The 72,089-nt window shown below is 47.5% G+C and overlaps 1 protein-coding gene across 1 annotated transcript; it reads left to right on the top strand.

The window, feature by feature from the left end:
* The first annotated feature begins 29,730 nt into the window (after positions 1 to 29,730).
* Positions 29,731 to 57,228, top strand: LOC146041802 (galactoside alpha-(1,2)-fucosyltransferase 2-like). The gene is made up of 2 exons (XM_083161694.1): positions 29,731 to 29,834; positions 56,030 to 57,228. Exons 1-2 carry the CDS (start codon positions 29,744 to 29,746, stop codon positions 57,100 to 57,102), a joined length of 1,164 nt encoding a protein of 387 aa, XP_083017820.1. The 5' UTR covers positions 29,731 to 29,743; the 3' UTR covers positions 57,103 to 57,228.
* Positions 57,229 to 72,089: the final 14,861 nt, after the last annotated feature.

Raw genomic sequence — 72,089 nt, 5'->3', positions numbered from 1 at the left:
TCTCTCCGCAGCTCAGTACATGTTGCTCACAGTGCCGTGTTCTGGGCTGGGGAGAGAGACAGCTGCAGCCTATCCTCTCTCTCCCTCTCATTTATGTTTTTTTTTTCATGAAGGGGCCATGCCCCCTCCCAGAGGCCCCGACCCCATCTGTTGCTCCCTCCATTTACTGAAGTTTGGACAACCTGTCGGCACCCCTGGATACCAGCACAGTCTATACAGCTGGCTATGAGGGACATGGCCTTAAATCATACTTTGATTCTATCCTGCTGCCAGGGGGGTTTATGTGCTCATTGCCAGGGGGTTTACCCGCTTGTTTCCAGGGGGGCATTAATTGCTCATTGCCTGGGGGAGTTTAGGTGCTCATTTCCAAGGGTTGCAAGGCCACAGCGCTTCCGGAATCTGCACTCCCCCGACAGACGCTAGAAGTGTCCTTGAGAGGGGTGGACAATTTTGGAGGGTCGCAATCTGCATGTGGACAGACGCTGCACCCCTGCTGCGCAGTTTCCCCTACCAGTCCTGTGTCCCGATGCTGTGCCCCCCAGCCAGTGCTCCCCCCACGTTAATGGCGTATCACAGTTAAAGTGCTGCCACATTAATGGGATATTAACGCGTTAATGCGCCCAGCATTAATTTAGAGACATCTTTGATTAAGAACCAAAACACAGGGGTTCTGAGCACATTTCTAGAGAATGATAGATACGACATAGTCATTAATAATGATCATATAATCATTGTTCCAAATAATTCTACAACCATAGTGATGCTCTGTACCTTACATCATCCCAGTTGCCAGGAGTCAAGTTTAAATTTGGTACCCGCTCCCCTTAAAAAATGGTGTGACAATGGCCGGTGGTTTAGGTCAGACACAAGATTCAGCCATCTGCAGCATGAATCAGTGTTCATCGGTGGGTCCCATCTCACGGTCTTGCCTCAGCAGCACATGCAACATTGCTTGCTGCAGTGCAGGCTGAGTGGTATCAGGCAGGACCCATCCTATCCCTTATTGCAGGTGTTAGCAGGGCTCCTGGGACAGAACTGATTAACTATGCAGAAGCAGTAGGTGCGCCACAAAGCTCCATTGAAAGAGCATCGATCACACTTGGATCCCAATGTGAACCAGCAGGTGCCCCTTTTGGAGCCCAGAGGCAGGAGTGTCCATTGTCTCTGGCAGTTACGCCTCTGCTTTACATTTCTATTTGTATTGCACATTTTCCAGCATCTAGTCATCTCTGAAATGTCAGCAGAAACACCTAACCTGTATGGATATTCATCTAAAATAATTAATATTATCAACAGAAACTACATTTCAAACAACAGTCTGTGTGTAGTTTAAATGTCCTGGGAGGAATTTAATCAGTGTTTATTTTTATTGCATGGTAATTACTAGTTCCTTCTCTGCACAGGTTGCTGTATGTACAAGTTGTGATTTAAATTCCAGGTTTTAACCGGCTTTATTTAATCATCAACAATTGAGAACTAATACTGATTGGTTCAAGGTTTAATGCGGCTTTTCGGTGCTTTCCCAGCTACAGTACGACAAGGTCATTCAGCCAATTATTCTCATTCAGCATACATTGCACAATTCTGACCAATCAGAAGAGGCTGATTATTTAGAACGGTACTCTTTACCTAGAACGGCGCCCACGATGTCCATCGCGGTCATCGGGGGTAAAAAATCGCGGCCATCGCATGCACTAAAAAAATGGGTGCGACGCGATGCCCGCGATTTCCCATAGGGATCAATGTTAAAAGTGTGATTGGACGCGATTTTACTGTTCAATGCCTCAATGCCCGCGATTTTTCCATAGGAAACAATGTTAAATGGGCCACAGAGCCCTAATAGTCCCCCTGAAGTCTGAAATGGCCCCCACAATTGTTAACGCCACCCCACGATCAACGTGAACCCGAAGCGTGACGAGCGCAGCGAGCCCGCGAGGGGCGGCGGTACGCGTCCTCCGACCTTTTCATACCCCCACTATCCACGTCGGCGTGGAGTTGAGAATAGAATAGTGTGGCGAGTCCGAAGCGTGGCGAGCGCACGCGGATACCTGTGAAGCCCGCGAAGGGACGCGTTTACCTGTGAAGGTATCCGCGTCCGCTCGCCTCGCTGCGCTCGCCACACTATTCTATTCTCAACTTCACGCCGACGTGGATAGTGGGGGTATGAAAAGGTCGGAGGACGCATACCGCCGCCCCTCGCGGGCTCGCTGCGCTCGCCACGCTTCGGGTTCAGGTTGATCGTGGGGTGGCGTTAACAATTGTGGGGGCCATTTCACACTTCAGGGGGACTATTTGGGCTCTGTGGCCCATTTAACATTGTTTTCTATGGAAAAATCGCGGGCATTGAGGCATTGAACAGTAAAATCGCGTCCAATCACACTTTTAACATTGTTCCCTATGGGAAATCGCGTCGCACCCGTTTTTTAGTGCATTTGATGGCCGCGATGCCCGCGATGGGCGCCGTGCTAGGTAAAGAGTACCTTTAGAACTAATGCTGCCCATACACGCCCCGATACGGGCGTGCGTTCCGTGCTTAACAAGCACGGATCACATTGCATTGCATTGCCTGTGCATGCGTTGTGCATGCAATGCGATGCAATGTGGTAAAAACAAAGTACAAAAAGTATGTGCAAGCACATACTTTTTGTACTGTGCGATGAGGTGCCGTGGGAGCGCGCACCTCAAAGCACAGAACGCACAGCCCGCATCGCAGCGTGTATGGGCTGTATAAGATTAAATATGTAATACTCATCATAGACTGCTTTCACAGATATGCAGGTCAGTTAATTTTAAAGTCAATGAATATATTTTTTTACAATGTATGTACAATAGTGGCACACATAAGTGTAGCATGCCCCATACGGGCAAGGCCAGTATAGAGCAGGCTACCATCCATCCCCAGAATCATGTCTCACAAGGCTTATATTTTCTATCTTGGGCCTGGTATTAAGTCATGCTTGCCTACGTTGATTTTCACCTCTCCAGGAGAAGCCCGGAGAGGCAACACGTCAGGGAGGGGCGGGGACAAGTCTGACATCACTTGGCCCCGCCTCATGCCATAAAACTCAGCGATTTGAGGTAATTGAACAAGCGGGGAAGGCGGGAGCGGGGCCTCCTGGCTATTCCGGGAGGGTAGGCAAGCCTGCATTAAGTACTGATGATGATCATACTGTAGGAATGTATTTTTACTGTTGTCAAATGATTGCATGCAGAACTACATAACCTGCAGAACCAGCATCCAGTGGCACATACAGGGGGTGGATAAGTCACCCATATGTTTTAATATTCATAATCCTTTACGCCTAGAAATAATTGACTCGGACACAAATAACTGGACTCGTAGACAATAAATAATGACTCAGACAACTGTATAAATTGGAAAATTAAGGTCACAGCCAAAATTTATTTAAAGCATGGCTGGAATGAATTATTAATCAATAAGTGGCCAAGAAGCATGGCCCCTCGGTACTAGCTAATGCATAACTAAACAAATGGGCGTGGCTATAACCATGCCCAGCGTGACCTTACCGAGTAGCTCTATTTTCCCTAAATTGGCAGAGCACTGGTCCCTCCCTCAGATGGTGACCTGGTCCTCCCCTAAGGTAGTGACCGGCTCGCCGCACTCAAAGGGTAAATGCTAGTCAATTTCAGTCACGCTAATCTCTTTCCAACCGAGGAGCCATGCTCTCCGCCAAAACAAGGTCGGCATTGCCGGCCGAAGTCCGCCACTTATACCCTCACCCCTCTTTTCCCAGCACCTCCAACAAGGCTGTGACAAACAGCTTCATACCCTCCTTGTTCAAATGCACTCCATCCGCTCTATAGAGCTCCACTGCCTCATACTTAATCTCCGGGTGCTTTATTACCACACCTCCAATGCTCCCCACAAACCTGGACACTGCTGCATTAAGCTTCTTCCTGACCCTATCCAAAGCAGCCCCTCCTTGTGTCCCTCTCCATACCCTCCTTGGTATCACTTCCGACCAACATAACCTTACCCCAGGCCATCTCTCTTTTATGCATTGGAGGTCATTTCTTATCGCCATAATCAACTCAATTCCCTTGCATGACCCTAAGTCATTGCCACCGGCGTGAATGATCAACACATCTGGAGCACCCCACTTCGATTCTGAGGCCATCAACAACCCCCAAAGCCTAAACCAGGACAGACCCCTAATTCCTATCCATCTGACCCTATCAGCCTTTCCTGACCTAACCTCGTGCTTTCCTGCCCAATAGACATAAGAGTGTCCCACAATCCACACCCTACCCACCACATCAGCCGAACCTATAACAGAATTATACACAACACATTAGAAACTTTTTATTAAAATTCTATGCAATAGCAACTAGCCAGGGTAAGGTGAACTCAGCTTTTTAGGTTACCCAGATGGATGTGAACAACACAAAACCTCAGATTTTAAGAGGAAAAAAGTGAAACGCCATCCAATCCCCCTGTATAAAAGGCAGGCGGCTTATGGCCCTGGGTTACCCAAAAAACAAACTCGCCAGGAGCGCACTTCCTACAGCCTATCCCCCCTTATGTATGACTTGTACGCAGATGATTTCCAACGCCCTAAGCGCTTTATTGACTCCTCTGACCCTCCTGACGCTGCCGCGCAAGTAGCCGCTCCTATCCTGAAGGAATGCGTGCCGTATTCTTCTACCGGAATACCTAACGCCACTAAGCATTTATCGAACACGCTGGAGAACTGAAATTTAGTTAGTGGGGATATGTCTTTATGTATTAACCACTGAGCCCCCCCTTGCGGCCTTATTGCCGCAAACTTATTTGCTCTTTCAACCGGGCAAATCCCCTTATTCCCCACCGCCTTTATTGATATCCATCGTCCCCTACCCAACTGATCCGTCTTTGACCTCTGTATTTTTATTAGAATAATGTCCTTCTTTAACAAAACATTCTCCTTCAATACCCCTGATACCAAGCACGTCTTATTTTTTGCTACCAACTCCCCCACCCTGAATGCCCCAAAAAATGCTAATACAAATGCCAGACTGAAAAGTGTTGCCTCAAACTCATCCACTGCCACTCCTAATACTGCTGTAACTAACTCCTGAAGCAAACCCAAGTCTATGGGCCTTCTCCAATCCCCTCCCCCTTTTTGCTCCTTGGCCCACCCTTTCAATGCCCTTGAAAGCAGAAATGACTTGGTTGGGTCCCTCAGACCTTTCAACTTTGAAAAATACGCAATTCCGGCCAAAACCCCCGACATCGCTGCCCTAGACCTACCCTCCTGGTGGCACGACCATACAAACTCCAAAATGCCTTCCTCTTGACACTTACCCTCTCCCAACCTTGCTGAAAAAACCGACCACTCGTTCCAAGCCGCTGTATAAGTCCTAAGCGTACTTGGAGCCAATGCCTTCAGAGCTAAGCCTTCGATGCCGGCTCGATGATCTGCCACAAATTAATAGGACACGTCAACCCGACAGGATCCGCTTCCGGGGCTAACCTCCTAAACCTATCCCACTGGAACCTGGCCAACGCGTCTGCTATCTCATTCTCTACCCCCGGAACATGCCTTGCCGAGAAAGAAATATTTCCCTGCAAACACCTAAGAACTAGATGCCTAAGCAGCCTCATGCACCTAAGGCAATCCGACCTCTGGTTGTTAATTGAGTGGACCACCCCCAAGTTGTCACACCAAAAAACAATATTGCTATCCGCAATCTGGGATCCCCAAAGCTCCACCGCAACTATTATCGGGAACAATTCCAACAGCAGCATGCTATTCGTGAATCCCCTTGATCTCCATGACTCTGGCCAGGCCTCGGCACACCACTGTCCTTTAAAATAAGCTCCAAAACCCATAGCCCCTGATGCATCAGTAAATAATTGCAATTCCGCATTCTTAACTGACTTCTGCCAGATTCTAACCCCATTGAAATCCCTTACAAAGCAAAGCCAGACTTTTAGATCCTCCTTTAACTCTGTTGAAATCCTCACAAAATGATGAGGCTTTTTTTTTTTTTATACCCCCGCTGTTGCCCTTTCCAATCTGCGGCAAAAAACCCTGCCCATTGGAATGACCCTACAAGCAAAATTTAACAAACCTAATAGGGACTGCAACTGCTTCAGTGTAACTTTTTTGGCCGCTAAAAATGCTTCTAATTGCTCCTCCAACCGCTTTACTTTCTCCCCCGGAAGTCTGCAAATACCTAATTCAGTATCCACCTCGATGCCCAAATATGATAGCCTATTAACAGGGCCCTCTGTTTTCCCTTCAGCAATGGGAACTCCTAGCACCCTAAACAGCGCCCTGACTGAGAAAAGCAAATCACCACACACCCCACTATCCGCTGGACCCACTAACAAAAAATCATCCAGATAATGTGTAACCCCTTGCTGCCTACAACCCGCCTTAACGCACCACTGCAAAAAGCTACTAAAACACTCAAAAAATGAACAAGAAACTGAACAGCCCATCGGCAAACATTTGTCTATATAGAAACCGTCCCCCAACCTAAAACCCATGTATTTGAATGATTCTGGGTGCAGTGGCAAAATTCTGAATGCTGACTCTATATCCACTTTAGCCATCAGCGCCCCTTTACCAAAACCCTGCACTAACACCAACGCCTGCTCAAACAATTCATAGGATACACTACAAAATCTCTGATCCAATGCATCATTCACTGACCCCCCTTCTGGATATGACAAATGTTGAATCAGCCTATATTTCCCAGGCTCCCTCTTAGGTACCACCCCCAGCGGAGAAATGCACAGGTCCGCAATTGGGGGCTCCTTGAAAGGACCTACCATCCTACCCAGCCTCACCTCGCTTTCTACCTTCTTCCTTACCACCTCTGGGAATTCTCTAGCTGACCTTAAGTTCTTACCTGCCGATGCAATAACCCTATCAACTATTGGAAGACGAAAACCCTCTAAAAAACCTTCTAACAAAAAGGCAGCCTCCTCCCTAAGAGGATAGAGCCTCAACCATCTTTTTAACTCGTCGACTCTAATTGGGGACTCCGCCTTGCCTAACATTGGGCCTAGCCTCTCCTCTTCCCGCTGCTTGGCCCCCTGACCTTGCACATTCCTTTGCGGTGTGGCCCCCACCGCAGAGCATGCACAAATGCCTATATTTGCACCCTGCCCCTCTTGCGCACTGCCCGTTGTTAAAGGCGTAGCACTTTCCCCTCCCTGCTCCGGTAAACCCCGATCTGCCAAGAAATGGCTGCTTCCGCATTAGCCCCGCCTCACTAACACCCCTAGCTTGCTGGGTAACCTCCAACCACACTTCCACATCTTTGAACCCGAAACTAAAGACCATCTGACCATCCTGCTTCTTTCTGAAAATTTCATCATACTGCCTCCACGCATTTAACCTCCCCGACATGTACATATTGTGTATCAAATGGAAGTACTTGAACATGTTCATATGCTCTGACGGCCTTGTTTCCGTATAACAAGCCGCAAACACATAAGCCCCGGCTAGCCAATTAGAATATGTCCGCCTCGCCTCCTCAGCTGCAGGGCCCTTTGCCTTTGCAGCGTCTAACGCCGTTTTTGCTTCGTGCGTTATGGCAAACATATCCACAAATCGCCCCTTTTTAATCTTGTCCCTAATCTTAGACCTCAAACCTCTTAATATTGCCGTATTCGAACAATGCACAGCATCCCCTGATGCATCCGGCCCAACCTTAGCTGCACTGCTAGCTACACTCCTTGAACTCCCTACTCCCTTCTTTTTACCCCTAATCTTCTGCGCAAAGTATTTCATGAGCTTACGCGGCCTACCATCCGAACTGGATGAATCTGATGAACTATCTGAATTGGTCCCTGCTGCTCCCCGCTGCGCCGCTTGCTGTATCTCACCTGCTCCGGCTGTAGATGGCCCCGCCTGCTCCTCCGCTGGCTCGACATGTCCCTCGCTGCGCAGTGCGCCCACCGCGACTTGACTCGTTGATTCCAATATCTCTGACACACTCCCCGGCCCGGCTGCCGCTGTTACTGTCTGCAAAGGAATACTTACAGGCACTGTATTAATAACATTCTCTGTCACTACGCTAGACACTATGGCCTCCCCCCCAGCGCCTGTCCCCCCTAAAACGTCACCTCCCTGCGCCCCTTGCTGCTCCACCCCTAGGGTGCTATTGGGCCTGGCCATCGGAGGCGGCGGTGGCGGAGGTGGGGGGAACTGCAAAATGTTTTGCTGCCCTACATTAGGTACACCCTGCGGTATCCCCATGGTATAAAACCCTGCAGCCGGCTGCAAATAACCCGGGTTAAAAGCCCACAACTGTTGGCCCTGCCCACCCTGGCCCGCGCCGCCCCATGGCTGGCCCGCTGTCTGGTACATGGGCTGCTGCATGTTAACCCACTGCGGCCCCGCTGCTACATTTCCCTGCACACTCGGCTGACTGACCCCCGCATTAAAATACGGAGACCAGCTGCCCGTATGGGCTTGCCGAATTGCAGAGGAACTATCCGAAATCCCCCTTAACTGCTGCTGCGCTGCGTGCGGAGCCGCCAGCACCGGCCTAGACATGAACCCAGGCGTGGGTGGTGGGGGTGCAAACAAGGCTAATGGCGATGCCCTCACCCTCACCACTGGTGTAAAAGCCCCCCTAACAGATTGCGGAGACTTCCAGTCATCCACCCTAACACTTGCCTGATCTCTCACAGGAGACAGGCTACCTAACTGCAGGTGCGTGCTAGGATCCCCAGCCCCTGAGGCTGTGGGATTGCTCCCTGCAACTTGATCCCCTGCATACAAAATGGCCCCCGGAGATATAGTGGGGGGGCTGGCAGCCACCTCCGAACCCCCTGCCCCCGATATTGAATCCCCTGGGGCAGGGCTGCCCCTAACGCTGCGCCCCCCGCTGCCCTGTGACCCCCTTGCCAACCAAGCCTGCAGGCCTGACGGCGAGGGGGCCGGGCGCTGCGTTCCTGTCATGACGGCCGCCATGACGCTTGAATCCTGCGCAGCAGGACGGACAGCCGCCCGCCCTGCTGAACTACTGCGACCTCGCACCCTCCCTCTGGCTCCCGCCGCGTTACCCGCGGGAGTAGGGACACTGCGCGAACCCCCCATGGCTGCCGCGGCCGCGAGCTGCGCTCCCCGCATGACCCGTGATGCGGCTGCTGACTGAAGAGGCCTGGCTGCCTCAGCCAGCCTCTGGGGCGGGGGAGCGTTGCGACGCGGACGGGACATTCTCCCCTACCTACAGAAACCGAACTATCACCTGAAGCTGTGACTAAAAATATGGAACAGACACAATTTTTTATTCAACCCACCAAAAGCTGAAAAATGCGGATGAAATAGATATAGTAAATAGAGGGATAGAATAAGAAGGGAAAGGGTAAGAATAAGCTACACAGAATAGCAGAAGAATAATAAGTAAAAGCACTTAGCCTAGTCAGACACCGAAGGACAGCAGTCTCCAGGGAATCCAAAAATGGCAAGAGGAATAATTTACCTCAGCCAGCCCTTATATTAACTTCTAACTCCTCCCCCTCACTCGACTCCTACTGGCTAGCTCAGATAACTGCACCCAATTACCATCCCTGACTAAAACACCAATCCCCAAGAGGCTAACAATTACTTCATACAAAACAGGGTGCTTATCTCCACTCAAGCTTAAGTAAGCTTTCGTTCCTATTTATAAATGTAGCCCACAATCTCCCGCTCTGTGGAACATTGCAGCAAGTGCGGCAGTCTGGGTGAGCGGTGAAAGAATCTAATAATGATCCTGGGCATTGGTCATTTTATACGCTGGATACCGCATGGAATACAGTATTAATATGTAACACTGTAGATGGTTTATAGTATATACAAACCTCCCAACTTTTGGTATTTCCGGATCGGAACAAGGGCGCAGTGAAAAGGGGGCGTTACCTCGCAGGATGATGCGTCCTAAGGCCACAGCACCATTTTTCTCGCTGTGCGTAGCTGAATAGATGCTGTGCGCATGCGTACAGTGAGTATTCTCTTCAGGCTGGGGGGGGCTCCCAACTGCCCCGCCCCGCCACCGCGGGACAATGGCGGCCCCAAAAACCGGGACGTTCCTGAGGTAAGCGGGACAGTTGGGAGGTATGGCATATAGGGCCAGATGTATCAAGCTTCAAAAGTGATAAAATAGAGAGTGATAAACAGCCAGCCAATCAGCTCCTTCCTGCCATGTCACAGACTGTGTTTGAAAAATATCAGGCAGGAGCTGATTGGCTGGCTGTTTATCACTTTCCATTTTATCACTTTTGAAGCTTGATACATCTGGCCCATAGACTGTATCAAACATTAAAATAATATATAGGTGAAACAATGAGAGTTTGTACAAATAATATAAATAGTGTCTATAAAATGTTTATTGCTGAAGCATGTACCTGTAAAATGTAAAGCATTATAAAACAATGTTATACAGCTCTTTTCTGTATGTGTTGGTTGGTGCTGAGATTTGCAGGTATTATTTGTATATACAGAGGTTCCAGGGTATTCTATACTTTCCATATCCTACCTTTGGTCCTGTATATTTGTGTAGTCAGGGGCAACAGCGCAGATTGATTCTCCAGTACTGAGCTGAGGTCCCCATCCTGCTCCGTGTAGCATAAGTATCAAGCAGGTGCTCTTTCTCAAGGAGTGACTCCTGGGTCACGCGGCAGCTGCGAGTGCCGGGCAGAGGAGGAAAAAATTATTCAATGGTAACCAACCATTGAATGATTGCTCCTCTGTGCGGGCGCTTGCAAACGGATACATCCGTTCGCAGTCCTGCAAAGGGATCTGTCTGGTGGGCTTTAAACTACTCGCTAGGCTCTGAGGACACGCAGCATAGTGAGCAGGTCTGAATAGGCCCCAAAGGACACCAAGGGGTTGATTCTATTAGGTCCGAAGGGTGTGAGGTGCCATTCAGTGCCATTATCATTCGTTTAAATGCTGGAAACGGCACCTGATTCAGCACCCTTTGCTGGGCCTAATTCGCAATAAAATTGCGCTTTAAAGCAAATTCAGCCTACAGTAAAGTGCACCTGGGGCCGTGAGGATTCGCACTTAATAGGATCGACCCCCAAGGCTCTACTGAGCATGTGTGGAGCCATCTTGTGACTGTGCGAGAGTGCCACAGTGAAAGACAGTAGCAGGGCCGGTGCTAGGGTGTTCGGCACCCACCTGCAAACTAAAAACTTGCGCCCTCAATGCCTGCTGAAGGGTTACGATAAGGAAACACATAATGGGCTTAGTAGCAGCCATACCATATGTAGATAATTTGGTGCCCTGGTTAGAAATCAAATTGGTAACTCCCCCCCCCCCACGCGCGCACACACACACACAGACACCAACACCAGTGATATTGCGCGCTGTAGGCGTGCGGCAAAATTTACACCGTAAATCCTATTACACATTATTGCCACACACCGTAGTGCCCATAACACATTGTCACACACCATAATTCCTATTACATGTTATAACCCACTGTAATGCCTATTACACATTATGCCACAACCGTAACGCCTATTACATGTTATAACACATGCCATAATGCCTATTACACATTATGCCACAACCGTAACACCTATTACATATTATAACACATGCCATAATGCCTAATACATATTATACCAAACACCATAATGCCAGTTATATATTATGCCACATAAGTGGCATTTATTACCTACATGCCTATTGCCAGGAGTCACATGCTCGTTGCCAGGGGTTTCTAGATCAAATACAGGGGTTACATGCTCCTTACTAGGGGTTTGATGCTCGTTGCCACTGAGTTACCATTAAATGCTTATATGGTAAAGGTAGATAGCAGTTTTGGCAGTACTGGGTCAAGGAGGGGGTTAGGGTCAGGCAATATATATATATATATATATATATATATATATATATATACTGTGTGGTTTTGCACCTACCACAGGCAGTGAAGAGAAAGCAGGGCTGGTCCATGCTGTAGCTGCAGCTCCAGGCATGTCCTGCGCATGTCACACAGGCAGCACAAAGCACAGCAACATTGCAGCTGCCCCAGCAGTGTCCAGACTATTGCTGAAAATACTGGTAACTGGGACACTCGTGGTGGGGAAGACCCGATTACGTGATAGCCGATGCGGTAGTCAGCACTGCATTGTTGTTGTGCTTCTGGCACCGCTGTCTGTAGACAGGTGCAGTACAGGAGGCACCGTGTCCCGGCAGAAGCAGAGTGGAAGTTCAGGGAGAGGCTTGAGCGCCTCTTCAGCCTGGCACCTCCCTGCACCGCAGGAGCCGCTGAGTGTGTAGCGCTGGCCCTGGACAGTAGTCTGCTATTAAGCTCTAGTGAGACCTGTATTTAAACTGGCTGAGGGCTGCATAAGAGCCCTATCTTTTGGGTCATTTTAAGTTCAAGCAAGGGAAAATCTAGTTTTAGTTTCAGGCCCGGTGGGCCTATCAGGGGACAAATGGGCGTCTACAATTAGAGGGGTATAAATAGCTTGAGTCAGGCGGTCCCATTCCTCTTGCCTTTTTGGAAGCTGCTGTCCCTGCACAGACTCCGGGTAAGTGTGTGTTTTATTCCTTCTCCCAAGCGCATGCTTTAGTTTATTTCCCTCTCTCCTTATCATTTGCTCCTTTTTTAATGATATACTCCATCCTAGATGTTGCCCCCCCCTTCGCCTCGGATGCGGCCTGGCCTTTGGCTGTGGCGGGATACCGCTGGACCAGGGAGCGGGTAGTGACGGTCCCAGCCCCCCTACCTCCATCCCCGCTGGCGCAGCATATAATGGCTGCTTCCCCAACGGTTGCGGCTTGTTTGCACTTGCGGCGGGACTCTGGCCTACTTCCGGAGGCGGACCTGCCTGCTTCCCCTGCGGGTAGCGTGGCGCCGACCGCCGGAGGGCTACTCTGGGTGGGGAAGTGCCTGCACTGGGCGGCAGTGATACCCCCTGTTCCTGGGGCATGTTCCAGGCGGCTGGGAGTACTGGGGTGACATCAGGACATTATTGGGAGGAAGGTTTGATTCCGCACTGCGTGCTCCTTTGTTCGTTTTTGTACAAGATATATCCTCTATCTCATAATCATTTAATATTTGTTTGTCATTGTTACCTTAAGCTCTTCTGATTAGATAGATTCAAAATGAAAAAAAGGAATACATAGTAGAGATGTTTATGGATATCTTTACAATGCGTCCAGCTGATTGTTACAAATTCTTAAATTGTAGCTTTTATTTGTAATTTATTAAAAAAGAGGTGTACTATTTACACCTTCTTTATAAGACAGATAGTCAAGACGTGCAAAAGAAAGTTAAGAAAATGTGGTTAAAACTTCCCCTACCCTGTCTCTTCGCTTTCCTTGTCTTCCTTCCTTCCTTCATTCACCCTCCTTTTCTTCTCTATTATATTTCTTAAATATTTTTACTATATGGTTACTTTAGCTTATAACAGTGTTGTTTTTTATTTCTCTTTATGTGTTTGTATATGTATGTGTATATGTATATATATATGGACATATATGTATGTATGTGTGTGAGTGTGTGTGTATGAATATATATATGTAACTTACTTATTTTTTTTTGGTTCATTTTATTATTTATCACTGTTTATATACATTATACCTTTAATATATTATCACCCTTAAAAACAAAAGAGATGCTTCTATAATTTACTGACTGTAAATATTTGGTCCGGGTTCTGGAACCACTGCGTTGGTTCCTTAATTTTACGTTAATTTGTTCATACTTGGACCCTGTTCTACATTATGTCTTTTTGCCTAACTATTGCTTGATGTATCCATGGCATCTCATTAATAAAATTTATTTATAAAAAAAAAAAAAAACTATGTGGATGCTCAGATTAACACGTTTGATAGATTTGATGTACATTTATTGTCCCCCACCGTTTCTTTATTGGGATATTGTACATATATATTCATATATTTCTAATATATAATTTACACCTTATTTCTCTGTGTTTGCAGGATTTATTTGGTTCTTATGTAGGGTACACACCACGACGACCCGCTCACGATGCACATTGCATGCGGGGGGGCACGACCCGCTCACGATGTGCACCGTGAGCGGGTCCGATCCAATGGCGACCCGCACCCGGCAGTATGGTCGTTATTCAGATCCTACCTGCAGCAGGTAGGATCTGAATATCGACCGACCGACCCGCGGGACCGCGCATCGGATCGGTATCGGTCCACACCAGGACAGAAAAGGGCCCAATCTCCACACAATCTACATCCAATTGGTCGGAATTGGCTCTAGATTGAGGGGATCGGGCCCTAGTCGTCCTGGTGTGTACCCGGCAATACTGTATGTTTTTTTTTTCACAGGTTACTGGATATTGATACAGATGCTGGTATTTGTATACTGTTTCATACAGTATGTAACAATTTACTGAGACAGACAATCTCATTATTTGGATACAGTATCCTTACTTTGCTTCAAAACACAGGACTGATTTATGGCAATCGAGTAGACTATGATTTGATACAGTTCTTCATTAAAGAGTTTCCTGTCAAATTAAGCTTGATATCCTTTCAAATAATTTGAATACATGTTTCGTATATCCAAATTCACTTTACTGTGTATGTGAGCCTTGTTGCTGAGTGGGGAAACTTTCACCCTGCTATTACCACACTATGAAATATTTTTGATGTGCTGTCCCCTATATTGGGTTAATTAACCCCTTGAGTGGGGGTTTTTGCTGGGAAAGGACAAACCTACCAGGGCAGGTTTTTCCTGCCTCAGTAAAACCCACCACAGATCGTAGGATCCTCCCCCGCCTCCCCCAACCTTTGCTGTGGCGTTTGTATGCTGGAGGCTCAGCTCCCCTGCCTCTGCTGCCCCAGCCGCTAGTCACAGCAGGCGGCAGGCTCGGGGATGTTCGCGGCGGCTCAGGAGGACTCGGGCGCCTGAGAGCTCCTGAGTCCCCCGAGCCACCTCGAACATCCCCGAGCCTGCCGCCTACATCACTGCTGTAAAGTGAATGGCGGCTGGGGAGGCGGCAGGGGTCAGGGGAGCTCTGGAGTATGATCACTGGAGCAGAGGTGATGGGGGGGGGGGGCCTGGGGGTATGATGGGGGAGGCTCTAGAGGTGGTGCGCCAGTGGTGCACACCTGGACACCACTGGCGTGCACCTACTCCATGTTAGTGGTATGCCCGGAAAATTTCCAGGCATATCACCCAAGGAGTTAATGGTGCGCTTTGATTGCACAATTATTATCAGGTGCATATTATAGTTTGAATAATGTTCCCTTTGTTTCGGGTGCCGGACGGGTTCCCGACAGTCGGGATCCCGACAGTCGTTTACCCGACGTCGGGATCCCATCTGTCAAAATGCCGACAGCTGGGTGCCCGACGGCCACCCGCTATTTTCCCTCATGGGGTCCACGACCCCCATAGAGGGAGAATAGAATAGGTGTCTCGCGCAGCGAGCCCGCAAGGGGCTTTTTTGCGCTCGCCATGCTGTCTGACTCCGGGCAGTCAGGATCCCGACATCGGAATAATGACTGTCGGGATCCCGGCTGTCGGAGTCCCATACCACACCCTTTGTTTCAATATCCTATCATAATTATGCAGCTCATGTTCCACACAAATGTTTTTATTATTTCAGTCATAGGTGCAGATTTATGTTTTTGCTGGTGGGTGCTCAAGCCAAAACTATAGGGGAGTGGCTTCATGGGGAAGGGGCGTGGTCACAAATGTATGGCGCCGCAGACACTTTGTTGCGCCTTATAAATAAACAAACTACTACTACTACAACAACGCACTGTGTATGGGCGGCATTAATAGACTTTTTGGTTAAATGTTATTTACCCTGTAACCCTTTTTATATCAGGTTAAGCACAATAGCTGTTATTGGGGTATGTGTTTGGACTTCTGGATCCAAATCTGAGCAGGTTTGGGGGGGGGGGGGTGGTGTATAGTGCAACATGGGCAGTGAAATCATTAGCATTTCTGCCTCCTAACATTGAGGTCCTGTTTTTGATTCCCACTTGGACCCTAACTCTGGACTTTCTACATTTTATTTGGTACAGTACTGTGTGTGTATTTGATTCAAATTGCATGCCACCTCATGTAACTACTTGGCTACGGGTAACTGTTGAATGACCTGTGGGTCCAACTAAATACACAAAATACAGAGGCAGTATGGTTGTGAATACATTTAACATTGATAATCTGCCAGACTTTGATGGCAGAAACCTTGGGTGGATCTACATAAACTTGTAGGCAGCAAGATGCTGTAAGTTGCTGTACAACATTTTTTTCCTATCTTTATTTATCTATGCTGAATGTCAGTGGTTGCTCAAGCCGTTGAGCACCCACAGAATCGGCGCCTATGATTTCAGTCCTCGGTCTTTATTCACAGATCCATATCACATTTTTTTTATTTATATTCCTGAGTATCGGGCATTTATCTCATTGGCATAAGCATGTATGTTCCGCTAAATTAAACTTGGGTGGGATTAACAGTATGTGTGTTTGCCGTTATTAGACACACTTCATAGCACACTGTCTCCTTAGGATCGCTGCCCACCCCGTCCATCATCCCTCAGTATACCACAATTTACTCGAGTGCCCCTCACTCACAGCTCCCCACATGGTCCACCGGGGCACAGGTCCTGGGGTCTTCCAATCCCCCTTGTTACACATGGGCCCAGGGTTACAACCCATTTTCCTCTGGGTACCCAGCTGGTAGCACAGCGGGCCTTGGGGTTGGCATTAGGGCACTCCACACTTGATCACCCTGTTGGGACACCCTCCGCTTCCTAGGGTACCTCCTCCATCCCCCACTGTGCCCCCCCTTCCACGGTTGCCATCGGATGGTGCAATGGGGGAGGTGGGCGGTGTGGTTGTTTCTCCCCTGTTTTGTGTCCGCAGGTTTCAATCGAGTCGACAGGGCCGGCTACATCACGGAGAAGGAGTCGTGAGTCAAAGAGAGAAGTGAGGACGGTTACAGCAGGAGGAGTTCCTACAGGTTCCGAGTTGGCCGTTGCATCTGGTGATGGTGAGTACCAGGCAGTTCGTCAAGTAGTGTTTCCTCTGGTTCCCCTCGGCACCCATGCAAGTTAGCTAGGCTTATAGCGCATCAGGTAATGAAGGTTAATAGGAAGGATAGGGCCTTGGGTGCGGCTGTTGCTCCTCCTCCCTCGGACCCCCCCTCTTACAGAGATGGTGCACTGTGCCAATACAGCGGTCACCAGGGGGCTACGAAAGAGGATGAGAGAGAAATATCAAGGAAAGGCAAGTATGTGGACATGTTCACCCTTACAGAGGACATTCGTCAAGCATCTCATAAGGCAAAAAAGGCAGATGGCATAGGGGAGAATGCTTTCCGGAACTTTCATCAGTGGCTTAGGGCTTTTTAGGTGTTTGAGCCCAGACCGTTGGAGTATCCAAATGTAGTTAAATAATTGTTTCTAGTGCATTAAATGTACCGGTACTTATGTAGTATCTGGGCTGCCGATTTCTAAATCGGGTCGGATCGGGAGATCGCATCGCATCGCATCGCATCGCATGCGACCATGCGATTCGATGCGATGCGATGCGATGCGATGACCCGATTTTTCCATAGGAATCAATGTTAAAATGGACTGAGTCCATTTTAACATGGAATTCAATGGGAAAAATGGGTCCTTTTCATACCCCTACTATCCAAGTGGGCATGGAGTTGGATATAAACCTGTGGCGAGCGTAGCGAGCCACCGAGCCCGAAGCGTGGCGAGCGAAGCGAGCCCCGCGAGGGGACGAATACCGTCCCCTCGCGGGGCTCGCTTCGCTCGCCACGCTTCGGGCTCGGTGGCTCGCTACGCTCGCCACAGGTTTATATCCAACTCCATGCCCACTTGGATAGTAGGGGTATGAAAAGGACCCATTTTTCCATAGGAATCATTTTAACATTGATTCCTATGGAAAAATCGGGTCATCGCATCCGATATCGGATGCGATGCGATGCGATGCGATGCGATATCGCATCACATCGCATCTGATTGTATGCCTTAACTTAAGGCATACAATCAAAAAATCGGCAGCCCAGATACTACATAACCAATGTACCTTTAGATGAAGGGTTATTTATGGAGGGATTATGATGAGAAGATCAGTAGGAAACAGGATGGTAACAGAGTTTTGCCCATGGGCTTCGAGGATCTGGAGGTATGGCTGGAGGTTACTCAGCAGATTAAGCTACCGGTGGAGCATGCGGGCAAAAATACTGCCAATGCTGGGGCCCTGGGACCAAGGGCTCCGGTAAGGGTAAATGTTTTGCTTACAATGACGGAAAATGTAGAAGGGGTGCTAGTTGTCTTTTTTGTCACCTGACAAAAGATTGTACCTCGGCCCCGGCTGGTAAACCTTTCGACTCTGCTGAGGCGAGTGGAGGTCACAAGTAAGGCATCTTCTCCCATAGTCCTATCTGAGCTGGGTAGGTGGCTTCATTAGTACCCCAACGAGGCGGCCTCACGGTTCTTGTTTGTGGGCTTCAGTTTTGGCTTCCGTTTGCCCATTGAAGGCATGTGGTGGCATCTAGAAACTTGAAGTCGGCTAGGGATTTCCCCCTGGTGATCTGGCAGAAAGTGGATGTGGAGATTGGTTTAGGGCGCATGTGTGGTCCGTATCCCAATCCCCTGGTTGTGCATTTCCCCAGTGGGGGTGGTCCCTAAGAGCACCCCGGGGAAATTTCAATTGATACAACATTTTTCTCACCCTCATGGAGTTCGGTAAACTATGCCATAGCTGAGGCGGTTTGCAGAGTTAGGTTTCGGTCGTTTGATGAGGCTCTTGGTTTGGTGTGGGGGTGTGGCCACGTGGTGCTGATGGCGAACGTGGACGTGGAGTCCGCTTTCCGCCTTCTCCCTTTACACCCGGATTCCCTGCGGTTCCTTGGATTCAGATTTGGTAGGGAGTTTTTTGTGGACACGTGTTTGCCGATGGCCTGTTCAGCCTCCTGCACCTATTTTAAAAAATGTAGCTTATTTTTACATTGGTGCATTTGGGTGGCATCAGACGACTTCCTGTTGGTGGGCCCTGGTGGCAGTTCCGCCTGTCATGACATGTCGGAGGTGACAAAATGGTTGTTCGTGTCCTTAGGAGTCCCAATAGCATCAGACAAAATGGAGGGCCCCAACCCATTGTCTTAGTTATTTGGGGATCGAGATCAACACTGAGGCGGGCTGCTGCCGCCTCCCAGCCCCTAAGGTGCAGAAACTGTTGGGCCTGATTGAGGACTTTTTGGGGAAGTGCAGGATGAGATTGAAGCAGGTTCAGTCTTTGCTGGGGTCCTTCAGTTTTGCGTGCTGGATTATCCCCATGGGACGGCTGGGGTGGTCAGGCAGCACCATGCAGTATACCTTTCACAGGAGATCAGGGAGGATTTACAGGTTTGGTCTTCTTTTTTGTTGTCGTTTAACAGGGAGGTGCTGTGGCCAACCCCTTCTTGTTATAACAGCTCTCCAACTGTACAGCGATGCGTCCGGTAGTGTTGTTTATTTCAGGGATTTTTGAGTGGGCCTTTTTCAGAGATAAGTTGTGCGTGTTTTTTTCAGGGATTTTTGAGTGGGCCTTTTTCAGAAATGAGTGGTGCGCGGCCCCTTGGCCTCAATCATGGTTGGATCGTGGTTTCACCAGGAATCTACTGTTGTTGGAGTTGTTTTCTAATTATAGTGGCCCTAAAGTTTTGGACTGGATTTTTTTAGCGGATAGGCAGGCTATGTTGTGTGACAATATGGGGGTTGTACATGTCATCAATAATCAGCGTGCTTCTTCTCCGCAGGCTTTGTGGCTGCTTAGACATTTGGTACTGCAGTGTTTGAGGTTTAATGTCCATTTCTCGGTGCGCCATGTCTGCTGCATCGATAACAGGATTGCTGATGCATTGTCCCGCTTTCAGTGGGACAGGTTCCGGTAGTTGGTGCCAGGGGCGGCGACCAAGGGCTTATCATGCCTGCCTTATATCTGGCAAATTATCGAGACAGTATAGTAGGATTGGCCAGGAACGCTTTGGTGCCTTCCACACAGCAGGTTTATGATGCGGCTTGGAGGGATTGGCAGTCCTTTCTCAGTAGGTATGGTCGGGAAGGTGGGTCTCTGGAGGACAGGTTTTGGGAGTTTGTGTGGGAACATTATAAAGCTGGTAGGTCCAGTCTGTGGCCCTTGCGGGTATTGCATTTCATGCTCATTTACAGAGACATGAGGATACCACTCGGTCCTTTGTGTTGGCGAAAGCAATAAAGGGGTGGGCCAGGGTGAATCCGATAGGGGAGGTGGTCAGTTGCTGGTCTATGCCAATGGGGGGTCCCTCACGAAGTTTAAATTCGCAGCGGTATTATGTCATTGCTTGGTGTTCTTGGGTCTGTGACCCGATGATTATGGGAACCATTCTTTCGGATTGGGTCGGCTACACAGGCTGCAGCGTCTGGGTCTTCTGCCATGGCGAATCAGGCGCTGGGGCGGTGGAAGTTGTCTGCTTATAAGTTGTATGTTAGTTTGGATAAGTTGTAGCTGCACCTGTTGCACCAACCCTAAAACTATGTTTACCTTATCCTGAGCATTAAGTTAGACTTGGTGGCCTTACGGGCTCATTGGACAGGTGTCTGGGTAGTGTCTGAGATCATCCCCCGTTTCCACTGGCGGGGTGTAGTGTGGGTCTCAGCATTTGGAAAGCCCATAAGAAAGTTAACACGGTTGTTGGGTTGTTTGTTCGAGCCATGGGGGGGCGGGGGGGGGGGGTTGGTAGTGAGGCACCCTTTCTGGGTTCTTAGTAGCACCCGGTACTACAGGGATGATGGAGGGCACCTTTCCTCGGCGGGGATTTGCATTTTTTGGGAGGATATTTTCCGGTTGTGGGCTTAAGACTACTTTTCCAGGGTTTTTTCTTAGTTTAGGATGGCGGCTGCGGTTTTTGTAACCTTGTTATGGCAGGAAGTCGCTACCAGTCAGCGGTCAAAGAATGGCGTAAGTGGTCATTGTGGGGCACCCCCTTTTCGTAGGACGGCAGGTGTGTCCTTCCCATGCTGGTGGACAAGGAGGGTCCCCCGCGAGAGTGCCCATTTGCTAAGCCAGGTTAAAGGGAAGTGAATTCCGCACAATGCAGGTTATGCAGGTAGGAGGAGGTGGTGAGCCCCTCCTGGAGTCTTTGGGTTTTTGGGATCAAGTTGACTGGGCTGGCGTTTGGTAGCGACTTGCTTTCTGCCATCCTCCAAAGTTAGTTTAAAGTTAGGGAAATCTAGTTTAAATTTCAACCACCAAATTTAGTTAATTTAGTTAAACATGGTCACCAAACAATAAATGATTGTTGAACTTTTAAACTTAGCACTTGGTTGTCCGTGTCTTTATTTATGGTCCGTGTGATTATTTGTGTCCGTGTCAATTACTTTATTTAAGCTAGTTTAAGTTAAGGTCAAGGTATGGCACAAGAAGTTATGGGCGCCTTATCTGCAATTGTTACATGGTAACTGCATACACTCATTGGCTGGTTCCTACATACACTCATCAGCCCATTCTGCTCCATCTACCAGTGTGTATAACAGTGAGTATGGCTGTACTTGCTTCACCTTTAAAAAAACCACTCCACTGGTTAAGCAACTGAGCTGCATACAGAAACTACTACGTCCCCATGCCAGCACACACATATTCCAAAAGTTATAGAGACTGCTTGGGGCTAAAGAACAGCTTAAGCAAATCCTGTTCTACAGTATGATAAACTCTGACAAACCAGAGATAAATGAATGAATTATGCTACAAGATAATGCCACATTCATATGAATATAGATGACTTATTGCCAAGTCCTAAACTAGACTGAACTATTTTGCCTACAGGAAGTTTAAAAAAAAATCTCAAACTTTGCCAAGTATTTCAAGGACGTGTTGAAGGGCTGCTTTACACAAACATTGCATACGGTGGCGTATCTACATATATGTAGGCCCCATAGCAAAAATTTGTAAGGGCCCCTATCCACCACCCAGGGGAGTAACGAGAGCTTTTTGCCCCCCCCCCCCCCCCCCCCCATGAAAAATACACATAGGCCTCCACTTAAAATTAGAGATGAGTGGGTTCGGATTGGGGGAATCCGAGCACCCCCGAACATCCCAAATCCATACCCACATCCAAACCTGTTTGCCTATTCACACCCAGGCTCGGAGCGTGGGTGTATTATATATTGCTGATTAAGTCCAGTCCATTGGAACTGCTGCATAAGTGCATACTGCCATTAAGTACACTGATATTGCTGATTAACCCCTTCAGTGGCAATCCCAAGAATTTACCGGGCTGTGCCTGAGTGCCCAGTCTGGCAAGCCCAGAAAATTCTCGGGATTGCCACTGTTTAGAGCTGGGCAGCGCTGCTGAGTTCAATCACTGAACTCAGGAAGCTTTGGCGCTGCCTGGCTCCCTCCACTCTGCCGCGCCTCCTCCACCCCCCCTCCCCTCCGGATTTTCTATTGAAGTCCCCGGCGCCAGCTTATGATAAGCCGGCTGCTGGGGACAGGGACGGGATGCCGGGGTGCAGGTCCGGGCAGCGGGTGATTGAAAGTTCAGCGGCGCTGCCTAGACCCAGGGAGGCAGTGGTGGTTATTTTTAAGGGAGCAATCCCCATAAAAAAAACTCACCCAGTGGGGAGCGCTCCCAAAAAAAACCCACCACTGAAGGGGTTAAGTCCAGTGGCTCTGACGTTAAAGTCCAGTGGTATAGCCGACAGCTGTATAACTTCAGTGACAGTACAGTGTACATTGTAAAAAAAGAAAGCTTTTCTTTAATCTAATTTTTTCTGTCTTTGCCGTGTGTGTGTGTTAGGGGTACACTACTCTGTCCTGTGCCACCCACATAATATTTTTAAATAAAGAGGTTATGGTACTTGTGTAGTTTCACGGTGCCAGCATGGCGCCGTGCTACTTCCGGGTTCTACGCTCGCCACAACTATCTACAATAAACTAACTTAACTCCATGCCAACATGGATAGTTCATATCCCCACTATCCATGTTGGCATGGAGTTGATTTCAGATAGCGTGGCGAGCGTAGCGAGCCACCGTGCCCGCAGCGTGGGCGAGCAAAGCGAGCCCCGCAAGGGGACACAGACACACGGCGCCATACTGGCGCCGTGAAACTACACACGTACCGAGGTTATTAATCCTTTACATTTTTCATGCATGCGCAGACCCCCAACTTTTTCCTGCAATGAGCCGGTCTGAATCACCCGCATAGTCATACAGTATACAATTCAGATCCATTTATTCTGTGGCTAGTATACAATTTAGATCTGATTCTTGAGTCCTGATGGAGAAAGTACGCTATATAAATTAAACGTACTTAATTATACTGTACATACCTCATGTAAGGTTCTGCTCACTTTGGGATCACTAAGCTTCAAAAGTGATAAAAAGGAGAGTGATAAACAACCAACTAATCAGCTCCTGTCTGACATTTTTCAGTCTGTGACATGGCAGGTAGGAGCTGATTGGCTGGCTGCTGGGCTGGATTAAGCCTTCGGGGGTCCGGGGTCACTTTAGACAGGCGGGCCCTCTCCATCTTGTCATTATGGGCCGCAAACTGCACGGGAGAATATTACACTGTCATAACACAGAGTAAAGGCAGTATAAACTTACAGACCATAGAGTCGCTAAAATAGTATCTGGATCATAAGAGAGTTGTACCCATAATAATTGTGGTTTTCAACTGTAGGTGGTCAGAAAGAATATTGGAAAATGATGTGAGAGAATGTACAACACGCTGCTAATATGGAAAGTTCTAATGGGGAAGTGTCCATAACGGGCTCAGGTAAAAGGATCAATAGTCAATGGGTAGCTGCAGGGCATGGGGAGAAATAAAAATATATACACCACATGAAAAGCCTGTTTTTGTCCCTCTATACCTTGCTCTGTAGGAGACCTCACAGGCTCAGCACTGCCTCTGATTATAAACCCTCCCATAACGATACTGCTGCTGCTGTCCTCCACAGGCCTGAGAAGCATATGATGAGCTCCACCAATAAAAGCCTAGCACAAGCCTCTCAGCCTCTGCCCTCTTGTGCAAAGTCTCATGGGACTTAGTCATCTCCCAGTAATGCACTGCACACTTGTGCAGTCAGTGTGCCTCAGCTCCCGATGCTCAGCATCATTAATCATTGTCACATTGGCAGATAGGTGAAGCTGCAGCTCTATCCCACTCCAATGCACAAAACCTGTAGCTAAAAAAATTTAATACATGTTAGCCACAGGGGGGCCCTAGATAGAGGGGGGCAGCACAGTTCAAAATTCAAATAGGGGAGCCACAGCAACTGCTAGCAAGTCAGTTTGGAATGGCAGTTGGTGTTTCTCCACTATTTGAATCTTGAACTGGGCTGCAGTCCACACCACTGATGTCTGTCAAGATGCCACCATTAAAAAATATCAGATTTGTGAACACTCAGTTCCCTCTTTCCCATATAAAATACTCCCAGCAATCTACTGATTACAGGAACAGATCACTAACGAGTTGCATTTCCATTGTACAGCAGTACATAGTATCATTGTCCACCTCATGTAACTGGCCAGCAAGCATACACATGGAAACAGTGATGTGTGACAACTAACATTTCACTATGAGCACAGCAAACACACAGTAACAAGGTGATTGCTTTATACGAACCTGAAATTAATCATTCATTCCTAGCAGAAGAGATTGGCATCATGTATTGCAAACATGAATCTGGAGTGTTAAACAATCAATAAATGATTGCTCAACACTTATAAATGCGCTAAGATGTTCACCTGACATTAATATTATATTAGAAGCAATTAAATTATTTTCAAAATAGCTGCTACCCCCAGGGAACGGACAACATTACATTGTATGGGTTGGGGGTCTTGTACTGCATACTAAATCCTGTACACATACTTTATATACTGTATGAAGGGCGGTAAATAGGGGGGAGCTAGGAGGTCAGGCGACCCGGGATCTGGACAGGGGGGTGGCATTCAAATGAATTTGCAAACTGACCGCCCCAAAATAAAGCCGAGGGACTCACTGCACTAGGATTGGTCACATATTTGCTGATTAATGTCCATCTTGCACAGTTCTAGGGAAGACTGAGAGGGGGAGGAGGAGCAAGTTGTCTGGCGCCTATTCTGATGGCTGATGCTGCGGGATCCGGCACTACAGGTATCACCACCACCCTCATCCCCCCCGTCCCCTGGCAGACAGTGAGTGTGGCGGTGGAGTGGATGGTGCGGGCTCACGGCAGTGCAGGAGGCATCGGCGGAGAGGGGGAGTAGCCAGCGCAGAGGACGGCAGCCTGGCCACACTGGAGCGGCATCTACACTATTGTACTGTTCAACTACAGCTATATCACTTACAATGCGTATTTGCTGATTGAGCTGCATGTATTCAATCCAATCTGTAAGCATACATGCAGCTCAAAGAGTATACCGCTTCTGTGTGCCCGGACTGCTGTCCGAGAGCGCTCCATCCTTCTGTACCCTTGTGACCCTACATTGTGGGGGGATTGGGGAGGGGGGGGCTCCAAATTACTGAGTGGAATCTTCTTCATTCTACAATGAGACCCAAGGACACAATCAAACTACTTGTAAACAGTTTTATAGTGGTTTTTAGGTTGAATCATTACAGTATATAGAGAAAACGCAGTGTATAGCGGACAAAAAGCCGCCGCCCAGAAGGACAGAAAAAAATGTCTATTGCAAAATTTTGACTGCATCGCTAATTGCAGATCTATTCACAAAACCCAGAAATCGATGAGTACCTTCCAGCAGAGGCGTAGCGAGGGCGGTGCCGGTGGAGCACCAGCTCCGGGCGCTGGAAGCTATCCTGACGCCGGAGCCCTGTGCTGGCACCGCCAGCTCGCCCACTCCATCGCCCCAGCCCGCTGTGCGCGGGAGATGTGATGCTATTTAAAATTCACGTCTCCCGCTGGACCGCTAGCCAATAGGCGCTTGCGGTCCAGCAGCCAATCAACTGGTGGCTGCTGGACCGCAAGCGCCTATTGGCTAGTGCGGTCCAGCGGGAGATGTAAATCTTAAATAGCAGGCGCAGCAGCACACACTAGTGCACGTCTGCTACATCGGGGAGCCGGGACAGCGGACAGCTGGGGGGTCCCACTGTCGCACTGATAGATGTCGCGCGCACAGCACATATACTGTACTGTGTATTGACCTCGGCTGCTTTGAATAGCAGTGCTGATCACCGGCTCCCCCAAACGGTCCCCGGCTGGCAGATCTCCTCCGTAGAGTTTTCTTTAGCTCATACATATGTAACCTTAATGTGTTGTATCCTTCGTACTACTCCCTCCCCCCCTGTTCCACACTACTCCCTCCCACCCTCTGTCCCTGCTCTGCACTATCACTACCACCCTCCCTTATATATAGCAATATTAATCCCCCTTGGCAACGAGCAACTTTAGCCCCCCTTGGCAACGAGCCATTTTAGTCCCTCTTGGCAATGAGCATGAAGCTCCTTGGCATCGAGCATGAAGCCCATAGCATCGAGCATGAAGTTCCTAGCAATGAGCATGTAGGTAAGTGGCACTTATGTGTCAGATGTGTAATAGGCATCATGGTTTGTTATAAATGTAATAGGCATCATGTGTGACTTTATGTGTAATTGGCATTACAGCATGTGGCTTTATGTGCAATGGGCATTACGGTGTGTGGTATAATGTTAGGCTGTGTCCCCTTTTCGCCTCGCAAGAGCCCCGCCTACTACAAATCGGGGGGGGGGGGTGAAACATGCCCTTGCACCGGGCACTGTGGCACCTAGCTGCACCGCTGCCTTCCAGTCTTTTATTAGCAACAGAGACAGACTGGAAGTGTCAGCGCTGACGTAAGAGCCCCGCCAATAGAGCGCCTGGGCACGCTTGCATTTTTACCAAACATACCCAGAAAATGGCATGTTTCTGCTCCCAAATGATTTACGGGTGTGGGCTTCTTTCTTAGTTTCATTCAACAGAGTGGTATTGTGGCCAGCACCTCCTTGTTACAATAGTGCGCTTCAACTTTTCACAGATGCGTCGGGCAGTTTTGGGTTCGGAGCCTTTTTCAGGCTGGAGTGGTGCGCCTCCGTGTGGCCAAAGTCATGGGTAGAGAGGGGTTTTACTAGGAAACTGCTTTTACTGGAGCTGTTTCCAATTGTAGTATCTTTGGTCTTGTGGGCTCGGGATCTGGCTGACAGACAGGTGGTGTTTTGGTGCGATAATATGGGGGTGGTACATGCCATAAACAATCAAAGGACTTCTTGCCTGTTCACCTTGCGGTTGCTCAGGCATTTAGTGTTGCAGTGTTTGCGCTTTAATATCACTTTCTCTGCTTGTCATGTTCCTGGCATCGATAACAAAATTGCAGATGCATTGTCCCGTTTCCAATGGAAGAGGTTCCGAGAATTGGTTCCTGGGGCGGCGCTAGTGGGTTTACCATGCCCGCCTTATATCTGGCAGATTATCGAACCGGTATAGTTGGATTGGCCAGGAATGCTTTGGCTCCCTCCACACAGAAAGCTTATGAAGCGGCTTGGAGGGATTGGCAGGCTTTTCTCTGTAGGTATGGTCGGGAAGGTGAGTCATTGGAAGACAGATTATGGGTTTTCGTGTGGGAACATTACAAAGCAGGTAGGGCGAAAGGGGCCATGTCAGCTGCCCTTGCGCCTTTGCATTCCATTCGCGGCTGCAGTGCCAAGAGGACCCCACTCGGTCCTTTGTGTTGGCCAAGGCGATGAAGGGTTGGGCCAGAACAAATCCGGCGCCTAGGGACTCAAGGCGACCTATTGACCTGGCATTGCTGAGGGATTTAATAAAAGCTTTGGCGGAGGTTGGGGAGTCCCCGTTTGAAGTTTTGCTTTTCGACCAGCCTTTGTGTTAGCATTTTTTGGGGCATTTAGGGTAAGTGAGCTAGTGGCAAAGAGCAAATCAGATAAGGAGTCGGGTTTACTCGTTGGGGATGTTCAACTGGGTAGCAATAGTGTTCTTTGCAGGTTGGCTAGGTCCAAAACAGATCAGTTACGGAAGGGGCGTTTGGTTACTTTGCAGGCGCAAGGTGAAAAGGAGGTTTGCCCGGTTAGTCTAGCACAAGCTTATTTGGGAATCCGTCATGCGGGTGTTCAGGGCCAGTTTCTAATGCATGCTGACGGAAGCGCGCTTTCGAAGTTTCAGTTTTCTGCCGTTTTGAAACGTTGTTTGGAATCGCTGAGGCTTAGGCCTCAAGAATATGGTACCCATTATTTTCGGACTGGGTCAGCTACACAGGCGGCGGCATCCGGATCGTCTGTAAGTGCGATCCGGGCGCTAGGCCGGTGGAAGTCTGATGCATACAAATCTTATGTTCGTTTAGATAAATTGTAGATGCACCTGTTGCGCCAACCCTTAAACGAAGTTTACTCGCGGTTTTGGAACGACAGCGTTCCAAAATCGAGGGTGTGAAGGTTGTTTTTACCTTTTCCTCCGAGGGGGCCTTAATTCAATTGGAAAAACTTGGTCCACGGGAGGTTTTTTGAGTTTTCTCCTTCACATGGGTTGAATGTTTTATTATTATGTTGTGTATTGATAAGTTACTGACGGTAGGGACTCTTCTTTTCTCAGTTTCTTCGGAGTCGTCGGGACAAATATGGCTTATCGGCCATGTCTTCATTTATTGGGCAGGAAGGCACCCAATGGGGAGGAGGTCACGTGATTACCTGGGTGACAGGACGGTTAGGTGGATAGGCGTCAGTGGCATGCGTTGGGGTGAGTTCCTACAAGTGCTTTTGAGGCATGAGAGGAATTGGGGTAGGCCTGAATGGCTGGTCATTCACCTAGGCGGTAATGACATGGGTAGGACCAAAGGCATTGATTTCATTTTGAACATCAAGTCGGATTTGCTAGCGTTGCAAGCCCACTGGCCAAGTGTTAAGGTAGCGTGGTCAGAGATCATTCCCAGGTTTCATTGGCGGGGTGCAGTCAGGACTTCCTCAATTGAAAAGGCTCGCAAGAAAGTGAACTCCGCAGTAGGGGAGGGATAGCGGTCAGACATCCTTTACTTGTCTTGGACAGTGTGAGGTATTATCGAGAGGATGGGGTGCATCTTTCCCCTGCGGGAAACTGCATCTTTTTGGAAGATATTTTCCGGGTTTGGGCTTGAGTAATTCTTGATGGTTTATCAGTGGTTTTTGCTGTTTTTTGGGGTTTGCGGCTGCGGTTCCTTGGGTAACCTTGTTGTGGAGGGAAGTCGCTACCAGCCAGCAGTCAAAGAAGGGCATAAGCAGTCATTGTGGGGCACCACCCCTTTCGTAGGATGGTGGGTGGTCCTCACCATGCGGGTGGACAAGGGGCGTTCCCCTACGGGACCGCCCATTGGCTCTGCCAGGTTAGGGGGTGGTGAGTTCCTCACGATGCAGGTTGTGCCAGTAGGAGGCGGTGGTGAACCCCTCCTTAAGTTTTTAGTTACGTTTATCAAGTTGACTGGGCTGGCGTGTGGTAGCGACTTAATTTTTTGCCATCCTCCAACTTTTAGTTTAATGGTTAGGGACTTGATCTCGAAAATTTCCAAAATTCCAAATTTAAAATTAGTTTAGCTTAACAAGGTCTTTCAATAAATAATTCCTTTGACCTTTTTAAACTTAATTTTAAGTTGTCCGAGTCATCATTTTGGTCCGTGTGAGTTATTTGTGTCGGTCTCATTTATTTTAGATAAGAGGTTTTCACTTCATGGTTAATTAAAGGTAATAAAGTCATGGGAAACTTATAAAGCAGGAAATACTGTAATGCTCACCACACCCAGAGTGACTGCATCTCCTAGATCAGGCTGCTTGTGATTGCTCCATTCACACCCCTTACCTTAAATCAGCAGGTGATTATGGTTGCAGCTGCGGCACTTTTTCAGACACTGGTGGTACAGAAGAAACAAGTTACATCAGAAGACAGGCTGCCGCCACCTGGACTTATGGGTTAGTAGTATACTTACTTACAGCTTCCCATCCTTGTGCTCTATGCTATTAGTGACTGTGGGGCAGATTTATTAAGCTCGGTGAAGTGATAAAGTGTCTGGTTCTTATCACCGACCAATCAGTTCCTACCTGTTATTTTTCAAACCTGTAATTTCAAGCCTGTAATTTCACAGGTAGGAGCTGATTGACCGGTGATAAAACCAGACAGTTTATCACTTCACCAAGCTTAAAATATCTGCCCCTGTGTTACCTTGCAAGGTTTACTAAGTGTTCCGGCACAGCTCTTTAGGCTGAAATTATGACAAATGTAAACCTGTTGCAGCCTACATGGATTTATACGTGAGAATTTATATGTGAGAAAGGTCTGATTCTGCTACTGTATTTCAATATACTGTATTATACTTTTATTTTTATTATTAATATTATTATTTTTGCCATCTGTTAGATGTTGAGAAAAACGGCATCCTGGATTGCAGGGCTAATAAGCTAGTTAGAATGAAATGATTCCAAAAGCAGGCAGCAGGGGTACTAAATGTGACCGCATACTTTTAAATGTAGACACTGATGAATTTCACAGGTTCTCAACATCAGTCCTCAAGTACCCCCAACAGTTCATGTTTTTGCAGGTCTCCACACAGAATCACTAGTGAAATAATTGGGTATGGGTAAAAACCGTACCAGGACAAAACCCCCGGACCAGACATCAAACTCTGCATTTTGGAGCTTGTAGTGTCCGGGGGGTGTCCTGTCCGGGGGGGCTGCCTGTGACAGCTGTCACCAGGTAGAGGAGGAGGGGTAGAATTGTTGGCGTTTTGCGATGGAATCTACCAATGATGTATGCAGCGGTCAACGTCACATAAAAGATGGTCACAGGTGTTACCTTGCAATCAGATAGGATGAGTCTTGTAAAGGTATAACTTCTTTATGTATAACTGAGTAACAGGATCAATATAACATTACATAATATCAGCATTCAGTGATATCTTGTTAACACAAGATGTCTGCTACATGTTGTCAGCGTCTCGGACGCTCGGCGGCAGGAGGCTGGTGTGCAGAGGGCGCACACAGCACTTCCGCCCGGCTCAGCCGAGTGTCCGTCTGTCACTTTCGCCTGGCGGAGTGACAGTACTTCCGCCCGGCAGGAGCGTGAGGCACAGGCCTCTCGGCATTCCCCTGCAGCCGCTCATCGGTTGCCAGGCAACTCAAGGGAGGCGCGCTCGGTCATCCTGAATCATATCCTTTCGGGGGCCGGATGTTTGGCGGCGCCATTGGTTGGCTGCACCATCCATCTTAAGGGACGGGCGCAGGCAACATGGCGCCGGTTATAGCATTTCCCTCGCTATCCTGGTCGCTTCATCAGCTCCCAGATCTTGTCTTCCAGAGCCTCTGGTTTAAGCAGTCCTGGTGCCATTGCCTCGGTTTGCCCTGCTCCTCCTCCAGGGGTCACGTAAGTGCTCCTCTGGAGCCTGGTTCTTTCTTCATTTCCTTTCAGTGGCAGATTGCCTCTAATTTTTGTTATTATATTTCTGGCTGCCCAGCCATCCCTTAGTTTGGGATTTGGTCCCAGCATTCTCTATTAGCCCTACTGGTCTCTGCTAGCAGTGGGGCTGATTTAGGATTTCTGTGTACAGTATGTTCTCCCACCTCGGGAGCCCTCGTCTTGCAGGGTATTATTTCTGTTACTCCTTTCGTCATTTTGGGGAATTTGTTGTGTTTGTTTCCAGTCCTGTGTTGTGATGATTCCCCAGATCATTTCACCTGTGTCTGCGACTGGGTCGCATCACCATCCTTGGCCTAGTGCCATCAGACAGGGTGTCATCTCCAGTTAGGCCCAGTAGTCCGTTTACCTCTTGAGCATACCTCTAACGATCGCTAGCCCTTTGTCCCAACATAAGACCTAGCTGCATCGGAGTTGGAGCGGGCCTAACTCGCTCCTTCGAACGCAGCGGCCACAGGTGAACACTAGCGCTCGCAGGGGCTTGACATCTGCCAGAGGTACTCAACAGAAAGAGAGTAGGGTTCGCTCTGGCCATCCTAACCGGCGGTTACGGCTACGGGCTCACGCCTGACATATTTTACTCAGCCTGCGGTCATAACATTATAACCGGCCATACAGGTTATATAAATCACCTTTTATATAGCAAAAAATCAGGCGGAGTTAGAAATGAGTACCACTCCTCAGACATTTTCAGATCAGGTCCAGGGGTTGACGCAAATGGTACAAGATTTGTCGTTAAAGGTAGCCTCACAAGAGCAGAGAATTAGGTTGCCAGAATCTGGGGTACTGGAACCTAAAGTAAATTTGCCTGACCGGTTTTCGGGAGATCGGAGGGCCTTCTTTAACTTCCGTGAGAGTTGCAAACTGTATTTTCAACTTAGGCCCCGGTCTTCCGGCTCAGAGTCTCAGCGAGTGGGCTTAGTAATGTCAGTTCTACAAGGAGATCCTCAGACTTGGGCATTCGGCCTCCCTGCTGATAGTCCAGTATTAGCTTCTGTAGAGAATTTCTTTAATTCACTGGGCCTTCTCTATGATGACCCCGACAGGGAAGCCTCTGCAGAGACTCACCTTCGCCAGTAAAAGCCCAGGCCAAGTGAACGAGGAGAGGGTTCACTTAGGCCACCAACTTTTTTCCTCTCATAATTCGTTGCTAGCTCCCTGTAGTATTTCCTTTCAGGAAAATAATTTTTCCGGTACCACTTTTGTGGATAGTGGTGCAGCGGAACGGTTCGGAACGGTGTCTTCACCTTCCGGTGGTACTAGCTTCTGTTTCCCTATCTGAGATTCCCTCTCCCTATGTAGATTTCTAAAGAGATGTGTTTTCTAAAGAGAAAGCGGACAGTCTTCCACCACATCGTTCTTACGATTGTGCCATTAAGTTAGTTCCCAATGCTCCTTTGCCCAAGGGAAGATTGTACGCCTTGTCCATTCCTGAGACTAAGGCGATGAATGAATACGTCCAAGAAAGTCTCAAGAAGGGATTTATCCGACCGTTAAAGTCCCCCTTAGTGCCGGTTTCTTTTTGTGGCAAAAAAAGATGATTCCCTCAGGCTTTGTATCGATTTTCGTGACCTCAACAAGATCACGGTTAAAAATACATATCCCCTTCCCTTGATTTCGGTACTTTTCGACCAGTTGCGAATAGCTACCATTTTTACCAAGATTGATCTCAGGGGAGTTTACAATCTTATCCGAATCAAGGAGGGTGATGAATGCAAGATGGCTTTTAGTACTCAGACGGGACACTATGGGTACTTAGTAATGCCTTTTGGCCTTTCCAACGCCTCGGCCGTGTTTCAAGATCTAATTAACGATGTCCTCCGAGATTTTTTGGGCAAATTTGTTGTGGTCTATTTAGACGACATTTAGATTTTTTTCCTGAGACCTGAACTCGCATAGAGGTCAAGTCAGACAAGTTTTGCAAAAATTAAGAGAGAACCAATTATTTGCAAAACTCAAGAAATGCGAATTTGAAGTGTCTCAGGTATCATTTCTGGGTTACATTATCTCTTTCGAGGGGTTTCAGATGGATCCCAAGAAACTTCAGGCCATTGTGGATTGGTTGCGACCTACCAACTTGAAGGCAGTCCAACGATTTCTTGGTTTTGCAAATTATTACAGGCGCTTTATCCATTAATTCTCTTCTATTGTAGCGCCCCTGGTTGTGTTAACCAAGAAGGGAGCGGACCCATCTAAATGGTCCCCGCAGGTAGAGCAGGCCTTTGAGGCTTTAAAACGGGTTTTCATTTCGGGTCCGGTTCTTAAACATCCCGATCCTGATCTTCCCTTCATTGTGGAGGTGGATGCCTCCGAGGTGGGGGCCGGAGCAGTATTGTCTCAGAGAGATCCTGAGTCGCTAGAATTACACCCCTGTGCATACATGTCGAGGAAGTTCTCTCCAGCCGAGGCCAATTATGACGTTGGGAACAGAGAGTTACTTGCCGTCAACTGGGCCTTTGATGAGTGGCGTCACTGGTTAGAGGGAGCTGCTCATCAAATTCTAGTTCTTACTGACCACAAGAACCTGCAATACATCGAAACAGCTAAAAGGCTCAATGCTCGACAAGCTCGTTGGGCTCTGTTTTTTATGCGGTTTCATTTCCTGATTTCTTATAGACCAGGTTCAAAGAACATTAGAGCTGACGCTCTTTCTCGCTGCTTTCTTCCCCAACACAAGAACAGGGTTAGCAGGATTCCTATTTTGTCGGCATCCTGTATACATGCAGGGATCAACCAAACCTTGGAGGGACTGATTCGTCAGGCCCAGAGTCAGGCTCCTGCCCAAACTCCAGCCGCCTGACTGGTTGTCCCCGAGTCTTTGCGACACAGGGTGTTGTCTGAGTTACAGGATTCCAAAATTGCGGGTCATCCAGGAATTGTCAAGACGTTAGACCTTCTCTCCCATATTGTCTGATGGCCGGGTATGTCACGGGACACCAGGGAGTTTGTGCTGTTATGTCCAGTTTGTGCCCAACATAAGGTTCCTCGGTCCCAGCCTCTTGGGGTCCTTGTGCCCTTATCCATCCCTTCTAGGCCGTGGTCGGACTTGGCCATGGATTTCATAGTTGGGTTACCTGTGTCTTCCCAGTGTCAAGTCATTTGGGTCGTCATCGACAGGTTTTCCAAGATGGCACATTTTGTGGCTCTGAAATAATTGCCATCTGCAAAGGAGTTGGTCGGGTTGTTTTTGCAACACATCTTCAAACTCCACAGATTACCCACCGATATTGTGTCTGCTCGAGGTCCACAGTTTGTGGCATGGTTTTGGAGACTTTTTTGTTCCTCTCTTAAAATCAAGACCAGTTTAACTTCTGCCTTTCACCCTCAGTCTAACGGACAAACCGAACAATTGAATCAGTCACTCAAACAATATTTACGGTGTTTTGTGTCCAAGCTGCAAACTGATTGGGTCAGCTTCCTACCACTAGCAGAATTTGCGTATAATAACGCATACCATTCTGCCTCGAAAGCTTCACCCTTCTTTGTGGTATATGGTTTTCAATTCCTTAGGACCTGAAGCCCCCCATGTCCCCTTCTTCTTCCGTTTCTCGTCTCAAAGTTATTTGGGGAACTCATAAGGCTCTCAAGGAGACAGCCTTTAAACAAAAGGTGTTCGCTGAGAGATCAGATTGTCAGTTTAAAGTTGGTGACTGTGTGTGGTTGTCCACCCGTAATATTAAACTTCACCAACTTTCGGCGAAGTTAGGGCCTAAGTATATTGGTCCCTTTTGGATTCTCAAAAGGGTTAATCCGGTGGCTTTTCGCCTTTTGCTGCCTAAGTCCCTGAAGATTGCCAACACCTTTCATGCCTCCCTTCTTAAACTGTTTTTCTTCTCGCAAAGGTTTCCCCGCAGGATTAACCCTGGGTCTTACGGGGATGGCAGGAGTTCTGTGTGGAGAGGATTTTAGACTCCAAACTTTGTAGACACTCTCTACAGTTTTTAAATTCAATAATTTTTTATTACATTTTTTTTATGATAAACAACACCCCACCCCCCTCCACATAATTATCAGAGGTGATAAGTATATCAGACAGAATCACAAATTCAGGCTTATACAGCATGGTGATAGTTACGAGAGGAGATTTTAAGCAGGATGTCCTAGACAGTCACATTTCCTTAAAACAGTACAGGATATGTAGATTCCCGAGGGCGTCACTCGAGTAAAATTTGTGAGAGCATCCCAGAGAGAATAATGAAATGTTTACACTTAAAATGTATATGCAAAAAGAATAAAATCACCTATCTTTTGTGTGGTTTGTAGTATAATAGTAATATACCAGTAATAGCTGGAATAGCTAATTAAGTCTGTCCAACATTTGTGTGTTAAACCAAAACAAACCTCCTCCCCCAAACGACCAAAACAAACCTATAACCCCCCCACCCTGTACTACCCAGACCCAACTGAGGTGTACCTGGATCCCTTAATTGTACCCCCCCAACTAACTATGCTAACTATCTAACCCCCCCCCCCCCCCCACAGTGTCAGGATACTATACCAAGGATGTGTTGGGGGCATAAACTTAGACTGCAAGGGAAGCGGATCGAATTCCAGCTTTCCCATCAGATATCGGCAATAAAGATTTGCCAGATTAAATCAGCAGGATACCCTGCCCCCCCCACACAAAAATATAGTATTACAGGATGAAGAACGAATATGCTGAGGGCTACAAACCGGGACCCTTAAACAGACAAACTTTTATATCCAGTTTCCCAACCTGAACATATGTATACAAAATAATACATTTGGCAATAAGGATATATAAAAGCTAGTGACACTCGCCCTACTTGAAGAGAATATCTGCTACCTATAAAGTAATAAACTGAAAAAAGGGCAGCGTTACAATAAACAAAGATCCGAGCATAGTATAGAATAGACAGAAGGGAATGTCCCAAGTTGCAATGTGGTGCAAAACGTTAGTCTGGCCATTTTTCCATCCCAAGATAAGAAAAGGATAACGGACCAGGGTTATCGCCAACATAAAAGGGAAAAGCAGGAGATATTCCAAAGTGTAAATACGTCCCATTCCAATTGTGGTTGGCATACATTCTATATACGTGGAGCAGTTCCGAACATACTGCAGCCGGTGCAAGTCACCAGAGCGCCCCAGGCGGGATGGGGGGCGCCCCCCGGCGCTCAGCCGCTACAACAGGGTGGGGGGGGGGGGGTTGGGGGTGCTGGCGATGCTGGCCTCTAAGTCACTCACAAGGGGGGTTGGGTGAGGCGGCGGCGCTTACCTCCATCCAGGGGGGGTGTCACGGTCGGCCGCAGCGGCACACAGCGGGTTCGATACTCATCCCTCCGTGCCCGCCGCCGCCTGTCCGTTCTGGGCCTCCGGAGCGGGTCTCTTGCTGGTTCCAGGTCTGTTGGGAAGTGTGGCTTACAGGGGCGGTTTCCTGTGAGTGCTAGGGGAGTTCAGACTGGGGCGGCACCGGGAGGCCGGCGCCGCCATCTTGGATGTGGGCAAAATGCAGATTGGACGCCAGGTTAAAGGTTTCCTCCCTCTCTGCCCTAATTAACCAATGACAGCCGCCCACTATGTATTTAGGGGATCTGTCTTGGTGAACTGGTGTCAGTGCAAAGGTTTCCTAGCCTTGTGCAGTTGGAGACTCCTGGCTTACTCCTGTCTTCTGCAGCCTACTCTTCAGTCCTCCCTGTTTACTGACTCCAGGATCCCTGACCTCTCGCTGCCTTCCAGGGCATCACCTGTGGATCTCGTGGAGATTACCCGTGGGGCTCTTGCCTACTGTGGACCCTGCCGGCTTCTGTTGCACCGTCTTCCGGGATTTACAGCTCCTTAAAGTCATCCAGTCACAGTCCTCTCCATAAACTCCGGCTCCATCATTCATTTCTTCCAGTGGGTTAACTCTTCCTCAGTATTACCGGCTCTTTCGTGAGTGATACAAGAATTATTGTATTTATTATTATTCTCCAAAGACTTTGCTCAGAGACAGTATTGGGACTTTTTCTTATTTTGCCTTATGTCAAGCCATTATTGAATAAGAAGATTTGATTTCGTTTATGAACCCGTCTATAATAAAACCAGCTCGCTTTAACCCTAACTCGTCTGGTCCTAAAGTAATTCCTGTACACCACACGATCCAAACTAGTCCTCCATCTGTGACAGTTTGCACTGACCCAATGGAATCGAGTGGTGGCCAGGGGTTACCAGCAGACCTTCTTCAAAGGATCGTAGGACGTCTGGAACAATTAGAGTCTTCTCAACGGCAGGTGACTCAATTCCTGCAGACCCTTACACCCCCCCAGCCGGCAGCACCTGTCTCTCCAGCTGCATCCACAGCAGCCGCTCCTGCCTCTTCCGTGGCCGGGCCTCCGCCTGTGAGCACGTCAAGTCATCTTCATCTGCCCACACCTAATAAGTTCGATGGGTCACCAAAGGCCTGCAGAGGATTCCTTAACCAGTGCGACGTCCACTTCACCCTCCAGTCCACCAGCTTCCCCACACCCAAATCACAAGTCGCCTACATTGTTTCCCTTCTGACCGGACCAGCCCTAGATTGGGTGTCACCTTTATGGGAGAGATCCGACCCATTGTTATCCGACTACTCAGGATTCATCTCCACATTTCGCCGAATCTTTGATGAGCCTGGGAGAGTATCGTCAGCAGCATCCGAAATCCTGAGGGTGCGCCAGGGTAACCGTCCCGTAAGTCAGTATGTAATACAATTTCAGACTCTGGCCTCTGAGCTAAGCTGGAATGAAGAGGCGCTCCTATCAGCCTTCTGGAACGGCCTGTCTGGTCGACTGAAGGACGAGCTCACTACCCGTGATACTCCCACCACCTTGGATGAGCTGATATCTCTCTGCAATAAGGTAGATCTATGGCTCCAAGAACGGCAGATGGAGAGAAGTCGATCAGATCGCCTCAGATTTCGTCCCTCCTTCAATACGCCGGCACCAAAACCAACCTTGTCTCCTGGTCTTCCGCCAGAGGAGCCCATGCAAGTAAACCGGTTCCGACTATCTCCTGAAGAGAGAGCTCGCCGAAGAAAGGAGAACCTGTGTCTGTATTGTGGGTCTCCGGCTCACTTAATCTCTTCCTGCCCTCGGCGGCCGGGAAACGATCTGTCCTAATCGGCAAAGGAGAGGCCAGGTTGGGAGTATTAAGTACCTCTCCTACTACATCAGTCCATAATCCTCGTCCAGCTCACACTTCCTGAAGGCACGGTTCCTGTAAAGGCACTACTTGACTCTGGGGCTGCGGGCAACTTCCTTTCGGCCAAATTTATTGCTCAGTATTCTCTTCCAGTTTTTCCCTTGGAACAACCATTATTCTTAACAGCAGTTGACGGCAGCCGGATTCCCCAGGGACAGATTACCCACCAAACGGGTCCGCTATCCCTTCAAATAGGACTTCTTCATAAAGAGACTACAGAATTTCTCGTTATTCCAAAATCTTCCCATGTCCTTGTATTAGGAATGCCATGGCTAATCAAGCATAATCCATGTATCCACTGGGGTACCATGGAGATCGAGTGCTGGGGTACCAATTGTTTTGCCTCCTGCCTTCCTCAAGTTCTACCACTCCACCAGACCCGGTCAGATGACCCCATCGCTTCGTTGCCTCCACAGTATTTGTCTTTCAGAGATGTCTTTAGTAAGGGAGGCGCAGACGCTCTCCCCCCTCATCGCAGTTGGGACTGTCCCATCGAGCTAATTCCCGGGAAGACTCCTCCCAGGGGCCGTACCTACCCCTTATCCATTCCAGAGACTGAAGCGATGTCTACATATATCCGAGAGAACCTACAAAAAGGCTTCATTCGTCCTTCCACCTCTCCTGCCGGTGCGGGGTTCTTTTTTGTAAAAAAAAAAGATGGCTCCTTACGGCCCTGCATCGACTACCGTGGGTTGAATGACATCACGATTAAAAATCGCTACCCCCTTCCTCTGATCACCGAGCTGTTCGACAAAGTCAAGGGGGCAGTAGTCTTCACCAAACTGGACCTACGTGGGGCCTACAACCTCATCCGGATCCGTTCGGGGGATGAATGGAAGACAGCCTTCAATACCCGTGACGGGCATTATGAATACCTGGTGATGCCCTTCGGGTTATGCAATGCGCCCGCTGTCTTCCAACAGTTTGTCAATGACATATTCCGGGACATGCTGTATCATTCACTTGTAGTCTACCTCGACGACATCCTCATTTTTTCTTCTGATCTTTCTTCTCACCAACAGACGGTCAAGGAAGTCCTCTCTCGACTTCGAAAAAATCATCTTTTTTGCAAGCTTGAAAAATGTGTTTTCGAGGTGTCTACAATCCCTTTTTTAGGCCATATTCTTTCTAGCACAGGCATCGAGATGGATCCCATCAAAGTCAAAGCCGTCCAAGACTGGACCATGCCAACCACCCTGAAGGGAATTCAACGATTTTTAGGCTTCTCCAATTATTATCGTCGCTTCATTCGGGACTTCTCCTCCATTGCCGCTCCTCTCACAGCTCTCACTCGGAAAGGTGCAGATCCCGCTCACTGGCCTCCAGCCGCAGTTCAGTCTTTTCAACTTCTAAAGCATGCATTCATCACTGCACCCATTCTTCTCCAACCAGATATCACCAAGCCTTTTTTTTTAGAAGTCGATGCTTCCGCTGATGGAGTTGGAGCTATTCTTTCCCAGAGAGGGGAGAGTCAGGAACTTTCTCCATGTGCATACTTCTCTAAAAAATTCCTTCCCGCAGAAAGAAACTACCCAATTGGAGAGCAAGAACTTTTAGCTATTAAACTGGCCTTTGAGGAATGGCGGTATCTCCTTGAGGGGGCACAGCATCGAGTCACAGTATATTCTGATCATAAAAATCTCTCTTTTTTACGTAATGTACAGTGTCTTACCTCCCGACAGGCTCGCTGGTCCATGTTTTTTGAGCGCTTCAATTTTCAAATCATTTATCGCCCCGGTGCTCAAAACCAGAAGGCAGATGCGCTGTCCCGATCATTCGATTCCTCTACAGCAGATTCCCCTCGGTGTCAGGCAATACTAAACCCAACCGTCTTCGCCCAAACCAATGTCACCCCCATACCACCTCCGGGAAAGACTTTTGTTCCTGCGGAATTGCGAGAGAAGATCCTGACATGGGCTCACTCTATACGCCTCCGAGGTCATCCAGGTACTCAAAAGACACTTTCTTTTCTTCAGCGATCCTACTGGTGGCCATCCATGCGAGTAGACGTCTGCAATTACATCTCTTCTTGTCCTCAGTGTGCACAGCATAAAACATCCAGAACAGCTCCAACAGGTCCACTGCGCCCACTACCCATTCCGAGACGTCCTTGGACACATCTGTCCATGGATTTCATTTCAGAGCTGCCACCTTCCAAGGGACATACAGTGATATGGGTGGTGGTCGATCGCTTTTCGAAAATGGCCCACTTCATTCCTCTAAAGTCGCTTCCATCGGCCCCAGTATTGGCCCAACTGTTTATTCTTCACATCTTCAAGTTACATGGTCTTCCTACAGAGATAGTATCAGACCGAGGAGTGCAATTCATCGCCAAATTCTGGAGGTCCTTGTGTTCTTCCCTACAAATCAAATTAAAGTTTTCTTCTGCCTACCACCCACAAACCAATGGACAGACTGAACGAGTCAATCAAGACTTGGAGGCCTTCCTCCGCTTGTACATCTCTTCTGCACAAGATGATTGGGTAGACCTGCTCCCATGGGCAGAATTTGCTCACAATGACTCTTACCATTCCTCTACTGGAATCACCCCCTTCTTTACTGTCTTTGGTCAACACCCTCGTGCTCCGGAGTTCGCAAGTCTCCCTGCAGTAGAAGTTCCAGCTGCAGACTCCTTCCTACATCAGTCTTCAAAGATCTGGTCTGGCGTTCATCAGTCCCTTCGAAAGGCCTCTATCCGCTATAAAAAGTTTGCTGATAAGAGAAGGAAAGCAGCTCCTCGCTTAAAGGTCGGAGATCTAGTCTGGTTGTCCTCCCGTAACCTCCGGCTTCGATTTACCTTCCATGAAACTGGCCCCGCGCTTCATTGGTCCCTTCCCGATTATCCGAGTCATCAATCCTGTAGCATATAAACTGAAATTACCATCTTCTATGAAGATCTCCAACTCTTTTCATGTTTCTCTTTTAAAGCCTCTACGACTGAATCCCTACCATCCTAAACCACCCAAGACACCCCCAGTCTCTACTGAGAAAGATGCGGAGTTTGAGGTAAAAAAGGTTCTGGACTGTCGCAGTCATCGAGGTCGTTTACAGTATCTAGTGGAATGGTCCGGATATGGTCCAGAGGAGAATTCCTGGGTTGACTCCATCGATCTACATGCTCCAAGCCTGGTCAGACAGTTCCTCCGGAAGAATCCTCTCAAGACTCGAAGGTACCTTGCTGGCACACGAAAAGGGGGGGGTACTGTCACGGTCGGCCGCAGCGGCACACGGCGGGTTCGATACTCATCCCTCCGTGCCCGCCGCCGCCTGTCCGTTCTGGGCCTCCGGAGCGGGTCTCTTGCTGGTTCCAGGTCTGTTGGGAAGTGTGGCTTACAGGGGCGGTTTCCTGTGAGTGCTAGGGGAGTTCAGACTGGGGCGGCACCGGGAGGCCGGCGCCGCCATCTTGGATGTGGGCAAAATGCAGATTGGACGCCAGGTTAAAGGTTTCCTCCCTCTCTGCCCTAATTAACCAATGACAGCCGCCCACTATGTATTTAGGGGATCTGTCTTGGTGAACTGGTGTCAGTGCAAAGGTTTCCTAGCCTTGTGCAGTTGGAGACTCCTGGCTTACTCCTGTCTTCTGCAGCCTACTCTTCAGTCCTCCCTGTTTACTGACTCCAGGATCCCTGACCTCTCGCTGCCTTCCAGGGCATCACCTGTGGATCTCGTGGAGATTACCCGTGGGGCTCTTGCCTACTGTGGACCCTGCCGGCTTCTGTTGCACCGTCTTCCGGGATTTACAGCTCCTTAAAGTCATCCAGTCACAGTCCTCTCCATAAACTCCGGCTCCATCATTCATTTCTTCCAGTGGGTTAACTCTTCCTCAGTATTACCGGCTCTTTCGTGAGTGATACAAGAATTATTGTATTTATTATTATTCTCCAAAGACTTTGCTCAGAGACAGTATTGGGACTTTTTCTTATTTTGCCTTATGTCAAGCCATTATTGAATAAGAAGATTTGATTTCGTTTATGAACCCGTCTATAATAAAACCAGCTCGCTTTAACCCTAACTCGTCTGGTCCTAAAGTAATTCCTGTACACCACACGATCCAAACTAGTCCTCCATCTGTGACAGGGGGGTCCCTGCTCACAATTGCCGCCCTCCAGTGGCCGGGGCCCTAGGCAAATGCCTAAAGCTGCCTAGTGGTGGCGCCGGCCCTGACTGCAGCGTGTATAAGATGCCAAGGCAGGATTTTAAGCATATTTTCAATTCCTGAGACAGGATTCTGCGAGTATATATCCCGGATGTATAACGAAGTAGAAACCTCATAGGTTGTAGAAACTTTGCATGTGTAGACAGTGTCCACAGATATTTCAGCAGGTGTAGCATTTACATAAAGAGGACAAGTAGTATCCCACTGCAAGTCAGTAAGTTTATTTAGAAGCCTGTCTGTAGAGGAGGTAATGGCCTGCAGGATTCGATTCAATGAGGCTTCCATCTCAGACTTGGTAACAGGATGGGACAGAGGTGTAAAAGCAGTCCCACAGCCGCAGGTCATCTCTATGAGAATAGGTAGCAGCTAGCACGTCCCAGGATTATAGCCAAATAGCAGCAGAGAGTCGCCCCACACCACCGCCACCAACAGCAGGATTTTTCCAGGGGGAACAGAATATATATAGGGGTCTTAAAGTAACCAGTATAATGATCCCGGGCATCCCAACCAGGCAACCAATAAAATAATAGAACGTCCTTGTCCACGACTGTAATTTCAGAAGTCAACACACTCACATATGTTCCAGAGTATTGGTGTCCAGCAGAGTCCAGCATTTATGTCAGCCAGGCCCAGGAGAGTCACTTCAGATAAATATAGCCACAGCCCAACAACCACGCGCACAAAATGGTGCCCACCCTCCCTGCTCGGTCCGCAGCAGCGCTACCCAGACGGGAGCGCTCCCTGCTCTCTCCGCTCCAATAACAGAGAGCAGGCGGCACCAACCACTCTCGTCCGCTGTAGGACCCGGGCAGGCAGCGCCACGGAGGTATCCCGGCGGTGCAGGGGAGAAAACCAGCGGTGTCCGGTACAGGCCGCGGACAGCGTTGCCCTCGGTCCAGCAGCCAAGTAAGCCCAGGAGTGCACCGGCGGTGAGGCGGAACAGTAAGCACTGTAGCCCGCACACTTTGTGATTGTCAGGGTTTGTTGACCCCTCCTCAAGGGGGGGGGGGTATTGTTAGCGTCTCGGACGCTCGGCGGCAGGAGGCTGGTGTGCAGAGGGCGCACACAGCACTTCCGCCCGGCTCAGCCGAGCGTCTGTCTGTCACTTCCGGCCGGCAGAGTGACAGTACTTCCGCCCGGCAGGGGCGCGCGGTGCAGGCCTCTCTGCGCTCCCTTGCAGCCGCTCAGCGGTTTACAGGCAACAGGGGACACCGAGGGAGGCGCTCTCGTCATCCTGAATCATATCCTTTTGGGGGCCGGATGTTTGGCGGCACCATTGGTTGGCTGCACCATCCTTCTTAAGGGATGGGCGCAGGCAACATGGCGCCGGTTATAGCATTTACCTTGCTATCCTGGTCGCTTCATCAGCTCCCAGATCCTGTCTTCCAGAGCCTCTGGTTTAAGCAGTCCTGGTGCCATACCGAGGGGTTTGCCCTGCTCCCCCTCCAGGGGTCAGGTAAGTGCTCCTCTGGAGCCTGGTTCTTTCTTCATTTCCTTTCAGTGGCAGATTGCCTCTAATTTTTGTTATTATATTTCTGGCTGCCCAGCCATCCCTTAGTTTGGGATTTGGTCCCAGCATTCTCTATTAGCCCTACTGGTCTCCGCTAGCAGTGGGGCCGATTTAGGATCTCTGTGTATGTTCTCCCACCTCGGGAGCCCTCGTCTTGCAGGGTATTATTTATATTACTCCTTTAGTCATTTTGGGGAATTCGATGTGTTTGTTTCCAGTCCTGTGTCGTGGTGATTCCCTGTATCATTCCACCTGTGTCTGCGACTGGGTCGCATCCCCGTCCTTGGCCTGGTGCCGGCAGACAGGGTGTCATCTCCAGTTATGCCCAGTAGTCAGTTTACCTCTTGAGCATACCTCTGACGATCGCTAGCCCTTTGTTCCCACATAAGACCTAGCTGCATCGGGGTTGGAGCGGGCCTAACTCGCTCCTTCGAACGCGGCGGCCACAGGTGAACACTAGCGCTCGCAGGGGCTTGACATCTGCCAGAGGTACTCAGAGTGAGAGTAGGGTTTGCTCTGGCCGTCGTAACCGGCGGTCACAGCTACGGGCTCACGCCTGACATATTGTACTCAGCCTGCGGTCACAACCTTTACTGTCCCTCCAGTGTACATACACATGTATATGCATGAGAGTGAAACCCACAGTCTGTTGCACATATTCCAATACCCCTTCTCAACAGACTAGGTTTCTTCAATTAAACCCATTTTTAATGTAAGTCTCGAATGTCTCTCTAACAAGAGGCTTGGTCAGGATATCAGCTGTCATGTCTTCTGTCGGACAATAGCTCAACTCTATAAGACCTTGTTCTTGTAGATCCCTCAGAAAATGATGCTTGACATCAATATGCTTGGTTCTGGGATTTACTCTCTCAGTTTGCGCTAAAGCAAGGCATCCTTGATTATCCTAATATCTTGATAGGTTCTTCTTGATGCATACCTAGGTCTGATAATAGTTGCTTTAACCATGTAACTTCTTGACTGGCGTAAGCTGCTGCTATGTTCTCAGCTTCTGTAGATGACAGTGCTACAGAAGACTGTTTCTTGCTTGTCCAGCTGATTGATCCTTCTCCGATTGAGAATAGATATCCACTTGTGGATTTTCTGTCGTTTACATCTCCAGCCCAGTCTGAATCAACATGTCCTGTTAATTTTTGACTTTTGCTTGCTGAGAGTTTGAGTTTCTTGTTGATTGTTCCCTTTAAGTAACGAATTACTCTCTTAACTGCGTTCCAGTCCATCTGTGTTGGTTTGGAAACTTTCCTGCTTAATATCCCAACTGCTGTGGAAATGTCTGGTCTGGTGACGGTTGCAATATACAGATGTAGCGGGATTCATCTTTGCAGGTGATGGCGATGGCGTCACCATCCCCTGCCCCGCCGCCATCTGTATGCCGGAAGGGGACGCGTGCGCACGAGGTGCGCGCGCGTCCCCTTCCGACGGTGCTGCCCTCGGTCGCCTGGTGCCCACACCGGGCGACCACACCCCCCCGCAGCCTCCTCGGGTCCCCCCCAGCCCCCTCGAGTGGGAGGCGGACAGTATTGCGTCCGCCTCGCCGCCCGGATACTGAGACGCGCGTGCGTGGGGGACGCACGCGCGTCTCAGTCAGATGGAGCGCCGTGTTGCTGGCGGTTCGCCAGCAAAGATAAAACCGGCTACATCTGTATAGCAGTTTTCCTATTGCTTGTCTGTATAGATGGTTATCTTGTATTGGTTCACTCTGATTGTTTGTTTGATTCCTTTACATAACTTGTTGGCTGTCATTAGTGTGGCGCACTGGTAAAGAGAGGTGGTTTTAATAAAAATTAACTTTTAATTATTACATCTAAAAATGGCGATATATCAAACACATAACATACATGGGTAAAGTTTTGACAAGGTAAAGAGAAAAAAGGAATTAATCCTTGCTTAGTGTGTTTCGATATCCCTTAATGAAAGTTATGGACAGTGGTTGTATGCAGGGGCGGATCCAGGATAAATTGACAGGGGGGGCACCATGATAAAAGAGGGCTTAGGTGGGGGAGGGCGGTAATAGTGGTGCCAGTGTACATGCTAAGAGAGCGGCAGAGATGGTGGGAATGGGATTAAAAATAGGCCATGGCATTTAAAGTACGCAGGCCCACCATGGCAACAAAAGTGAAGGATGTAGTTGTGCGCGCGCCGATGGCGCGCTCCGGGAAAGGGGGTGTGGCCACTCAACAGGGGGCCTGTTCTTGAGTGTAGTGTACAACACCATATACTGTACAACTTCTACACATTATGCAACAAAATACTAGACCCCATTATACTTGCCCCTTACACATGATGTCAAATGGAATGAGCCAAAATTCACATAATTCCACATGGATTGTGTCAAAATTCACATAATGCCACATGGATTGAGCCAAAATTTACATAATAACACACGGATTCAGACAAAATTCACATAATGCCAATTGGAATGAGCCAAAATTCACATAATGCCACATGGATTGTGTCAAAATTCACATAATGCCACATGGATTGAGCCAAATTCAAAAAATGCCGTATGGATTGAGCCAAAATTCACATAATGCCACACGAATTGAGGCAGAATTCACATAATGCCACACAGATTAAGCCAAAATTCATAATACGCTTCATAAACAGGGACATTGTCCACCAAAGGCGCGCATTAAACATTTACACCATAATGCCCATTACACCTTAAGTTACACGCCATTATGTCCATTATGTATTATGCCAAACACCATAATGCCTATTGAAAAGTATGCTACATAAGTGCTGCTTATCTACATGCTCATTGCCAAGGGTTCCATGCTCATTGCCAGAGGTTACATACTCGTTGCCATGTGGGATTACATGCTCATTGCCAAGGGGGATACATGCTCGCGGTAAATGGTGGACAGCCGCCATGCAGAAGTGATAGCCACTGACAGTGGCAGAGCCTGGCTGTATTCAGAGCACTGCAGGTCCCGGCTAATTGAAATAATACCCCTTTCACACCAGAGAATGCATTCCCAGGTTGGCCCCTTTTACACCAGCCTAGTCCCTGCATTTTCTGGTGTGAGGGGGAGAGAAAACCACCCCTCCCCTTTAACCAGTTATCTCATTTAACCAGCTATATCTTCGGAACCAACGGACCCATTTACATGAGACAAGTATCATATTGAAGAACTTTTGAGTGGGCTTTGAATGATTTTGGTCCAGTGAAACTGGAACATTTGGTTCCAGAGTAATCTGCCCTCAAAGAACATGAACAGCCATGAAATTACATTTCAAAAATAAAACAATCGGTTTACACGCAATATCTCTGGAACCGATTGACCAATATGGACCATCCTGGTATCATATTGAAGGCTGAGCGATTTGAAATTAAATGAGATCAATCACAAGCTTCTGTGATGCCGTGGGTGGGACTGGCACCTGTCGGAACCGGGTGGGGGTTGGAATTGACGGGTCCCATATTATCCTATGGGGAAAAAACGTTACAGATTTGCCAAGCGATATCTACGGTTCCCGGGGGGCTAGAGACACGGGGCTGGGCTCGTTGGAAAGCTCTGGTCCTCAGCTACAAAATGAAATGACAGGGGGCACGTGCCCGGATGCCCCCCCTGAATGGTTGTATCAGTGCCACACTCGATGGGTGCACTGATCACTGCCTTCAATAATATCACAAGTATCCCCACTAATATCACAAGTATCCCCATCTTTTATAAAATAAATGTGAGGGGGCCCGAACAGTGGGGATACTTGTGATATTATTGAAGGCAGTGATCAGTGCACCCATCGAGTGTGGCACTGACACAACCACTGTCCATAACTTTCATTAAGGGATATCGAAACACACTAAGCAAGGATTAATTCCTTTTTTATCTTTACCTTGTCAAAACTTTACCCATGTATGTTATGTGTTTTATATATCGCCATTTTTAGATGTAATAATTAAAAGTTAATTTTTATTAAAACCACCTCTCTTTACCAGTGCGCCACACTAATGACAGCCTTCTCTTTCTCAAAAACTGTATCTAATCTTCTGTTCTAGTGGCAGCACACCCTAAAATAAAGACTTATTTAAAGTCTCATCATTATATAAAAGGGTTATATCACATACACAGATATCCTCACCTGTGCGATTGGAAAAAAGCCCTTTTTTTTTTTTTTTTGTGTTTCCATAGGAGTACTTACTGTCTTTGCTTCTAGCATACCAAACTCCTCAATGGTTTCTTGAATTTTGCATTTTTGACTCAAAGTGAATGTACCATCATCTTCTCTTGAGACTTCCATTCGCAGGTAATGTGCTATGTGCCCTAGGTCTTTTGTTTCAAATTGACTGTTTAGCTATTGTAGTAGTTCAGTTTCATCTCCTCCTTGTTCAAAACAAATTAGCAAATCATCCACATAAATCTATACGTATAAACATCTTCCTTCTATTGATTTTGTATAAAGACAGGGGTCTGCTTTACTTCTGATGAACCCCTTCTCCATCAATACTTCATTTATTTTTGTATTCCATGCTCTCGCTGCTTGTTTTAGACCGTATAGCTTGCATACGTGATCTGGTAATTGAGCATCTATGAAGCCTGGTGGTTGCTCCATGTATATGTCTTCCTTTAATTCACCATGTAGGAAGGCTGTCTTCACGTAGTAATGTTTTACCTGCATACCTCTTATGGCTGCTGTTAGGAGTAAGGTTCTGATGGTGGTGTGCTTCACAACTGGAGCAAACGTTTCATCATAATCTTCTCCAAATTTCTGTGAATACCCTTTAGCTACTAATCTTGCCTTGTATCTTTCTACTTTTCCTTCAGTATCATATTTGACCTTAAATGTCCATTTGCATCCTATGGGCTTTTTATCTGCGGGTAGTCTGGTCCATGTCTGGTTATCTTCCATTGACTTCATTTCTTCCGTTGTGGCTCCTAGCCATTTTTGTGCTTCTCTTTCTGAAAAGGTAGCAATTTCTTCCCATGATGTAGGTTCTTGTATGTTAATTGCCTTTGCTTTGTAAGATAAACGTATGGGTGCTTTACCTTTGTTTTCTCTTGAAGATCGTCTCACTTCTTCTGTTGTGTTTTCTTGAGTGTCGATGGTATTTATCCTATTTTGTATCTCAACTTCTTGAGTGATCTCTCTTTCATCTGCTTCATTGGATTCTCCGGTTTCTTTTTCAGGAATTATGACATCGTCTCTTGGTTCCTCCACGAAAGTCACACTTTTTGCTTATGGTTATTCTATCATCTTTTCGATTTAAGATTCTGTAACCTTTTGAATGTTCACTGTACCCAACTAGAATTCCCTCTACGGCTCAATTCTGTAACTCGCTCCGTTTTTCTGCGGGAATGTAGGCGAAGGCTTTGCATCCATAAACTCTGATGTGCTTTAGGCTGGGTTTCTTACCATACCATAACTCATGAGGTGTCTTCCCTACTGCTCTGGAGAGTAGTCTGTTTTGAAGATAGGTGGCTGTCATTGCCGCTTCACCCCAATATTTATCAGGTAGTCCTGAATCCATAAGCATACATCTGATCATTTCTGTTAACGATCTGTTCTTTCTCTTGGATACGCCATTTTGTTCTGGTGTGTACGGTACAGTTTTCTGATGCTCTATGCCGAGTCTCCTTAAGTACTGTTCTATTTTCTGCCCTGTGAACTCTACTCCATTGTCACTTCGAAAAATTAGCATATTCCTCTTGAATCTGTTTCTGGTCATGGATACATAATCTTGTAGCTTGTCATAGACTTCATCTTTGCTTCTTATAAGATAAGTGACTGTGAACCTGGAATAGTCATCAGTAAATATCAGCATGTACCTTTTGCCTCCCGATGTGCATATTTTCATAGGTCCGCATACATCACTGTGTACAAGACCTAATGGTTTTGAAGCTCTGCTTTCACTTTTCTTTGGAATTGTCATCCTTGTTGCTTTTGCTTTTATACAACACTGGCATGTCATCATTTCTGAACAGTTTGACACTGCGAGGTCTTTTGCTAGGTCTCTTTTCTGCATTTCCTTTATGCAATCTGGGTGTCTGTGTCCCAATCTGTGCCACTTGTGAATGCAGTCTGCATGTTTCTGTGTGCTTTACTTGCTGTGCTGCAATATCTAAGCAATATAAGTGTTCTTTTATTCTGGCTGTGGCTAGTGTTTCTCTTCCATTTTGGATAAGACACTTGTTATTCTGGAATTTTACAGTAAGTCCCTTTTCTGCTAAATTCTTTACTGACAGTAGCGCCCCTTTTAGCTTAGGAACGTATAGTACTTCTGTTATTGGTATCTGTGTGTAGTTGCTATTACCCTTGGAGCATAGGAATTGACCTTTCCCTTTACCTTCTGCAATGATGTTTGTTCCATCTGCCAGGTAGATCGTTTCCTTATGGTTCAAATCAAGTTCAGTGAAGAAGTTCTTGTTATTTGTCATATGACTAGTTGCTCCTGAATCTACATACCATTTGTCTGACAATTGGGTTACTGTCGCTTTAAATGTCCCATTCCAGTTATGTACACTTGTTTCTGTGAGTGTGGCTTTGGCTCTTTCTTTGTGAAATCTTTCAGGTGGTCTGTGATGTTCTGATTTCCATATAGTACAATCTTTCTTTAAATGACCCACTTTCCTGCATCTGAAACATGCTCTTGCTTCCTTAGTGTGTGGCTTAGTGTCCACCATTTTAAGTGCTTTCTCTGTGTCACTTTCAGTATTACACTCTGTAAGCTCCTTTCTGCGCTGATACTCCTCTATGAGCCTGTTCTTCACAAAGTCTAGTGTGATTTTTGCTTCTGGTCTCGTTTCTAGTGCATTTATTAGAGCACTGTATGTGTCTGGTAAACTGCACAGTAAAATAGCTACTATATGGTTGTTTTTAATTTCTTCTTCCATTGATCTGAGCTTTGTAGTTATCTCTAGTAGTGCATTAATGTGTTCTTGCATTGTCTTGTCTTTGTTAAACCTCATCTAGTATAACTTTCTTAATAGGAATAGTTTGCTGTTCAAACTTGACCTTTCATGCACTCTCTGCAAAGCTGTCAACATGTCTTTAGCTGTATGCTCATCACGGATGTGAATAAGTTGATCATCCTCCACTAGAAAGCTTATGGTTGCTCTAGCCTGTCTGTCCTTCTTATTCCACTGCTGATCCTCTCCTGCAGGTCTGTCTGCACTTATGACTTCCCATAAATCATCCCTTGTTAACAGTAGGGATGGCCATCGACCATCAATGATTCGAAATCATCGATGGTTCATGGCCGATGTCGAATACTTTTGCCATCGATGGGGGAGAACCAAATAGTTTCCCTCCATCGATGGAACAGCAAAACAATGTTGTTGTTTTTTTAAGTGCCGGGACACGGAGCATAGCTCCGCCCCCGACACCCGCGAAGCCCCCCCCCCACATTTTGATTGGTCCAAAGGCCAATCAAACACAATGGATGACCATCGATATGTAAAAATATCGATGGTCGTCCATTCCATAGTTAAGCACTATCGATGGCCAGTTGCAGAATTGCCATCGATGGCAATGGCAACGATGGCCATCCCTAGTTAACAGCATTTCTACTTTAAACTTCCATGTCTGATAGTTTTCATTAGAAAGATTGCTTGCAGCTAGTCTGACATCTGTGTAATTAGCCATATCCCCATTTGCATGAATCTCTCTATTCTTCTGTAGTATTAAACTTGTTTGTACTCACAGTTTTCCTCAGAGATTCTCCTGGGTGATTCTTGTGTATTTTTACAGTCTGATGTCAGCGTCTGCTGGGACTTGTAGTGCTGCGCCTTCTCTGACTTGCAATACACTCCGGATTTCTTTTATCTTGTATATGCTTCAGCTTGTGTTGACTCCAGTCTGGGCCCATAACCTGTTGTCATTTTGCGATGGAATCTACCAATGATGAAGGCAGCGGTCAACTTCACATAAAAGATGGTCACAGGTGTTACCTTGCAATCAGATAGGATGAGTCTTGTAAAGGTATAACTTCTTTATGTATAACGGAGTAAAAGGATCAATATAACATTACATAATATCAGCATTCAGCATTCACATGTCTGCTACATGTGCTTCTCCATTCCTCTCCTTAAGACAACAAGAACAGGAAACATCAGAGAGATACAGGAATATAACAGCAGACAAACAATACTAACAGTATGACAGTATATCGCCATCTACTGTCCCTCCAGTGTACATACACATGTATATGCATATAAGTGAAACCCACAGTCTGTTGCACATATTCCAATAAGAATAAAGTCTCCCTGTATGGTCCGGGCATGTAGCAAAAACCGGATGGTCCGGACCACACGGGGAGGCTGTAATCGCCCCTCTCCCATGTCCCTGGTGATAGCTATCACAGGGACCCCCTCGGACAGGACACCCCCCGGACCGGACACTGCAAGCTCCGGACTGCAGATTTTGATGTCGTGTCCGGATGGTCCGGAGTCTAGTCCGGGTCCGTTTTTTACATAGTCCCGAAATAATTAGCTCCACTTGTGATCTCTTAATCTCTGTAAGTTAATGAGTGCACCTGCCAGGTGACCTGGAAAATGTGCGCTGTTGGGTGGTCCTAAGGACCGAAGTTAAGAACCACTGCTCTAGCTGAATAAAAGCAGGTGAAACACAGGGTTGAAGTCAGCCAGCCACAGAACCTGTGTAATTCATGTGTGTCCCTGTTTAAAGGGACCGTACGGTAAGTCTAATAATGAATATGTGTAAATGAAAACTTCGTCATTCATCTTCTTCCCTTTTTTTTTTTTAATGGATGGTGGGGAATTAAACTGTAAAATATCCCAAATGCAAGTCAGGTTTATGTTCTGTATTATACTATTTTTATATGTCGGGGAAGCTTTGCGTTTACAACATACTAGGGATGTGCACCGGCCACTTTTCACGTTTTGGGATCTGATTAACTTCAGGTTTTGGGTTCAAATGAGTTTTGCCAAAACACCCCCTAAACGTTTTGGGTTCTGATATATTATATTATTATTATTTATTTTATTTTTTTTTAGCATAAAAAAGCTCCTACGCGATTAGTAACCTCCATAACATTCATTTCCAGTCTATTCTGAACACCTCACAATGTTAATTATAGGCCAATAGGTTGCACCGAGGTAGCTGGATAACTATGATAAGCCACACAAATGTGCGGCACAAACACAAGACTGATATGGAACACTTAGCATCACCCCTGGACTGATACGGAACTTTTAGCATCACCCCAGGACTAATACAGCACACTTGGCAGCGCCCATGAATTATACGGCAGACTTGGCTTACCCCTGGCAGTGGTGTAACTAAGTTTTTGGCGCCCCCCCCCCCCCGCTGCCGCCCCGCCAAGCACCCCCAATCCCCCGCCGCCCATGCAAACCCCCCCCCCCCCAATCCCCTGCAGCCTTATCTATCGCGCTGGTCCCGGCGGCTCCTTTCTTCTTCTGCTGAGGACCACCACAAAATGGCCGCCCCCATACAGCAGACAGTTTCAGAGAACTGTCTGCTATATGGGGGCGGCCATTTTGTGGTGGTCCTCAGCAGAAGAACGGAGCCGCCGAGACCAGCGAGATAGGTAAGTCTGCGGGGGATTGGGGGGGGGGGGTGTAACTATAGCACCGCAGCCCCCGGCGCCCCCACATGCACAGCGCCCCCCCGCGGGGGCTGCGGTGCTATAGTTACGCCGCTGACCCCTGGGATTATATGGCACACATGTGGGCACCTTTGGACTGATGCGGTACACATGGGGGCACCCATGGAATTACACCGCACACATGCAGGCACCCCTGGACTGATACGGCACACATGGCGGCAGACATGGAATTATACGGCAGACATGGCAACATACCTGCAGTAAAAAAATGAAAAGCTTTTATTCTTTTAATAAAAGAGCAGCACACCTAGAATTATACGGCACTCTTGGCTCACCCTTGGACTGATAAAACACATTTAATAGCCCTTGCAGTAAAAAAAAACAAAAAAACACCTTTTTTTTCTTTTCATAAAAAAAAGGCAGCTCCCCTGGTCTGATACGGGACACATGGCGGCAGCCCTGGACTGATACGGGACACATGGGGGCACCCATATAATTATACAGCACACATGGGGGCACCCCTGGACTGATACGGCACTACGAGGCACTAGCAGACATGATAGATATATATATATATATATATCCTATCTCCCAGCACAGAGGAGACTGTAGTACTACAAGTCCACAGTTAGTTACACACACAGCAGATCACTAGTTACACAGCTGACTGTCCTCCCTGCTAGGGTGATCTCACCCTAAGCAGAGAGGACAGAGTACAAAGCAGCACTGAAACAGCCCCAGTGACAACTTCAGTTCAAGTTCAAGCCCCAGTAGCAGCGCCACCAGCAACACACCCTCTCCTAGACTGGAGTGAAGATGGCGGGTGTGGGAGCCGCTATTTAAAGCATCATGAGAATCCAGTGCCAGGCGATGACGTTTTGGCTGAATCCGAGTCAGGCGGGAAGCTCCGAGTGCCGCTCGGATCCGGGCTCCAATTGATGACGTTCGTGCGGGCTCGGATCTCGGAAATCCGAGCCCGCACATCCCTACAACGGGTTGGGATCATTTGGTCTACAGCATGATGGTCGACACCGTTAGGTCGACATGGGATAAGGTGGACATGGGTCTTTTTCGACATGAGAAAAGGTCGAAATTGTTCTAGGTCGTAAGGTCATTAGTTTGACAGGTCATTAGTTCGACAATGTCTATGTCGACAGTGAAAAGGTTGACATCGGGTTTTTCACCGGTTTTTTTTACCTGAATGTCAACACAGTCGACATGGACACAGTTTCAAGTGCACAGCTGTGCTCGCTATGCATCGGGCACACTATTTTATTCTCCCACCATGCCCTAGTGGATGGTAGGGCATAAAATACCGCCTGTCGGCACATGTCGGCTCAAAAAACAGTGAAAAACCCCCATGTCGACCTTTTGACTGTCGACTTAGACACTGTCGAACTAATGACCTTTCGGCCTAGAACCATGTTGACCTTTTCATATGTCAACATAGATCCATGTCGACCTAATGGTGTCGACCTAATGACTGTCGACCATCATGCTGTAGACCAAATGACCACATCCCCCTACAACAGGCATTCCCAACCACGGTCCTCAAGGCACACCAATAGTGCAGGTTTTAGTGATATCCAGGCTTCAGCACAGATGGTTTAGTTAGAATCCCTCAGATACTAATTAAGTCAACTGTGCTCAAGCCTGGATATCTACAAAATCTGCACTGTTGGTGTGCCTTGAGGACCGTGGTTGGGAATGCCTGCCCTACAACATATTTGTACTTTATTTGAAGAGGCCAGCATTGCTAGACCAGTTTGTATTATAAAGCTCACATCCTCACCCACTGAATGATGTGGTCTCTGTCCGTGTGTGCACAACTTTAACAAGTAAAATATGAAAGATAAGTTTTTGTTTTTATTCATTACCATTTTAGTGCTTATAATCTCACTTTATGCTCACTTTTTATATAGGAGATTAGAGATGTGCAGACTCGGATTCCAGAGATTCGAGCCCCCACGAATGTCATCATTCCGAGCCCGGTTCCGAGCAGCGCTCGGAGATTCCCGCCTGACTCGGGTCCGTCCGAGTGGTCAGAACGTCATCTCCCAGCGCCGGATTTCTCGAGGCTTTAAATTGCGGCTGCTGCGCCCGCCATCTTCACTCCAGTCTAGTAGTGGGTTGGGAGAGGGTGTGTTGGTGCTGCTGCTGGGGCTTAAACTTGAGCTTGAGCTTGACCTTGAACGCAATATTTTTTATTCGCTGGGGCGGTCTCTCAGTGCTGCTGTGTAGTCTAACTGTGTACTAAAAAATGTAGCTATCTAATTTTCAAAAATATTTTCTCTATTTTTTCTATAGCTGGAACCATTGGGAAAATGAAAAAACGTCTCTTTTGGATCATAGGAACCTCTTTACTTGTCCTCGTTGTTATGAGATTTTTATACATTTACTCTGCCAAACTGGATGTGAAGGTGTTCATGGACGTGACGGGGGACCACGGAAAAGCTAATAGCTCAGAAAAAAAACTTGACACTGCTTTAGCACCTGTTGTTGCAAACACTTCGAAACCGCTGACCGGTATGTGGACGATAAATGCTTTGGGCCGCTTGGGTAACGTAATGGGGGAGTATGCAACGTTGTATTCCCTTGCAAAGATGAATGGTCATCAAGCTTACATCATACCAGGGATGCACAATCAGCTGGCGAAGATCTTCAAAATTACATTGCCAGTGGTTCATCAGGATGTTATAAGTCGGATCAAATGGAGACGTTATTGGCTTCACGATTGGATGTCTGATGAATTACGAAACATTCAAGGAGAATATGTTAGCTTAAGTGGTACCCCTTGTTCATTTACTTTTTACCATCACATAAGGGATGAGATTCTTCGAGAATTTACTTTCCATGACTTTATCAAAGAAGAGTCTAACAACTACCTTGCTAAAGCAAGAGGAGAACGTAAAAATGTCACCTTTGTAGGGATCCACGTCCGTAGAGGAGACTATGTACACGTTATGCCAAACACGTGGAAAGGGGTAATTGCCGACAAAGGATATTTGGAGAAAGCCATGGACTATTTCCGAAAGAAGTATGAAAACCCGCTGTTTGTGGTGACCAGTAATGGCATGGATTGGTGCAAAAAAAATATGAATAATTCACTGGGAGATATTCACTTTGCAGGTGATGGCCAGGAGGGCTCACCGGGACGTGACTTTGCCCTCTTGGCACATTGTAACCACACCATTATGACCATCGGGACATTTGGTATTTGGGTGGGATACTTGGTGAGAGGAGAAACCATCTACCTAACAAACTACACTTTGCCAGATTCTCCTTTCCTTAAACTCTTCAAATACGAAGCTGCTTTTCTGCCGGAATGGATCGGGATACCAGCTGATCTCTCCCCACTTCTAAAAAAAAAGAACCCTTAATGAATACTCCTAGGGTTCCATGAATTTTAAGGAGACCAAAGACCATATTCATAAAGAACTTTCTTTTAAAGTCTTCACAATGTAATGTAAAATAATTGCCCACCATGTATTTATTGCAATGCTGTGTATGGTGTTAAAAGATAACTAAATATTTGTTTATTCTATACCACATCTCATTCTGAAAGATCCTTTAACTGCCTCCTATTTTATAGTAAAGGAAGGGGGGCAAAAACAAGACCGGTAAACTGAAATTGTAAGTTCTAAGTGTCTTATTATACAGCATTTGTTTAACTGTATACACTGAATCAATATTTTTTAGTGGAGCTTAGATACTGATAATGATTCCTTGGTGCATATTAACATCATAATCTCACGTTGACCAGTAAACAAAAAATAAACATTATCCCTGTTCTATACTAAATGTATATTGCAGGGGCAAAGGTGGTGCTAACTGCTGTCCCCGTAGGTTCCATTCCTAGTGTGTCAACTGAGATTTTCAAGAATCCTCCTGTGACACTGAGATTGCCTGTAAGCAGTGTCAAATCTGGAAGTCAGACAGAAGGCTGCAGGATCAGGATCATACAGTTAGGGATGGCCATCGACCGTCTGATTTGAAATTATTGTTGGTTTATGGCTGATGTTGAATAGTTTTGCCATCAATGTGGGAGAACCAGATGGTTTCCCTACATCGATGGCAAAGGAGAACTGATATATATATATATATATATATATATATATATATATATATATCTTTATCTCTCTCTCTCTATATATATATATATATATATATATATATATATCTATATATCTCTCTCTATATATATATATATATATATATATATATATATATATATATATATATATATATATATCTATATATATCTATATATATCTATATATATATATCTTATATATTTGGCTACATCTGTCACTCAAAATGTGTGAGTGTGTCTATAACGCTGGGTGGAGCCTCTGACTCCGCCCACACACACTCACATAGTGACAGAGAAGAACCAGCCCAGTGAGCCCACAGTGCCAGACACCCTCTACCTCCCCATGCTGACCGGCAAAGACACTGCTACTCCACAGCCACCAGGTGAGCGCCCCCCCCCGCACGATTCGCGGCATCCCCCGCGACCCCCCCCGCGATTCACGCCCCCCCTTCCATGATTCACGGCACCCCCCCGCCTCCCGCTATTCGCAACCCCCCTCGCGCTTTGCGGACCCCCTCCCGCGATTCGTGGACACCTGCACCCCCTTCCGCAATTCTGCCCCCCCCTTGATTCACGGCACCCTACACCCCCCTCCCGCGATTCACGCCACCCTTGCACCCCCTCCTGCGATTCACGGACCTCGCAACCCCCCTCCTGCAATTCACTGACACCCACAACCCCCCTCTCGCAATTTGCGGACCCCCCTTCCCGCGATTTGCGGACCCCCGCGCCCCAACCTCCCGCAATTTGCAGACCCCCCTGACCCCCTTCCGGCAATTCCAACCCCCAGCGGATCCCCGCGACCATGCTCCCGCATTTCACGTACCCCAGTGAGAATGGGGGATCCTGTACCGCCACAAGCAGGTGCCGCCCCTAGGTGGGAAATCTGGCCCTGGCTGCCACACTGCAGGTTCCCCCACTGCCAGAAGTGTCCCCACGGTCCTCTGCACCAGTGCGTGTAACCGCATCTTACTCTGTAACCGCTTTTTAATTAAACAAAACCATACACACCCCTTCAAAATCATATGCTCTCTATTTAACACATTTCACCTATAACTCAAGTTGCAATACAGGGCATCTTTCATACAATTCTAACCATATTTATCACAGTACAAACGTTCACAAATTAAGGGGGCGCAGCCCCATACGACGGCTGCACCCTGCGGGCGTAGGGCGCGATGAATCACCTAGTATATACAGTATATATATATATATATATTTTTTTTTAACCACACCCAGAAGCCCCGCGCCCACATTTTGATTGGCCCTCGAGCCATTCAGTCAAAGATAATGCATAACCATCGATTGCTAAAACTATCGATGGCTAGGTGCAAAATGACCATCGATGGCGACTGCACCGATGGCCATCCCTACATACAGTAAGATCGTTCTCCTGATAATATCCCTCCATAGCCATAAAGAGTTTTTGCCATCTGAAAGTTGCATCAACCAAAGTTTGGTCCATAGGGGTCAGTCTGCCGTGCCCTTTGACATTAAAGAGAGCTGTGGTGTGCAGCAGTAGTCAGACGGCTTTTTGATGGGTATCTGCTGTTGTTGAGGGGTATCCACTATACTTCATGCCCAGGAACCAAAAGCCTTTTCATCGCCCAGTGTGGACCCATTTGGATACAAAGTACCACCATTGTCAATCTACCTCCTTTGTGTGGCGGACACTGCTCTACCAGCCCCTCCCTGGCAAATACCATCCAGCCAACCAAGTGTGAGGGACCTTGCGAGCAGAAGCCCACTTCCAGTGACACTCCATCTCCTGGCGGACACCGCATCCTGGATCACCCTGGTGACTATACCCCAATATAGTCCACCGGGTTCAATTACCAGTAGAACAGCAGAAGCCTATAATTTACTTCTACCTCCAAACGGCCTATAAAACACCGTGATCAATAGTGAGGATTAACATCTGATTGTCACAGGAGTGGACTCTCCTGGAACAAAAAGGTCACCAAAATACCCCATTGTTCATCTCTGTGTCCACCTGGGCCACTTCATATTCCCCATTCCTGTGGCTTGAATTTTTATTCCATTTTATTGTGTATTGTTATGTGCATTCATTTATTTATTGTTTATGTACTTGTTTTATTACAGTAAAATTATTTAACATTTAATTCACTGTTTAAATGTATTAAGCGCTGCTCACATGCCTTGTGCATGTTTGTTTGTGTATTTTCTTCTCTAGGTGGGGATTGACTACCCCCCCATTTTTGAGCAGCTGCTTATTTTTAGAATCACAGCTACCGCCATAGCGCCTGATTTCTTCCCCTGCGGAAAAAACCTCTAATTTATTTTTTATTCCTGCAGATTTAATTGGCTTGACTATTTTGTGTTGTATTTTTAAAGGGCATTAGAGAGGGAATCAACAGTAAATTAACACACAACACATCAAATGACCTAATGTTATTTCCTTAATTGCACATATTATTATTTAAATTCTCAAATGTGTGTGTGTGTGTGTGTATAGGGTGTGGGGTCAACCTAAACTAATCGCCTAATAATATAGGTATATACTGTATGCAAGGTATTCTCAAAGGAAGGACCAGGTGGCTCTCCAGTAGACTTTTAAATAAAGTAAAGGACGTTTACTTTAGCCAAGATTTCAAGGTTGCGCAGGACATATCATCAGGGTATTTAATACACCCAGATGACAGGGCCTTCATTGTCTGGAAACATTGGAGCAGATGTATTAAGGCCGGCGAAGAGATAAAGTAGAAGGTGATAACGCACCCAACTCCCAACTGTCATATTGGAAACACAGCTGATTGGTTATATTCTTCTACTTTATTTCTTCACTGGGCTTAATACATCTGCCCCTTTGGCTGAACTGTCCATCATTTTAATAGTCTGTTGGAGTGCCTCCGGGTCCTTCCATTGAGAAGACCTAGTTTCTATAATTTGAGGATGGCACCCTGAAAATATAGCCACTATCTGTGAGTGTATTTCTATGTGCATAGGTGGTTTGGGACTCTTGAAATAATAATGTGAAATGTCTGAGACTGAGTGGAGCCTTAGGCCAAGAAGTAGAGGGCACACATTAATTTCTGCAGCCCAGACACTGCATAGTTGGCACCCCTGTAAGGGTACAAATCATCTCTCACCTGCTCATATAAGTCCAACAGGTTATTGAAACATCCCCACAACCTGTTGATCAGAGAGGGAGTCCAGGTACAGCCTAGCACGATACCTACGTGAAGCACGCAGTACTCGGAGTACCTGGATCTGGTGCACAGCCAGAGCCGGCCCTAGCCTAAATGACGCCCTAGGCAAGATTTTGGCTGGTGCCCCTTAGCACCGCCACTAGTTCCGCCTTTGACCCTGCTCCCCTTTCCCAGCACCATCAACCCTCATCATAGCAGTCATCATTTTGGTGCTCCTACCCGCAATATTTTGAATAGAAACAGTGCACACATTCGGTGTGCAGCCCAAATAGGCCATACAATAGTACCCCCAATTCAAATTATGCCACACAGTAGTGCAACTTTATTCACATTATATCATGCGATGGTGTCCCTTATTCACGTTACATCACACAGTAGTACCACTTTACCTTATATACATTACTCCTCACATTATTCACATTATACCCTTAGAAAAAAATCCTGAGAAAATATTGTATTTTAAGCACCTCCATGGCCATACTGCAACCTAGCCACACTGCAACCTAGCACAAAGCAGTGTGTGCTGGGCAGAGGAGAAGAGCTGCAGCTGCTGCTGTCACTTAAGTGGAGGGGGCCCGACAGGGGCGGATTGGGACTCTGCTGCCTCCTAGTGGCTCTGCTGCCTCCAGGTGGGGAACAGGAGCAGTGGAAGCCTGCGCTGACGCCACCATGGGAGGTGCTGTACGCTATCGCGCATGTGCAGCAGCCCTCCCGTGGCCATTTTGGATGTATGAAAAGTGGCAAGAAAGTCCAGGGGGAGTGTGTCCGGCCCGTTTTTACGGTGTTTTGGGCCGGCCCACTTGGAAATGGCCCGGTTTCCCGGTGGAATACTATAGCGTTAGGAGAGATTAGTGATAGGAAGCTGAAGCTCTATATAGGAAGTGACAGAGCAGAGGTGGATTAAGCATAGGGCAACTGGGGCGGTTGCCCCGGGGTCCCCACACATAAGGGGCCCCCACACCGGCAGCAGTGTTTTTGCCGGTGTGGGGCTTCTGTCGCCCTGTACTCAGGCAGCGCAGGCGGGCAAAAGGTCCCTGCAGCGGGCTGGGCAGTCAGTGCCGGGGTCTTTGCCTCGGATGGGAAGTCAGTGGTGGGGTCCCTGTGGCGGAAGGGAACTAGTAGCAAATACCGCTACTAGTTCCCATCTGCTGCAGGGACCCCGCTGCTGACTTCTCATACACTGCAGGGACCCCCTGCCCGCCTGCGCTGCCCAGGTACTAGCCTCCCCTGGTGGGGGTCTGTCGGTGGGGGAGTGTCTGTGGGGGCACCCACAATTTTTTGTCCAGGGCCTTTACAGACCTTAATCCGCCCCTGTGAGAGAAAAGAAAAAATATATTAAAATTGAATATGAAATATAATTAAAATATTAAAGAAATGGGGTTGCTCCAAGGTAGGCAGCTCTTAGTTTGGATATATTATTATGTGGCTCCTTGCTGGCTAATCATAGACCCAATTTACGGTAACGGTGGTGTGAGGTGCGGTGTCCCTGGACTGGTTTGGCTGGGTAGCTCTAGTGCGGCACACCCTTTCATTCTATTAACACTTAGCACTATTTTTTTCTCACTAACACTATTTCTTTAATATTTTAATTACATTTCATTTATTATATATTTTTTTCTTTTCTCTCTTACTTTCTACATATTGCTTTGGCTTCCTATCACTAATATTTATTAACACCATAGTATTTTCACTGGTGCGTTGCTCTGAGCTTTCTAGCTTATGCACACAGGCTAACCCAAGGGGGGTTTCTAGTTGCCCTGGAAACGCCCCATCTCTTAGCAAGTAGCTGAAATGATGACAACAAATGGCAATGCTACATAATACTAGAGATGTCGCCACATCATGCATTTTAAGTAAAATGGCAGACTTGTGGCACATGCCCAGTAGTAGCAGCTTCTATTACCAAGTTTGCTGTGTGTTTCTGTCCTGAGTCCTCAGTCAGTGCATAGGCAACAGGAAGAAGAGACAGGAGCCTTACCATTAGGGGGGAGAATGTGCACTTAGTGCAGTACTTGTTCAATTATGTTTGTGTACAGTATTTATTATAGTATGTTTAACCTTTTCAAGACCACTAATGTATATTAAATATGTTTGTTACAGCCATAGACCATCTATAGTTTTAAATATTGATGCTGTATTTAATACAGTATCCAGTGTATAAAAAGACCAGTGTGTACATTTAATGTCCAGGGTCATTACTAGGTTCTTCTACAGTTCCCCCAGATTCCCGCTCTTGCTCCAATGTTCTGCAATGTGGAAACCCCCTCTAGAAATCCTGCGTTTGCCACTGATGCTGTTTTTTTGGGGTGCCACGTCCTGCACCTAGATATAGCGCTAGGGACCCCCAATATACCGAGAAGCCTTGATGCCGGCTTGGGGGCTTACACATAAATTTGCTCAAATATATGTAACCAATATCTCTGAATTCTATTATCATTCAGTGTTCTAGACTGGTTACTAATACCATTCAGTGAGCTGGGGGAAACCATGGATTTTTACTTAGAGAGGGGAAAGCTACAGGGAGAAAATCTAACTAATGTGGGACAAACTAATGGTGAACTAACAGGCTGCCTAACTTAATGGAGGCTGATTAAGGGGGACAACTGTACTGACAAGGAAAATACAGGGTACATCTATTAAGAGTGAACTATTGAGTGGGAAACTAGTAAAGGCCATGGTACAACTACTAAGGGGGAACTACTGGTGGAGGAACTGTGTACAACTATTAAGGGGGAACTACTGGTGGAGGAACTGTGTACAACTACTAAGGGGGAACTACTGTGGGAAGCTCTCTGGTAGGCCGAAACACCTGTAAGGCCGCCTGTCAACCAGTTATTGTTTATTTTTGTATTTTCTTGAAGATGTGGCCCTTCCCAGAGTCTGGCTGTCATCTCCCCTGATTATTCACACCTACCCAATCCACCAGGTCACCATTGGTGAGGGGCAGGGGTTAAAATAGGGGGGGGGGGTGTTGGGGGTGGAGTTCCACCACCCGTAATTGTAGGTGGAACTAGTTCCACCTCCACCATGCCTGTACATACTAATTCCAACAGAAAAGCATGCTTCATCACTCACATCAATAGAGGACTCTAGTGTCACTAACGAGCTGGAGTCACCTCCTCTTCCTCTGGCCCTGGATGAAGTGGCTTCAATGTGCTGGACTATAAGGGTCAGGTTTTCAAAAAGTTTTTAGATACACAAAACGTATTAGGGGGTTATTCAATCTTATTTAAAGAAAATCGTTGCAAATTAATGTACGGATAATTAATATTATCAACACATTTACCACTTCAATATCTAAAATTTCAAAGAGCAGCTCCCGTATGATTTTCCTGATCACCAATATACAACTAACATAGACATTAAGTAAAGAGCGCTTCAAACTAGTAAATTAATTTTAAATGTATTAATAAAACAGAAATAATAAAAAAACGGACACATAAAAGAATACACATTACTGAAAAGTAAAAAAAAAAAAATTCTAATTGTGATATATCACTTTAAAACCACATATTGGTCATAGGTACAATGTTGGTATATTGGTATATAAAGTCCACAATTAGCAGTTTAATTTAGTGTAGTATTGCCAGCATCATCTGGCGCGCCAATGAATCTCCCTGTTACGCCGGGTTGTTGTGGATCCACGGCGGTGGAAGGCCTCGGCACGGAAGAGAGGGGAGGCGAGAGCATGGCAGGTTTAATATACTGACGTCTCATGCAAGAAGTCCTTTGGAATTTGGCGTGACTTCCAGGCAGAGGCGCGGAGTCTAACTGGGTGGCGGTTTTCGCCAGGGACCCCCGCAAGGGGATTTGGACTTCGCGGCGTCCACCCAGCAGGTCGCGGCCCTCTTATGGAAGCTTCCAAGGACTTTGCGTATGTCTCTGGAACAGGACAGATGATAACGTAACTTAGGCGCACACTTGGTGGTATAACGAAAACTCAGGATGCTCACTTGGCAGGAATAACGGAACTCAGGAACACACTTGGTGGTATAACGAAACTCAGGATGCTCACTTGGCAGGAATAACGGAACTCAGGAACACACTTGGTGGTATAACGAAACTCAGGATGCTCACTTGGCAGGAATAACGGAACTCAGGAACACACTTGGGGTATAACGAAACTCAGGAAGCTCACTTGGCAGGAATAACAGGAGTTGAAGATGCACTCAGGAGGGAACAGGAATCCCACAGGATACACAGAGAATCCACAGAGCACACTGGCTGTCAGGCAAAGACTGACCAGAGTCAGAAGTAGCAGCAGCACTGAGGGTTAGGCAGCCCTGCCTTTTATTCCCCTGCCCTGTGATGTCATGGGCCCAACCTCCATAGGAGGTTATATCAGACCCTGCCCCTAATTAGTTCTGCCACAACCAAGATGGCGGCGTCCTTCCCGAGAGCCGGCCACGGACCTAGCCGGACCCCCGGGGGAATCGCCCCCAACCCTGGAGGTAGCTGAGGCGGCGGGGACCGACAGGGAGACAGCGCGCTGATGCCAGGACCGGCAAGCACTCCTGCGTGCACCAGGTACCCGGCGCGATACTCTGCAGACGGCGCGGCGCGATCCCCTGCCGGGAGCGCGGCCGCGCCAGGACCTGACAGTACCCCCTCCTTTAAGAGTGGACCCTGGACACTTATCGGGATTGTTCTTCCAGAATTTTTCAACTAGTCGTGGAGCATGGACATTAGAGGAGTCGATCCAGGCCCTTTCTTCTGGACCGTATCCTTTCCAGTCCACCAGGAATTGTAGTTTCCCTTGACGACGTCTGGCATCAAGGATCTGTTTCACTTCAAATTCGACGTCACGCTTGACTCTTACCGCAGAATTCCTTGGTGGATTTCTCTGAAACTGGTTGAGGACTAAAGGTTTTACGAGAGAGACATGGAATGTATCTGAGATCCGTAGGGAAGACGGGAGTTTTAGACGGACAGCCACTGGGTTGATCACCTTCAAAATTGCATATGGACCGATGTACCGTGGGGCCAATTTCATGGAAGGTACTTTGAACCGCATGTGCCGGGTTGAGAGCCACACTCGGTCACCTACTTTATAGAGTGGGGCAGCACTTCTCCTCCGGTCAGCGATGATTTTGTACCTACTGGAGGCTTGCTGTAACGCCTTCTGGACATTCCTCCAGATATTTGAAAAAAATCTGACTGAAGACTGGACTGCTGGTAGTTCGGTATCAGGGAGCTTGGAGAAGTCTGGTACACGAGGGTGACGCCCATACACCGTGAAGAAAGGTGTGGTTTGGCTGGAAGAATGGTAAGTGTTATTATGGGCAAACTCTGCCCAGGGTAATAACTCTAGCCAGTTATCTTGAGATGAGGACAGGTAGAGTCGGATAAATTTTTCCAAGTCCTGGTTTACCCTCTCAGTTTGCCCGTTTGTCTGAGGGTGATATGCCGTTGAAAAGTTCAGGGTAATTTGAAAGGCTGAACACAGAGATTTCCAGAAACGGGCCACGAACTGTACACCCCGATCCGAGATGATTTCTGATGGCAATCCATGTAACCGGAATACTTGGGCGATGAAGAGACGAGCCAATGTCGGAGCACTTGGGAGACCCTTTAATGGAATAAAATGGGCCATCTTCGAAAATCGGTCGACCACGACCCATATTGTGTTGTACCCATTAGCGGAAGGAAGGTCAGTGATGAAATCCATCGATATGTGGGACCAAGGTCTCGATGGTATAGGAAGCGGCTGGAGTTTCCCTGCTGGAGACTGGCGCGGGGATTTATGTTGGGCACATACTGAACAGGAGGAAACGAAACTGTGGACGTCCGACCTCATCGAGGACCACCAATATTTCCTTTGTAGAAATTCTAACATCTTTCTTGCCCCTGGATGTCCAGAAAACTTAGAAGAGTGGGCCCACTGTAATAATTTTTTGCGAATTTCTGGATTCACATAGGTCTTGCCTCGGGGAATACTGATTATCTTGGTGGCAGCAAAAACTGAAGGGTCCAAGATAGGATAAGGCTGTTCTTCATCTGAGTCCGAAGAGCAAGAACGGGACAATGCGTCGGCCTTGACGTTCTGAGATCCCGGACGGAAGCATAACTTGAAATCAAAGCGAGTGAAGAACATTGCCCATCTTGCCAGTCGGGGGTTTAGACATTGGGCATTCCTGAGATACAGCAAATTTTTATGGTCTGTAAAAATTTGGATTGGAAACTGTGCCCCCTCTAGGAGGTACCGCCATTCTTCAAGCGCCAGCTTGATGGCCAAGAGTTCCTGCTCCCCTATAGCGTAATTTCTCTCGGCTGATGAGAATTTCCGAGAGAAAAATCCACAAGGATGAGTTACACCATCTTCATATACTTGGGACAGGATCGCCCCAACGGCCTCGGAGGAAGCATCTACCTCCAATATGAATGGTCTAGAGAGGTCTGGCTGATGGAGAACAGGGGCGGTAGTGAAGGCTTGTTTCAGTTGCTGAAAGGCGGACAATGCTTCAGGAGACCATACTGCAGGATTGGCGGACTTCTTCGTCAGAGCCGTGATGGGTGCCACGATGGTGGAGAACCCTCGAATGAACTTCCGATAATAATTGGCGAACCCTACAAAACGTTGAACCGCCCGAAGTGTAGTAGGTTGGGACCAATGCTGAATGGCTTGAACCTTTTCCGGGTCCATCTGTAAACCTTGCCCTGAAATGATATAACCTAAAAAGGGGACCGATGTTTGTTCAAAGATGCACTTCTCGAGTTTACAGTATAGGTGGTTCTTACGGAGACGTTGAAGGACCTCCCTTACTTGCATCTGATGAGATGCTAAGTCCTTTGAAAAAATAAGAATATCGTCCAGGTAGACCACGACTGAATGATATAACAGATCTCGGAAGATTTCATTGACAAAGTTTTGGAAAACTGCAGGGGCGTTGCTTAGGCCAAAGGGCATGACCAAGTACTCGTAGTGGCCATCCCTGGTATTAAAGGCTGTTTTCCATTCGTCTCCTTTACGTATACGAATGAGGTTATAGGCCCCTCTTAAGTCCAGCTTGGAGAAGATAACCGCTCCTTTAATTCGATCAAATAATTCCGGGATCAACGGTAACGGATACTTGTTTTTGATCGTCACTTCATTTAGGCCTCGATAATCGATGCAGGGTCTTAAAGTCCCATCTTTCTTCTTAACGAAAAAAAACCCCGCCCCGGCCAGGGAGGAAGAAGATCGAATAAACCCTTTCTGTAAGTTCTCGGAAATGTAATCGCTCATAGCTTGTGTCTCGGGAATTGACAGAGGGTAGATTCGACCCCGTGGAGGCATCTTGCCTGGGAGTAATTCAATGGGACAATCCCATTCCCGGTGTGGTGGGAGAACATCCGCTGCTTGTTTGCTAAAGACATCAGCAAAGGACAAATATGCATGCGGTATCCGAAACTTCTTATCGGTTTCCGAGGATCTCAGAGGAGTCACTTTAGCCAGGCAGTTACTAGCGCATGGCGACCCCCAGGCCATGATCTGCATCGTGGGCCAATCGATTTGAGGATTATGTCTCTGTAGCCAGGGAAGACCTAGGACCACGGGAGACGTGGCTCGAGGGATCACCAAAAATTCTATTTCCTCCCGGTGTAAGGCCCCAATGCTCAGGGGTAAGGGTGTCGTGCAGGATAGAATTAGACCACCCGGAATGTAACTCCCATCGACAGCAGTCAGACGCATTGGTTTTGCAATATCTTTAATGGGCACAGAATGCAACTCAACAAAAGAAGATGAAATAAAATTCCCCGCAGCTCCGGAGTCTAGGAGAGCCTGGGTCGTCAACGTCTGACCTGCGAAACAAAGTTGGATTTGAATAATGGAATCAGATGATACGGAGGGAGTAGAGAGTTGTCCCAATCTTACCTCTCTATTCTTGCCTTGGGCTACCGGATTGGGACGGAGAGAGCACTGGGCGACTTGATGCCCGGAATCTCCACAATACAAACATAGTCTTTCCTGGAAGCGGCGCTGACGCTCTTGGGGTGTGAGCCGGGCTCGGTTTATTTGCATGGGCTCGTCTGATGGAGGTGAGGTTGATGCTTGGAGTAGTGGAGGAATGGGACCTCTGTAGCGATCTCCTCTGGCTTTCTCTGCCTGACGTTCCCTGTACCTCATGTCGATCTTATTACAGAGGGAGATAAGATCCTCCAGTGTGGCTGGCAGGTCCCGAGATACCAGGTCATCCTTCAATCTATCGGAAAGACCGCTCCAGAAAGCGGACACCAGAGCTTCTTCATTCCAGGCAACTTCTGAAGCTAAAGTCTGAAATTGGACGACGTACTGTGCCACTGAGCGATTTCCCTGCCTCAGGCGCATGATTTCTTGAGCCGCCGAGGTAGAACGACCAGGCTCGTCGAAAATCCTTCGAAATTGAATTATGAAGTCCTCATAATTTGACAAGAGTGGGTCGTTCCTCTCCCAAAGGGGAGACACCCAATCCAGAGCTGCACCTGACAAGAGGGACACGATGTAGGCTACCCTGGATTTATTGGTGGGAAAACTGGAGGCCAACAGAGAGAACTGTACGTCGCATTGATTGAGAAACCCTCTACACAATTTAGGGGTCCCATCAAATTTACTGGGCGCAGACAGATGTAAATGTCCGGGGGGAGGTGTTGGCAAGCTCACCAGCCGAACCGGATCTGGAGTAGGTGGAACAGGAACCTCACGGGAGACGGAAGCTTGCATAACCTCCTGACGGTGGGCGATATCTTGAAGACCTTGGGTGAGGTGTCCTTGCGAAACCTCTAGGCCCTCTAGACGGGCCACAATCCTTTGTAGTAACTCCGTGTTGAAGTCAGCCCCCGCTGTGGACTCCATTTGGCTGCTGCTAACTGTTACGCCGGGTTGTTGTGGATCCACGGCGGTGGAAGGCCTCGGCACGGAAGAGAGGGGAGGCGAGAGGATGGCAGGTTTAATATACTGACGTCTCATGCAAGAAGTCCTTTGGAATTTGGCGTGACTTCCAGGCAGAGGCGCGGAGTCTAACTGGGTGGCGGTTTTCGCCAGGGACCCCCGCAAGGGGATTTGGACTTCGCGGCGTCCACCCAGCAGGTCGCGGCCCTCTTATGGAAGCTTCCAAGGACTTTGCGTATGTCTCTGGAACAGGACAGATGATAACGTAACTTAGGCGCACACTTGGTGGTATAACGAAAACTCAGGATGCTCACTTGGCAGGAATAACGGAACTCAGGAACACACTTGGTGGTATAACGAAACTCAGGATGCTCACTTGGCAGGAATAACGGAACTCAGGAACACACTTGGTGGTATAACGAAACTCAGGATGCTCACTTGGCAGGAATAACGGAACTCAGGAACACACTTGGGGTATAACGAAACTCAGGAAGCTCACTTGGCAGGAATAACAGGAGTTAAAGATGCACTCAGGAGGGAACAGGAATCCCACAGGATACACAGAGAATCCACAGAGCACACTGGCTGTCAGGCAAAGACTGACCAGAGTCAGAAGTAGCAGCAGCACTGAGGGTTAGGCAGCCCTGCCTTTTATTCCCCTGCCCTGTGATGTCATGGGCCCAACCTCCATAGGAGGTTATATCAGACCCTGCCCCTAATTAGTTCTGCCACAACCAAGATGGCGGCGTCCTTCCCGAGAGCCGGCCACGGACCTAGCCGGACCCCCGGGGGAATCGCCCCCAACCCTGGAGGTAGCTGAGGCGGCGGGGACCGACAGGGAGACAGCGCGCTGATGCCAGGACCGGCAAGCACTCCTGCGTGCACCAGGTACCCGGCGCGATACTCTGCAGACGGCGCGGCGCGATCCCCTGCCGGGAGCGCGGCCGCGCCAGGACCTGACACTCCCCTTTAAATTGATGGTCAAGGTAAATTGGAGGAATACTTGCCATCAAGGTGAGGAGAACATAAGTCCCACGGACTTTCCTTGTTGTATATAAACAAAGGTAGCTCCTGATGACAAACGCTGTATATTGGTACCAATATTAGAATAAGTTAGTATGGTTCAGTTACCTTATATATCCACTTTTTGCATGTCATCCAGAAACATGTGCACCTGTCAGAACTCAGCTGGAGGAGAGGGGTATGGGTAAAAACCAGACCCAGACAAGATCCCAGACAGGGCAGGACTGGGCAGTCACAGGAAACATTAGTTAAATGTTGACATTGTTTAACAATCTATAGCAGGATACATTACTTGGGGAAAGTGGCTATTAGGTGTGGCTGAAAGATATTCCAGATGAAGAAATACAAAATGTATTAAAGTTAATCTTTAAAAACAACAATCATTCAATTTGTTATTAAAAGATCAAGGATCATTATAATGTCTGTTACTGACAGTTATTTGGTCTGTTTCCATATCCTAGTTGACAATATATTGAAAGAGTGAAAGGTTCAACCGAGAGTAGTGAGATACTCTGACTATATAGAAATGGTAGCATATTGATTTTGTATTATTAATAGGGCTCACTGATTTGAACTCATACATTTGTTCTTTCTCTTGGGCCCCAGCTATTTGTATTCACATGTGCTTGGTGATGTGCTGGTAAACCAAGTCTGACCTAATGTATGGAGATCCCACCTCACAGCTTACACAATTTGAAGTCCTTGTGGTGTCCATGCCTCAAAGGGGACTCTGACAGCATCTCCGCGTACTGCACAGATCAGCTGACCCAAAAATACCAAAAATGACCCTGAGAAGGAGATTTGCATGTGATCTTTAAGATACAGGTTGAGTATCCCATATCCAAAATGCTCGGGACCAGAAAAATTTTGGATAACGGATTATTCCGTATTTCGGAATATTTTAATATTTCAATGATGTATTTTGAAGTATCTTGCTTTTATGCTGTATAAACACATCAACCACATAAAATACACACAAATATATTTTATTTGTTCAAAAAACAAGGTTTCAAAACATGAAACAAAATTTGTGTGCTATCTCAGATACTGAATTTGAATGCCAAGCAATCATTTTCTTGTACATATATAATGCCAGTTACATATCATGTCCCCAGTGATGCTGTTACAAATGTCCCCAGTGAGTTTTTAGCAAAAAAAAAAAATTCACTTTCTGGAATGTATGGTTTTCAGAATAATTCGGATAACGGATATTCGGATACGGGATACTCAACC

Source organism: Crinia signifera, chromosome 19 (genome assembly GCF_055691185.1).
Source record: "Crinia signifera chromosome 19, ASM5569118v1, whole genome shotgun sequence".
In the NCBI taxonomy this organism is placed as follows: Eukaryota; Metazoa; Chordata; class Amphibia; order Anura; family Myobatrachidae; genus Crinia; species Crinia signifera.
This window is presented reverse-complemented; position numbering and strand designations above follow the sequence as displayed.

Coding starts and splice junctions, on each gene's coding strand:
- LOC146041802 (XM_083161694.1), top strand. CDS start 29,744: ATGGTTGCAGCTGCGGCACTTTTTCAGACACTGGTGGTACAGAAGAAA. Junction 29,835..56,029: donor GCCGCCACCTGGACTTATGG/GTTAGTAGTATA, acceptor TTTTTTCTATAG/CTGGAACCATTGGGAAAATG.